This window comes from Salvia hispanica, chromosome 5, assembly GCF_023119035.1.
Source record: "Salvia hispanica cultivar TCC Black 2014 chromosome 5, UniMelb_Shisp_WGS_1.0, whole genome shotgun sequence".
NCBI classification, from domain to species: domain Eukaryota; kingdom Viridiplantae; phylum Streptophyta; class Magnoliopsida; order Lamiales; family Lamiaceae; genus Salvia; species Salvia hispanica.
In genome coordinates this window covers 19,014,482-19,075,319 of record NC_062969.1, presented here as the reverse complement: position 1 = coordinate 19,075,319, position 60,838 = coordinate 19,014,482, and the positions used below count along the sequence as shown (strand labels likewise).

General features: G+C 37.0%; 4 protein-coding genes across 6 annotated transcripts; 1 reads left to right on the top strand and 3 right to left on the bottom strand.

Annotated features, from left to right (window-relative positions):
* Positions 1-3,010: 3,010 nt before the first annotated feature.
* LOC125189564 lies at positions 3,011-5,468 on the bottom strand. Its single transcript, XM_048086829.1, has 5 exons — positions 4,475-5,468; positions 4,312-4,394; positions 3,861-4,255; positions 3,208-3,814; positions 3,011-3,154 (listed from the first exon to the last, which is right to left on the bottom strand). The coding sequence occupies exons 1-5, from the start codon at positions 5,466-5,468 to the stop codon at positions 3,011-3,013; spliced, it is 2,223 nt and encodes a 740-aa protein (XP_047942786.1).
* A 9,708-nt stretch (positions 5,469-15,176) lies between these two features.
* On the bottom strand, positions 15,177-19,046 carry LOC125190618 (cationic amino acid transporter 2, vacuolar-like). Its single transcript, XM_048087960.1, has 14 exons — positions 18,878-19,046; positions 18,262-18,463; positions 17,980-18,064; positions 17,682-17,822; positions 17,477-17,595; positions 17,303-17,399; positions 17,058-17,230; positions 16,899-16,965; positions 16,654-16,812; positions 16,316-16,568; positions 16,114-16,222; positions 15,909-16,021; positions 15,750-15,825; positions 15,177-15,659 (listed from the first exon to the last, which is right to left on the bottom strand). The coding sequence occupies exons 1-14, from the start codon at positions 19,044-19,046 to the stop codon at positions 15,503-15,505; spliced, it is 1,920 nt and encodes a 639-aa protein (XP_047943917.1). The 3' UTR covers positions 15,177-15,502.
* A 19,540-nt stretch (positions 19,047-38,586) lies between these two features.
* Positions 38,587-41,574, top strand: LOC125190611 (tetraspanin-8-like). The gene is made up of 2 exons (XM_048087951.1): positions 38,587-39,134; positions 41,092-41,574. Exons 1-2 carry the CDS (start codon positions 38,640-38,642, stop codon positions 41,383-41,385), a joined length of 789 nt encoding a protein of 262 aa, XP_047943908.1. The 5' UTR covers positions 38,587-38,639; the 3' UTR covers positions 41,386-41,574.
* Positions 41,575-53,662: 12,088 nt separating this feature from the next.
* Positions 53,663-59,923, bottom strand: LOC125188251. 3 transcript variants are annotated; one of them, XM_048085020.1, is made up of 4 exons: positions 59,802-59,923; positions 58,742-59,038; positions 57,036-58,197; positions 53,663-56,763 (listed from the first exon to the last, which is right to left on the bottom strand). In XM_048085020.1, the coding sequence occupies exons 2-4, from the start codon at positions 58,879-58,881 to the stop codon at positions 53,956-53,958; spliced, it is 4,110 nt and encodes a 1,369-aa protein (XP_047940977.1). In that variant the 5' UTR covers positions 58,882-59,038; positions 59,802-59,923; the 3' UTR covers positions 53,663-53,955. The 3 variants fall into 3 exon arrangements, with proteins under 3 accessions (XP_047940977.1, XP_047940976.1, XP_047940978.1); XM_048085019.1 differs by lacking the exon at positions 59,802-59,923 and adding an exon at positions 59,616-59,780; XM_048085021.1 differs by lacking the exon at positions 59,802-59,923 and adding an exon at positions 58,509-58,538 and having other exon boundaries at positions 58,742-58,848.
* Positions 59,924-60,838: the final 915 nt, after the last annotated feature.

The following is a 60,838-nucleotide window of genomic DNA, read 5'->3' as shown; positions in this document are numbered from 1 at the left end:
AAACCACAGATCTATCACCAAATTCCCATATCAAACACCACAATATCAAAATAAAACAGAGATCGACATAATACTTGTAAAAATAAACTTCCAGCAGAGAGATCTACGTAAATCAACTTGAAATTCAACTACTAAACGCAAATCAACCAAAGCGAAAAGATAATAAGTATCATCAACAACCAAGTCGACTCCCAAAAGTGAAGTTCTACAGCAATAACGAGTAAACAACTGAAATTAAGAGAAATTGTATCTTCGTCCACACTCGGACGGTGTTGCAACTGCGAAACTTCTAAGGAAAATAACCCTTCGTACCCGACTACCCCAGATCTCCCATTCCCAAGTGTGTGTAATGTGTGTGAGCTAAGAAGAGAGTGAAAAAAGTGTTTTTTTTTATGTGCGTTGCATGCTCTTCTATATATAGGCGTTGGAGTGGGGCCCAGCGAGGTATAGATAAGACTTTGTTGCCCTCAGGCAATTGACTCCCTCTGTCACGCCTTCTTTTCTTTTAAATCCTACTCACTTCGTTCCTTTCCTTCGCTAGACCATCTCCTTCAGCATTTCCTTGATCTAGCGATTTTCTTCACACACCTGGCTTAGGAAACGTGTTAGACCCAGCAAATTATAACGTTTTTTCACATATAACCGATGCATGAAATTAGCCTTATCAAGTATCCATCGAGTCCTAGGGGTGGGGAGTATGAGCCATCCGTTGCGCCAAGTGAATCTGTGTGCTCCCCGATACTTCACAATGTAGCACCCACAAGAATAGGCGCACGGAATGCACAAGGACTAGACGTCATAATTGCCTCAAAAGATGCAAGAATAGATTAAGCATGTATTAATACAATCAAATCAAGCAAGGCTTATTAGTGCACTTTCATTACTAACTCATGGAACACCTTGAATTCAAGCCTTCACATGTTGCAAACTTCCAAAAGTTCTTCCCGTTTTCGGGCTTTCCCTTTGATCCCATATTCCTACAAAAGAAGAATAAAATTCTTTAAAAAGTATAACAACTAATGGGCAATGAAAGGTTCCCCCAACCTTGCACTCTTTTAACTAATAACAAAAGATCAACAATTAGTTGCAAGTTTGCGGTTCATAACATCCTAGATGGTAGCATGTAACATGTAGAGCATAATCATCCAAACTAGGACACAAAAATCCATCCCCCAACGTGAATTCATCCCCCATGCAGAGACGTATCGACAATGAATCAATATATATCAACAATCTCTTTGAAATTCTCAAGTATTGCAATTCATGGAAGTAATAATAGCCTCACAATTAGGGATGTATCGGGTCGGCCCATTGGGTTTCGGGCCAACCCTACTCGGGTTGCGGGTCAATCGGGTGCGGGTTTGCCGGATTATGATTTCTTTCGGGTTGTAAAAGTTTGGCCCTAATCCTAAAAGCTCGGGTTTCGGGCTAGCCCGACGGGTTAATCGGGTTGCTACCGATAAGGTTAACACTCGAACAATCCAATAAATCATGATGAAAATTAGTTATATTTATAAAATATAAAATATTTGATTATGATAAATTTGATATATATGCTTTAACTCAATCATAAAATACTACTCCCTCCGTTCCTTCATAGTTGAGTCATTTTTCTATTTTGGGAAGTTCCCTCATAGTTGAGTCATTTCTATATATAGTAACTTTTTTTCTCTTTCTTACTTTATTCTCTCTACTTTATTCACTTTTTACTTTATTCTCTCTACCTTTTTCTCTTTCTTACTTTTTTATCCATTTATTTAACACACTCAACATTCATTTCTTAAACTCCGTGCCGAAAAGTTCCGCCTCAACTATGAGGGAACGGAGGGAGTAATATTTGTGATATTTCGTGAAATTTTAATGCATGTTAAAAATTTAAATATTCTTTTAGTAAGATTAATTTATTTAACAATTATTATATTAATAAAAATTCAATATATAATTGATATATTTACCATAAAACTGAAAGTTATCTTTTTTTAGTTATCTATGTCATAAAATTAGTCAACGAAGTGTCGAATTAGGTGTAAAAAATTGAAAAATATAAATTTTACCAGGTTATCGGGCTAGCCCATCGGGTTTTCGGGTCTGGCCCTAATGGGTTGCGGGTTAATCGGGTGCGGGCTTATCGGGTTTTATTTTTATCGGGCTAGAAATTTCCCACTGTAACCCTATAAATTTAGCGGCCTATTCGGGCCAGCCCACGGGTTGTGGGCTACATTGACATCCTTACTCACAAAGCTATGAACATGATTGCAACATATTAACACGTATAAACAAGAAGGAATCACTATTCACCAAGCTTCAAATCATCACCAAAACACAATTTGACCATGGAAATCCAAAAATAAGCACACACAACCATCCCCCATCATATAATAAGAGTTTCTACCGAACAATTCGTCCAAAACATGCCCAAATCCATGAAAGAATTGAAACAAAGCTCAAAAATTGAGTTAGGATTCATACCTTGTGTTGATGAGAATTAGAGGAGAAGAACTCTAAACTTGGAGAGAATTGGAGGAGAAGAACTCTAAACTTAAAGAGAATTGAGAGAATGAGAGTGTGGGTGTGTGAATTTGGTGATTTATAAAGGTGGGGGTTGTGTGCAAGGAAAGAATTTGAGAAGGAATGGAAAAAGGAATGGAAAACTTACCTTTTAAACAAACTTTCCCGTCTCTAGACTGCGCGCGGCGGTCGCCGCGTGATGCGTGGCGGGCCGCCACATGGGCCTTTTAAAACTACACATCCTGGCAGGCCGCTGCCGCCGGTCCATCGGTTTCCTCGGCCCGCCCTAGGCCCGACCTATCCTGCACATATGATCAAACGTGTGGCGACCGCCGTGTTAAGTGCGGCGACCGCCACTCGTTAAATTTTTCAAAAAAAAAAAACTGAACCAGAAAACGAGAATAAAGAAAAGAACAAAAATAAAGAAATTGGGCTGCCTCCCAACAAGCGCTTTTGTTTTTAGTCGTTAGCTCGACTTGAAGTGGCCCACTAATTGGGCGAATCAGCGGCCCGAGTGTTGAAAATTGGCATAGGGAGTAACTTGGTCCCTAGCTTCTTCCACCACTTGTATTCCCCCCTTATTGGTCTTGATAACATAAATATCGGGGTCCTCCTTGGGTACTTTCTTCCTCTTTTGCTTTTTCTTCTGCGGATAGAGGTAGAGGAGTTAGTATCGTCCTTTTTGGGAGAACGTCTTACCTCTTTGACAGTATAGATAGTGGAGGTAGAAGGATCCGCCACTTCAAAGGGGTCTTGGGGTTTGGTCAAGTCGGTGACCATGATTGCCCTGCACTGCCGTTCCATCTTCACCCGCTTTGCCTCCTCAAACTTGAGCATCTCGCTCTCGATCTTATAGGTGGAGTGGCTATAGTTATCGCTAATTGTGATCACGCCACGACCTACATCAATCAAAGCTTTGCAAGTGGCAAGAAAATCTCTCCCTAAGATTAGAGGGACGTTCTTGTCTACTTTCATGTCAAACACAATAAAGTCGGCGGGGAAAATAAAATCATCGACTTTAACTAAGACATCCTCAATCATACCTACAGTTTTTATGGACGAGTTATCGGCCAATCTTAGTGTCACATCTGAAGTTTTGAGCGGCCCAATGTTGAGCTTTTCATAATACTTCAGTGGCATGAGATTGATGGAAGATCCTAGATCGCATAGGGCCTTGTCAACCTTTCCCTCTCCAATCTGGCATCGGATAATGAATTGGCCCGGATCTCTCTGCTTCACTGCCCTTTCCTTTTGGATGATCGCATAGGGCCTTGTCAACCTTTCCTTTTGCATACTTTGGTATTTCCTGCAACAATTCAACTATAGGAGTGTTAGTATGAACCTTACAAAACATGTTCAGAAAATGTTTGAACTGCTCTTCGAGCTTAAACTTCCTCTTTGGTTGGAAAGGTAGCACAATCCCATTGTGCCGCACGAGTCCTTGCTGAGTGGGTGATTCTGCCTTGTCTGTGGCGGCCAGCTGCGGGGTGTGCGGCGGTCCGCCGGCGGCTGGGCAGACTCCGTTTGGTGCTTCAGCGGCGGCCCGCTGCGGTGGTTGCGGCGGTCCGCCGGCGACTGGGCGGTCCCCAATATTCAACTTTGCCACCCACTTTTTGTTGATGTCATCCACTCGTGCGGCTGCCTTTGCCCTGTCCTTATCTAACTTCTTTTGGATTTGCTCCATTTGAGTGTTGATGTTGGCTATGGCAGTTGAGATCGTGTCATTCCTTGCTCGAGGTTGTTTATCCTAGCTTCAACCACTCCGATTTAGGTGTCATTAACCTTCTTGTCTTGTGTGATTACTTCCAAGATCCTTGTGATCCCTTGGTCATGCTTCTCCTCCTTTTTGGTTGTTTCAACTACTCCTCCTTTGCCAACGCTAAATCCTGCGGGGGTTGCAAGAAATTATTGTTAGAAAATGAGAGATTCGGATGTGGTCGAATTCCATTATATTTATTGAAATTACCGCCCCCCTGATTAGGGCGATAATTGTTGTTGTAGTTTCTGTTGGAACCACCTCCTTGCATGTAGTTGATCTCGTCCACTATCGGGGCAGGAGTTTCGGGTTTAGAGACCGCTATGATGGAGGTCGGTGGAATCGGATCCTCCTTCCTCGATGTATCCATTTGGTCCACCCTAACTCTAAGCTCGGCCAATTTCTTCGCAAAAGAACTTTCCTCGGCCTCTTCAATTGCAGCTATCCTCTTCATGCTATTCCTTTCTTTCGACCACCCCCTGCTGTTGGCGGGGAATTCCTCGATCATTGCCATGGCATCTTCACCCGACCTTCTCAAAAAGTCTCCGTTTGCCCCTGAATCCAACATAGCACAAATTTTTTCATTAAATCCATTATAGAGGATTCCTACCTGATGATCCACGGTGAAACCGTGGTTAGGGCACTTTCGGAGGAGAGCTTTAAAACGAGAAAACTCCTCATAGAGGGGATCGTCGTGGCCTTGGATGAACTGAAAGAATTCGCTTTTCAGCTTCAAGATTGTGCTTGGCGGATAGTATTTGTCGAGGAAGGCAACTACGATGTCCTTCCGTGTGGAAACCTTCTCTAGGGGCATACACTCAAACCACTCTTTAGCAGAATCAGTTAATGAAAAGGGAAAGAGTCTTATCCTTATGGCATCGTCGTCGACACCATTCAACTTGAGCGTGTTCGCGATTTCCACAAATTTGGAGAGATGGCGGTTAGCGTCCTCGGTGGCCCTGCCTGCAAAAGGAGTTTGCTCGACCCTTTGTATAAGGGCCATGCGTAACTCAAAGTTATTAACATCAATACGAGGGCCTTCGGGAAAAGTAACAGTATTCCCATGATCGAACATGTTCATCATGGGTAGTGTTTTCTTGTTCTTTTTCTCCAGCGCCTCTCGAGCTGCCCTTTCCGCATCTCTCTCGTCCATCAACATCTTGGCCATCTCCTGCATTTTTTCGAGGTCCGTTTTGTCACCCATGGTTCCTGATCCTTTTTCACTCCTTATTTCCTACGAGTTCTTTCCAGTTCTAAATCGAGCGGTTCTAGGTTGTCATTCCCAGAGCACGTTCGCATACAAAACCTGCAAGAATCAAAAACAAAAACAAATCAAAAACTAAAATTAAAGTTGAAAGCAATTAAATTCCAAATTAGCAAAATTATCCGTTTGACGATATCACTCCAAAGTGAATTATCTTCCCCGACAACAGCGCCAAAAACTTGATGCACTATTTTTTAGCACTAAATAAACCTGCAAGTATACAGAGTATATATAGTATAGCCAAAGGTCATTACCGGGATATCGAACACATGGAAGGAAAACACAAAGTGTCTATCCTCTACTAAGACTCAATTACTATTTGGAAGAACAGAAGGTTTTGAAAACTTTGAAAACAGGAAACAATAGAAGACAATTAACAACTAAATGCGAGTAAAACACAGAGACAATCGATAGAGATAAGGGAATCCCAGGGATGTGCGTTCACAGTTATGGTTATACAAATTCCAAACTACAATACCCTAGCACAGTTATTACTTTGATAGGACGAGTCACCTAGCTTATGCTCATGCGATGCAAACGTTGATTACAAGATTAGGGTTGTCAATCCTAACACGTAACTCCGAATAGCTCCTAAGACCCTTGAAAAGTCCTCACTCTCAATTAACAGTGCCGTTTTAAGGGAAGCTAATTGTAGCGTCTACTAAGTGAATCTAACTCGCTAGAACTCTCTCACAGTTATGAAGCAAGCTATATTAAATCATACACAATTGTGTCACTCAATCATGCAGCATCAGAACTACTTAGGAAAGAAACAAAGTAAAAACAAAACGGATATTAAATAGAAAAATGAATTGTATAACCAAAGTCGTTACTAACACATCCCTAGAATCCTATGAGTTTAGTTACACATGATGAAATAAGCTAAACACATAGATTGAAGGGAAGACAATTTGAACATAAAACTAAAGCAAATAAAACCCGTAGGTTGAATCCTTGTCGTTCTTGATGTTCTTGAAATCCTTCTCCAACTCCTTGCACAAGTGAAGTACTCTAGCTCTTGATCTCTATGATTTATTTTGCAAGTAGAAGATCTCTCTTTTTGTTGAAGCTTGAGGTCTTATTTATAGGGGAAAGCCAATCCTTGTTGTAGAAGGAAAAGATCTTCAAAATATGGTAAATCTTGGAGCAAATCTAGGGCATCTCGGATTCGCCGCCTTTCTCCGGCGGGCCGCCGCACCTTGGCCGGCGGTTGTTGCGTTGGAGTCCAGAGAGTCTGTTTCCTTCGGCGGCGGACCGCCGCACGACTTCCGGCGGTCGCCGGGCGAGACTTCTCTTCCAAGCGTATTTTTCCGAGGCGGACCGTTGCATTGATCTGCCCGCCGGACGCCGGCGGTCGCCGCACACATCTGCGGCGGTCGCCGGTCGCCGTCTGACTCCAGATTTCCAGACTTTGCGTTTTGGCTCCCTTTTCGGCTCAATTATGCACATTTCTCACAAAACACGTCAAAATACCAAAATAGACAAAATATGCAAATAATGGACGTGTAGAGTGACTTTGACATAAAAAACGGACCAAATAATGACCTTAAAATAGTGCAAAATCCGAGCGTATCAGTCTACTAATTTGTTATCGAAGTTAATTTCCAAATATCTGAACTAGTGCTTGACAAATGTATTTCTCTTTTTTTATCAACCAGAGGAGTACGCTAGTAGCCTCATACCATCACAAAGGTGATCCCAAGTATCATAAGCTTGCTATGCTTTTTGGTGTTACAGAACCGAAGATAGAGCCAAATTCCGACGTCGTCGTCATATCGACACAACCGTGCCAATTATGTTGAAGAGTATCCACCGAGTCCTAGGGGTGGGGAGTATGAGCCATCCGTTGCGCCAAGTGAATCCGTGTGCTCCCCGATTCTTCACAATGTAGCACCCACAAGACATAAATTGTTTGCCGCAGAGTACCAAAATTTGGATACCCAGTCCGGCAATGAAAGTGATCATGTTTCGTTTGCTCCTCGATATGAGGGTGGTTTGATGGGAAAGGCGTTGTCCTCTGGCTGTTCGAAGTCGCGTTCAATACCTTTCAACCCGGTTGCCTCTCCTCGCGGCAGCTCTTGTGGATCCAACAGCCCAAACCAATGGTGACAACTTCAAGTAGATTGGTCGCATTTATTCTGTAGCTTATGAAGAACTATCATCCTTAGTAGGTTAATTAGATGAAATTGTGTCTGTTTTTATCTTTATGTTTGTTTTGTGTTGTAGCGTCTAAGTATTGTCGACTATTGCTAATGTATGCTTTCATTCAAGACACCACTTGTGGTGTCTTTGATTTGTTTTTCGTTGCTTATATATGTATGTTTCTAGTTTTGTGTGCTATAAATTTGTATTGAACAATATGGCTAACTTTCACTCATGAAATTGTTCATTGAAACATGGAAGAAACAAAGAAATGAAGTTGTTGTCAATACTATTATTTGTACTTTGAACTTTCTGTAGAGCACGACTGAAGTTATTTTGAACTAAATCAGTGGCTTTTAGTAGCAAGTATATTTTGAAATGAAGTGCTTTTTAATCTAATGTACCGTGGCATGAGCTCTAGTTTTTGTGCTTGATCTATTTTTATTTTGTTAAGATATCTGTATTAATATTATTTGGAAAGTAGTCATGTTGCTAATATCTTGTTCTAGTAATGAATAAATAAGTAATCAACATATAAATAATGAAATGAGTAACTAAAAAAGGTCTAACTTTCTAAAAAGTGTTTCTATATCTATGAATATTCAGTGAAATATGGAAGAAAAAATGATGCCAATTGAAGACGGCATGTATGAATGCAAAATACACAAATAGAGCAAAGTGAGTTGAACATAAATCCATGTCTACCAACGTAGGTTGTTCAATAACACAAAATAAACCAACTTGTAGAATATTAGTTCAATAATAACCAACATTCCAATAAATAGAGTACGTAATGAATATTTGATGATGCTAGTAACACATGGCATGTATAAATGAAAAACAAATAAATAGAGCAAGGTGAGTTGAACATAGATCCATGTCTACGAATAGAAGTTGTTCAATAGTTTACAAAATAAAGCACCTTTTAGAGGATTAGTTCAATAACTATCAACAATCCACCTAATTAAACATATCCCGTAACTGGTCATATCCAACAACAAATCATAACTACTACTTCAAGTTTGTTCAGACACAACCTGGTATAGAATAAAACATCACATAAAAGTGTTCAAATAGGTTAGATGACAAAAGGAGGGTAAAAAGCAAAAAACAGAGCTCCCTCTGACCCATGAGATCACTTGCAATTTACCTATCCATACTTTGCGAGGAGGAGGATCGCGTAAGCAAACCTATCCTCCTCCGGCATCCCAAGGAAGAAGTCAAGGTGTTGAACCTTCTCGAGGATGAATTCACCAACATCGAACTTCTGATCTCGAGTCTGAGGGAGACGACCTAGGACCTCATACACCTCCTTGTGTTCCTTGATCAAATCATATTCATAGTCAATCCGAAGAGAGAAAATTGAGACTAGCATTTGTATCTTCTTGCATCTTGGCAAGCATCTCTACCAAGCCACCAATGCTATCATCGTTCTTACGTTTCTCCCTAGTTCCACTCAAAGAAGTTGTTTGGTAAGTACTCTGCCCAGTGCTATCCGCCACACCTTCGGGAGGCACAGACCCAGTGGGAGTCACAAAGGGATTCTCATCCTCCAGTCCCATCAAGGAGCCAAATTCCCCGGCTGATGAGGAGCGCACAGTGTTATGACTGGAGAGAGCGTTGGTCGTGTCCATCATCTCCTCTGAAAATGTACCATCAGTACGGTCTTTGCCGAAAATTACTTGCCAACACTCAAAATACAGCCAACTCTTTTCCCTCATGAGACGTGCATGTGGATCAGCCTATGCATAAACAAACTACACGTCAACGTACATATTGACTTCATCTTGTAATATACAACGTTATCAATGAAGTATAATCATACCTTAACAATTTGCTCCCACTGATCGTCGTCACAATCTATCTTGTAGTCGTTGTTATTGTTGAAGCCCACTCCACTGCGACCAAGAATTTGAAACAACGAAGAGTATACCTCTTCCAAGAGGTTATTTTGGAGTTGATGTGTGGAGTGCCCTTTGTGTTCGTGCTCGCTTCATTGCAGTTTCAAGCTGCATGAGATAACCTGCCCGGAATCCATTGTCAAATTTCCACCTGGTGACAGAGAGCTCCTTCAACCAAACAACTAGCGTTTCCTCCTCCCAGTCAGTCCAGCTCCGGCAAGTGCGGTCACCCATTGGGCTTGTGTCGGTGACCAAGACATGCATTCACCACTGATTTGAGACATACAAAGCATACACAGACATAATGAAGTCAACAGATGCCGAGAAAAACTAAAGAAACTAAACAACATTGTCTAAAAAGTAGGGTAATGTACAATCCTTACTTTGAGTACCCTGACTGTCGTCTCCCAAAACCACAACCTGTTGTAAACCAGACATCTTCTTGATACAATGAAGACCGAATATAATTAGATTTATTTGGCCAAAATAGTTTCAATGGAGTACCAACACTTTGCATATACGAAAAGCTAAATTCTTTAATAATAACAAACGACAACAACGACACCAAGAAAAATTTTCAATTGGTAGACCTAGAACAAACTGATGAATATGGATCTTGTCATTATAACACACCTACATACATTTCAACTTGGCTACTGACAAGGGTCAGTATTTCATTGAAAGATAAGTTCCAAACAGAGAGTGAATATAATCAGATTTATTTGGACAAAAAAATTTCAATGGAGCACCTACACTTTGCATATACGAAAAGCTAATTTCTTTAATAACTACAAACGAAAACGACACCAAAGAAAATTTTCAATTGGTAGAACGAGAACAAACTGATGAATATGGATCTTGTCATTTTAACACGCTTACATACATTTCAACTCGGCGACTGAAAATAATTGGTATTTCAATGAAAGAGAAGTTCCAAACAGAGAAAATGGAGATTGTGTATGGAACTCACCTTGCAAACGGTAGTGAAGGTGGTGTGTGCAGCACAGACTACCCAGTGAAATGAGAGTGGGCGCAATTCCAATATGAAATGAATCTGAGTATATCTTCAAATAAGAATAAGGTCAAACGGGGGTATTTCTGTCAATAGGTATTTCTGTCAATAGCAGAAATTTGAATGGGTAATGAAGTCATTTTAATTTCGGATTGGGTTATTGTTGGAAAACCAAACAGAAACTTGGCAGCCTTATGAAATGCAAAGTTACAAACCAAAGTATACGAATCAGGATGTTTCAGTAAAACAGATCTTTTTCTGAGTCCATACCTTTTCAAAAGCAACACTATATTGCAAAGCAAATGTACCCTAATTGTAACAGTAACAGGCTTGGCCAATGACGATCGCAGAAATAAATTAGTTAATTGTAACAGTAACAGGCTTAGCCAATGACGAACACATATATAAATTATGGAAGGGGCTTCATAGTAAATAATAATCCCTCTATCCAAGGAAGATAACATTTCCTTTGGCAACACCAGATTTTATGTAATGTTATTTTGTGTTTTAAATTAAAAGAGAATAAAGTAGAGATAATAGTATCTCTTAATCAATGTTGAACTAATTTCTGTGCATAATGTAGGATCAAAATACGAAAGATCATTGTTAAATAGCTCGGAGTTCATTGTTGCTTATTTTTTTTGTTCATTAACATTTTATGTGCAATATGTTTGACAGTCATGAGATGAAGGAACTATAATACAAATTTTGTAAAATAAACTATAAACAATAACTTTTTAATTGTATATTTTTTGAATGAGGTGGCACCATTCCCCATTAACATACTCCAGTAACTTTTTAATTTTATATCTTTCATATTTTACTAATAATGTAATAAAATCCGTGTTCATCCCAAATATTTTTATTTTTATTGAGCGTTGTTTTTCATAATAATATGATAATATTTTATATGATTTGATTATAAATGTCATTTTCTATGAACTCATGAATTTATGCAGGTACACTTGATACTAAATGGCCTTTATTGTGTGTGAAATGATATGGGCCATAAGGAGTATTTCATAATCATAAGATAATGGTTTATATGATTTGATTATTAATGTTATTTTTATGAACTCGTGTATTTATGCAGGTATACTTGATACTAAATGGCCTCTACTATGTGTATAATGATAATTTGACAAATTTCAAAATTATAGTGATAAACTTTAATGGCAATCCTTGTAGTCGTATCAATTTATGTACCTGCCACATTAGAGGATTGAGCGTCATCGACTTTCAGAATCTCTTACCGGCTTCGCGGGATCGTACCTGATCCGCTCGTGGCTCAGCTCATGGGGTCGAGAAGTTACTCTAGCACATCTTCGAATTGATCGGTGCAACCCTATTATATTATTTCCTTTATATCTTAAGGTAGTTTAGGCATTTCTTTTGGGCACAAGATTAAAAAAGTAATGAGTTAAAAATTAAAATGAAGATAGTAAAATAAAAAAAGAATAAAATAAAAGAGATGAAAAGCGAGTAAAGTATGAGAGAAGAAAAAATTTTGCTAAAAAAATGACTCAACTACCCCAAGACAAAAAAAAATGACTCAATTATCTTGGGATGGAGGGAACATTACATAACAACACACATTTTGAACAATGGTACTCCCTCCGTCTCACGAGAATATGAACTTTTGGTTGGGTATGAGTTTTAATGCACAATTGGTAAAGTAAGAGAAGTAGAAAGAAGAAGTAATTAAAGTATTGTTAGTGAAGAATAAGTTAATCTCATCATAGTTAAAAGAGTTTTCAAATTTAAAAAGTGCATATTTCTGTGGGATAGACTAAAAAAGAAATAATATATAATATTGTGGGACAAAAGTGTGTAGAGATAGCTATAGTTTATGGTAAAAACATATTTTGTTACTATGGAAAGAATGTGTTGTTTTAAAAAAGAGTGAACTACATAAATGGTACCTAATCTTTCACTTTCGCACGCAAATGGTACCTGATCTTTATTTTATATCGTTTTTGGTACCCAGTGACAAAAATAAACCTAGGTACCAAACTTGTGATTATTTTGTTATGGGGGATATTTTTGGAAATTTCCATTAAATAGTATACCAAACATGTGATTATTTTTTTCTACATTTCTTATTTCTTTTTTTCTTCATTAGTTTCTCCTTCTTTCTTTTTTCTTCATTTTCTTCTTTCTTTTTAGTATTTTATCTCCCTTTCTTCTTTCTTTTACGCATTAGTTTTTGTTTCCTCTTTTTTCTTTTCTCTACTTTTTCTTCTTTCATTTTAGTATTTTATACATACATATAATTGCATTCATAATAATATAAATTAAGAACAAAACACCTAATTAAATTAATTATTTAAAATATTTAAATCAATTAAATATTTTGTATTGAATTGTTTTATACTCATTTTATGATTGAAACACTTAACTAAAAATATTCAACTCTTAATATCATTATGAATATAATTCACAATTTTAAATTTTTATTAAGATTATATATATTGATTAGTTATCATTTTAATGTAAAATAATAATAATAATAATAATAATAATAATAATAATAATTATTATTATTATTATTATTATTATTATTATTATTATTATATAATATTGTGTGATTCATAATTTAAATAATTATATTATTATTATTATTATTATTACTATTATTATTATTATTATTATTTATTACAACTAGTTTTTAGTATTATAACAATAATATTATTACAATAATTGAATATAATTATAACTATACTTAAGTATATTTGGATGATATTAAAAAAATAAATTAATTATTAATTTATAATATCAAAATAATAATTTTAATATTGATTAATAATAATATTATAAAGAGTGAGAAGAATGAGTGAAGAAATTATAATATCACTTCTGGTACTTAGTTTTGTATGCCCAAAATAACCTTAATGATACAAATGGAAATATGTTTTTGTTTAGAGGGCATTTTGGGGTCAAAATTGAATCAGGTACAAAAAATGTGATTTATAGGTACCAAAAACGATACAAAATAAAGATCATGTACCATTTATGTGCGAAAGTGAAAGATCAGGTACCATTTATGTAGTTCACTCTTTAAAAAATTGAGTGCAATGTGCAAATGGTCCCCGAACTATGCGTTTTGCACGCAAACGGTGTCTGAACTTTAAAAATATCATGAGTAGTCTCTGAACTAAGGTGTAATCACATTCATGGTACATTTTCAATATTCATCACAATTTTGCACCAAAAATGCCCCAGGCATAAAGAACATTTTTGGACTTTCATATTTAGGTACTAGATATGATATTTTCTCTATCTCTCTCTTGACTATTAGATATGATATTTTTTTATAGTTTGAATACCTGAAAATAATTTTCATTTCACTTTTTCAATCACTTTATGTCAGATCCCCTATCTCTCTCTTTCTCTAAAACTTTTAGAAAGTAAAAAACTAAATTAAAAAATATTATGAAGTTCTTAAATAAATTAATTATTAAAATTAAAATTATAAATATAATTTTAAAATACCTTGCAGCTAAATTTAATTTTAATTGCGATTCAATTATTTTTTAATATTAAAAATTAAAAATCTTGGATTAACTAAAAATTTGGGACTAATTAAATTTTTTTAATATTAAAAAATAATCAAATCACAATTTAATCTAGTTATAAATTATTTTGATAATTAAATTTATAATTTTTATTTTTACAATTAATATAGTTAAGAATTTTGATAGTATTTTTTTATTTTAATTTTTTACTCATTGTTTATTAATTGAGATCACCTATGTCATTTCCTGCTCCATCTCCTACTACATACACACAAACATGATTGATGGATATTGAGATCACCTATGCCATTTCCTACTCCATCTCCTACTACATACACACAAAACATGATAAGTGATGGTGGGATCCATCAATCATGTTTGTGTGTATGTAGTAGGAGATGGAGCAGGAAATGACTTAAGTGATCCTCATTAGTTTATGCAAATAATAGTTTAAGAGAAAGAGAGAGGAAGAGGATTTGACATAAAGCGATTGAAAAAGTAAGGTTCAAATATCATTTTAGGTATTCAAATATCATATCTAATACTAGAGAGATATAAAGAAAATATTATATTCATTATCTAGATATGAATTTCCAAAATGCCTTTTATACCTTGGGGGCAGTTTTGGTGTAAAAAATTGTAATGAATAGTAAAAAAATATTATAAATGTGATTACAGGGATAACCCGTGATATTTTTAAAGTTCAAACGCACAATTCAGGGACCATTAGCATTGTTCACTCTAAAAAATTTATTCCCTTCGTCCCTCTGTAGTAGAGACATTTCTTTTCGGCACAGGATTTAAGAAAAACTATTTTAAATGAGTTAAGTAAAAGGAGAATAAAGTAAAAAGAAGAAAGGTAGAGAGATGAAGAGAGAGTAAAATATTTTTTTTCGAAAAAGAAAATGACTCAACTATAATGGGACAATACAAAAAGGAATACGACTCAGCTGTTGAGGAATTGAGAGAGTACTATATACGACTAGTTGCATAAATTTAATCCATGTAAGAGTTGAGGAGAAGATAAAATCTGACATGAGCATACGGACCAACTCAAATTCAAGTTTAGATAAAAAAAAAAAAAAATTGTTTTGAATATTAATAGAATAACAATACCACACTATTTACAGATTGTGTACCATTGCAGGACTCTGTGACTCAAGAAATACGTGCTATTCACAACACTATAATGCATTTCATATATTTTCCTTTTTCTTTTCTTTTCTTTTCTTTTCTTTTCTTTTCTTTTCCCCTATTAGCTATGATCTGAAATTTGACAAAGTAATGCTACAATGTGACATAAACGTATATGTTTTTCTTTCTTTTTTTTCTTCACCCGTTCGCCGTCGTCGGAAAATCCTCGCTACTAAAACCACACGAGTGCTTTTCTTTAGAGAGACCATCTCACGGGTGAGGTTGAGAGACACTGTCGTAGATTTCATCAACGTGAGCTGCAGGAACGTAGACGACATTCTGCAACGAGCTATGGTTCCGGCCATAAAAAGCATAAACGAGTGCACCTATCGCTAGCCACACTGATACGCGCATCCAAGTATCACCGCTGCATATTTATCGCACGGAAATTATTTAAACGAAAAACATCGAATATTCCTAAACTTAACTTACAAATTCGATCTCCAAGAATACTAACCCGAGGTTGATTAATAGGTAGACATTGATCAGAATGCTGGCAATAGGCAGCAATGGAACAAATGGGCAAATGAATCCTGAAAGAGTAACGAAACTTCTATGACCACGTGCAGCAACCAAAACGAACAAAGCAAAAGAGTTCATATTTTATCGGACATACCTCCTGTTTGGCCGAAACTGTGCCTAGCGTCATCTTGGTCGATCCAGGTAAGCAATATGAGACCGGACATAACTAGAACTCCGCCAAACCCACATAGAGAATACCGATACGTGCTGGAATGAATTATTTTTATTTGGTTTAGAAATTCGCTCAACGAAATCAAAACATGGGGAACCCTAACATACATTTGAAACCATGAATGTACCTAAACAGAGTCCGACTTGAAGCAGCAGAAGTTAGAATGAGCACACCAACGCACGTGCACGTGATTGCCCAGCCAGCAATAGTCCGCCGGTTCTCTTCACTTGTCAAATCTGCAACATTTACGAACAAAAGTGAGAATCAGATACTAGAGATAATAGATCAAGATTCATCAAATGCTTGGTAGAAAATTCGGATGAACTAACAGTTCAACTGCACCGCTACTTTGTTGAGAAGGGGATCTTCTAAAGGTGCGTCTTTGTTAACTAGGACTGGAACTTGGTCCTCTGATGTAATAGCTTTAGCATCGGCATCGTCTGCATCAGAATACTTGGAAGAAACTGAATCTACTGCTTCCTGAAGTGATGATGGGACTGGAACAACATCGGGTGGAATGTATCTCAGTATTAGAACGGAAATTGCCACCATCGTAAATGCAAGAAGTGTGCCAACGCTAACCTGCACATAGAAACAAAAGCTATGAAGACTAGTATAAGTAATTCTAGTGAAGAACCAGATCTCGATAACTGTAATTTCACCACACCATTCCAGACAACGCTTCCACGTCCATGAAGAATGCCAAGAGTGCTGCAAGAAAACCGGTCACGATAGTGCTCTTCAGTGGAACTTGGGTTTTTATATTGACATCTGAAAAAAATGATGGAAGCAATCCGTCTCTCGCCATTGCCATTAGTATTCGTGGCTGAATACACAAACAGAATCGAAAAAACACAAATTACTAATCTCAAACTAATACAGAAATTGGTCTAAGCATAAATTTCACATTACCTGTGGAAGGATTGAACCCATCAACGTTGAACAAAGAGCGGTACAAGCGCCTATCGTGACTATATACCTACATCACAGCCAATTAGAGACACGAAAAATGAGATAAGATTTGAATGGAGAAATTCCGAATGCATGAGCAGGATAAAACTATCTACTTACGCTGCCCAGTTACATCCATTACTAGCAAATGCTGAGGATATTGGAGTGTCTTGATCGATTGCGAAATACGGTACTAAACCAACAATGACTGCAGAAACCAACATATACAGGGCGCAACATATCGACAGAGCAAGACCGATACCCATGGGCAAATCTCTCTGCGGGTTCTTCACCTGCAGACAGATTTAGATTTCCGAGAAATGAGGCTGCAATCTCTCCACGAAATTTGAGATAATATTCTATACCTCTTCGGCTGTACTAGCAACTGAATCAAATCCTATGTATGAAAAGAAAACAGTTGAAGCACCGGCAAGCATCCCATCCGCCCCAAAAGGAAAATATCTGATAAAATTATTCAAAAATTATTATATCAAATAAATAAAACTGAAACCAAATAATTAAGCAAGAAAGTAAAATACCCTGACTGAAGTTGGTAACCAGGCCATCCGGTCTTGAAACCCAAATATCCTCCGGCTATGATGACGAAGATCATAGCACAAATGTTTGCAGCAGTGACAATTCCTTGGACGAATGTACTCTGCAAAAATCATGTATAAGTGAGCTACAATTGTAATCAGAAGGAAAGAAAATTCTTAGGATAAAATGAGGATATTAGCAAGAGACCTCTTTGATTCCCACACATAAAAGTCCAGTGACCACAACAACTAAGATGGCTGCACAAGGGTCGACTACAACGTCAATCCCAGGGATGGTATAGCGAGCTAGAAACATAGGGAGGCTATCTGGTCCCCCAAATAGAAAGGCCTGAAAGAAATCGGGAAGAACGAAATCAAGGCAATAACAAGATATTTGTTGTTTTCCGTTGGACTAGATAGAATAGAAATTCCACTTCACAAATAAATCACAAATAATAACACTCACAACATCACCTAATAAAGTGAGAATCAGAGAGAAATCACACCAGATTTGGTGATATTCCACGGGCAACGGCGGAACCTCCTATTGTGTATTCCAATATCAATGCCCAGCCAATCAACCAAGCAACACTGCACGAGAAGTGTCGTAAATTAATGTTTCCATAAGTAAACAAGTGATCAAACTGGCGCTCCCTGCAGTTCCAATAGCAGTTGAACTAGTCTTATAGAAAACCAAAAAAAATCGATATTATTTACTAAGTTTCGGATTTAAGTGAATCAGTCTGCATACACGAGGCAGTATAAAGGCGATTTTCAATCGTGCATACCCTTCTCCAACGCAGATGTAAGAATAGTGATAGGCACTTCCAGCAGAAGGGCAACGACTTGCTAGCTCAGCATAGCAGAATGCAGAAAGAGCAGCCGCTATCCCAGCAATCAGGAAGGAAAATGTAAGCGCCGGCCCTGAGTGCTCTCGCGCAACAGTACCAACAAGAATATATACTCCAGCACCGATAGTCGAACCAACTCCTGTGAGTCCACAAAACATCAATTTAGGCCCCACATCCACATGCCAACGCATTTGTAACGTACAATTCACATGACAAAATCCATATTTAACTTCATGTCATGGAATAGAAACATAAATTTATCAAATATTGAAAACATATATCCCCAGATTTCTGCCAAAACAGGACAAATAATTTTTATCTCTCTTACTTTATTCTCTTCCCATTAACTCACAAAACGACGCTATATAAAATCCCGTGCCGAAAAGAAAATGTTTCATTTCTAATACGACCGTGGAAGTATAATTTGACCTATAAAATTCGAAAAATTTACCTTATAAAACCAATAAAAGAACCAACAACTTCACATACATTATCAACAACAAAAACATCCCATAAAACTAAAGAAATCGAAAACACCAAAATTGTTCGATACCTATTGCTATGAGATGAGGAATAGTGAGAGCCTTAGCCAAATTTTGACGAGACGACGTCGTCTTGGGACGATCAGAATCAACCTGTTTCCTCCTCACGAGAGACATGAAACCCCCGGCGGCACAGTTTCCATTACCATTATCATTCTGCGCATCGCTGAGAAATTCCATCACAACCCAAATTGGGTGCTTCAAGATTTAATTTTCCCGCCAAATATGGATATTTTTAAGAGAAACTAAAGCTTTGCCGGTATATTCGACCACGATTTCTCTTCCTTCTTGCGATGGTTTAGAATTCCACCATACACGCAAGAAAATCTTGAACAGGGATTGATTGAAAACGTTATAACAAGATCAGAGCAGCCCCAAAGAGGATAAAGATTGAATTTTTCGACGGATTATGGCTTTGGGGGGAATCGGGAAGGGCATGTGTTGCTGTTGCAGAGATTCAGCTGAGATTCAGGAAAAACGACGGAAATTTTGTTGTTTTTTTTTGTGGGTTGCTCAATGCATGTGTTCTTTTTAAGTTTTAACTATGCTCTAGTCCACTCATTTTCATTTTTTATTATTGGTCTCATAGATTTCATTACTAAATTGAAATTACTAGGTGTTAAATGGAATTTTAATTCTTTTGGAAATTGACATTAAAGTTGTTGGCTGATGCGAATATTGTTGGTACTTGGTAACTTGGTATACAATAATGATTATAAAAATGGTCTTTAAAATTTGAAACGGGATGGAAAAATGGTAACCAAATTTTATTCAATCAAAAAAATTTATACTATTAATAATTTGATGTATTAATTATATATTAAAATAATAAATATAGTTAGTGGACAAGTTAAAAAGACTTAATTAATTTTAGCCTCGTTTTAAATTTTTTTTTAGATTTGAATTGTCTCTATATTACTTTTCAAATTTGAATTAAAGTATGCATTAATTATATTTTATATTTTTAAAAAAGTAAAAAATTTATATACAAATCGTTAATATATGACCACCATATTATGCACCGTTCCATGTACTATATATGCGCTCATATATTTTAATTAAATGCAAAAATAAATCAATTTTTTCTAAAATAAACAAGTTTTTGATGGAACAAAATTCGGTCGTAGAACTTTATTATAATGGTCTTTAAAATTTGAAAACAACATTTAACCGGATGGAAATGGAAAGCAACATTATTTAGTGAATTCATAATCATTGTCTGACGTCACAAAATTAAAAGGAATATATGCATGCATGGATATTGGATAGGGCGACACGGTGCTCTGTTTATCTTATTTTGGCCATTTGCATTTGCGTGTAATAGGACAAAAACATTCGAACAAATTTGGTATGGCAATTAATTTGAATTTTGAATGTTATAGACTTATTACTACTATTCATTAAATATTTAATAAGGGACGGAGCGACCGAACTTTGGTTTATTAGCTAGAGCAGAAATTTCATGAAGATAGCTTTCCTTGGAAGCCAAGCCAATGTGTGTGGGCGTTTACTTTGTGGAATGTTTTCTTTGGCGTTTGATTAGATGAGTCACTTAGATTGGCAGGCATTGCTAAATACTCCACAAATTTACACCAAGAATCACATTACACATTTCCAAGACTACCCTTCACAACTCTAAGGGAATGCTTGATGCATTTATCCATAAAATAAAGATTCAGACTTTGGAATATATTTTCGGTTACATATTTGTGAGGCTAACCTTGTTTATTAGGTTATTGACTATTCTAACCCTCGTTGTTATGGCTGATTTACCTACTGCATTCATAATAGGGCGCCGTCCTACCACCGAGCGTCCGAGCGGGACGGTGGTCGGGACGGCTTCGACGATCGCCATACCACAATTTTAATTATTTTCTTAATTTCTCCTATAAAATACACCACTCCCATTTCATTTTGGCATCCATTTTTCTCTCATTCACGTATAAGGTTACACGTAGCTGTTGATATCATTTGTATTTTATTTGAAGTTTGTTTATCTTTATATTGTTTTCCAAAATTATAATACAACAGAGATTTTACGTGTTTTCTATGTTTTTTTTCTCCGATTATCGTTTTTGTTCTAATTTCTAATAAAAACACCAACACTTAAATGAATAAAATGAGAGGGTTGTTGGGAGGGCTGAAGACTAGTGAAGGGTTGTGGAAGGACTGTGAAATATTTTGGGAGGGCGGATAATGTGGCGGGAGGAATTTTAGAAGAGCTATAGAAGGGCCTAAGCTATTGTGAATGCTCTTATTCTTCTTTGCGGCATTTCATGAATTGTCAGAATTTTAGTACGTTTGCAAAAACCTTTGTTGACTAACCTCCGTTCGCCATCTTCAATACACAAAATATTCAAACTACCCAAATTTGTAGCTTAGCAAATACTAATAGTACTCCCTAGTTTTTCATTTTGGTTGTATTAATTTTTCCACTTTATTTAGTGAATCTAACATTCCAATGACTCATTATTATTTACATTTTATTATAAAACTAATATATAAAAATTGGATTCACATTCTACTAATTTTTTCAATCCAGTTTCTATTACATTTCTTAAAACTCATGCCGGATTAAAATAAGACACATATTGGGGGAGAAAGGAAGTACTTACTAGAATAGAAGATATGTTGGACATTATTTATCATCATATATTCAAGATTACATAATTGAATATAAATAAAGCAAGATCTTCGAACATCATGTATTTCACATAAAACCATAAACATAATAGGATCGAAATATACCTTGGCGATCCATAGCGGAAGCGATTGAGTAAGGAGAAGACGATTTCCTTGAACTCTTTTCGGCGTAGTAGTGCAACTCCAACTCCAAGGATTTGTTTCTCTCTCTTTCCCTCGTTTATGTGTTCTCTTAATGTGTGTTTTTTTTATGGGATCACCACACTTGTATTTATAGGCAGAGAGAGGACAAACCCTAATTATCAAACCATAAAAGCCCTTTCCATCAAAGTGGCTATTTTAAAATGATTAATGAGAGCAATATCTTTTTACCAATATAGCCGACTAATTGAATCACATCTAATGGAATTAATTCTTTGAAATCCCAACCATATGATTCTGTACTTGAATCGCTAATTAATTGGTAAATATGCATTATATATATGTATAAATATTCCTATTTCCTTAATAATAATAGTCAATACTTAATGACTAATTATGACATTAATTTAGGGAATATGTATTCATATATATTATTGCTAGTCCCTTTCTATTTCCATTCCAATTAATACAATAATTAATTGATAGCTAATTAATTAGGGAAAATGTGTCTTATACCAAATATATGTATTATACTAAATTCCAATTCTATTTAGGATTCTATCACATGTCACATATGTGAGACACAAAACTTACATTCTCCCACTTGGCGAACATGTGGGACACAAAGTTTTCGATTCTCCTACTTGTCACACTTGACAGAGCCACAGTAAAATAGACAAAATAAACATAAGGCGCGCATAATATTGGACTTTATAAATACTTTCATCATTGGTAAACATAAGTATTATATTAGAGAGACTACTAATGCGGGTCATGGCGGGCGTATATCATTCAATCGATATAGTTCCTTCCATGTACCACATCACCAATATCCACTCTAATATAATCTATAAGTGACACCGCATCCGTAATTGTCTTATTTCAAGACCTCCTGCATTAATACTAAAAACGTACATATGCATATCAAATAATAAGTATATGCGGGAAAAGTAGAAACAACTTTATTGAATTCAAAATATCTATAACTTAAGTGTCTGAACCAACATGGAAACATAAAGGTTAGACGTTTCCATACCCAAGACCCATTATGTTAACTTATTCCATAAATGTCTTAGGCGGTAACGCCTTAGTCAATGGATCAGCAACCATAAGTTGTGTGCTTATATATTATGTAGATATTCTTTGTTCCCAAACTCCATCTTTCACGACAAGAAACTTTAATTCCATGTGTTTAGCTCCTTGAATACTTGTCATACTTACAGAAAGATACGATTGCACTATCATCACAATATAATTTCAACGGCTTGGATATTGAGGAGACAATACCAAGGCCTGAAATAAAATTTTGCAATCATTAATGCTTCAAAGCAAACCATAAATTTAGCTTTAATGGAAATCCAATAATTTCTAGTTGATCAGATTTTCGTAATGTGAGCATAAAATCTTTTGTTCACTTTAAGTATCTCATTATTATCTTTGCAGTTCTCCAATGTTCAACACCAGGGTTACTTTGGTAACGGCCTAGCATTCCAACTGCAAAGCTGATGTCTGGTCTAGTACAGACTTGAGCATACATCAAACTTCCCACAATAGATGCATAAGGAATATTTTCCATATCCTTATGTTCCAATTCAGTTTTTGGACATTGATCCAAACTGAATTTGTCACCTTTATGAATTTGAACAACACTTGGAGAACAAGCACTCATGCCATATCTCTCTAAAAGATTCGATCTATGTAGCTTTTATGAGACAATCCAAGAGTCCACGTGATTGATCACAAGATATTTCTATCATATGACATAGGATGTCTCACACATATCTTTTATGTTGAAAAATTTTTTTAGAGAGATAATTTTAGTGCATGTAGTAATCCAATGTCACTATTAGCAAGCAATATATCATCAACATACAAAACCAAAAATATGAACTTGCTCCCACTAACCTTGAGGTATATACACCGATCAACAGTGTTTTCTTTAAAACCAAAAGCAGTAATAGTGTCATGGAATTTAAAATACCATTGTCGAGAAGCTTGTTTCAGTCCATAAATTGATGTCTTAAGTTTGCAGACTAAAAATTTCATTCCATTTCTTAATGAAGTCTTCAGGTTGTTTCATGTAGACTTCTTCTTACAAATCGCCATTTAGAAAATCAGTTTTTCACATCCATTTGATGTAGTTCCAAGTCGAAATGGGCTACAAGTGCTAAAATGATTCTAAGTGAGTCCTTCTTTGATACTTGAGAGAAAGTCTCTTTATAATCAATGCTATCTTTTATGAGTATAACCTTTGGCAACAAGTCTGGCTTTAAATCGTTCGATTAAACCATTTATGTCGAATTTGGTCTTGATGACCCATTTACACCCAATATACTTTTGTCTATCAGGTAATTCGACAAGGTCCCAGACTCTATTACAATCCATAGATTTTAACTCTTTCATCATGCATCAATCCATTTATTAGAATTATTACACTTAATGGCTAGTGAATATGAAACTGGATCATTACGTATTCATATATCACATTCGGATTCTTGGAGATATGCCACATAGTCATCAGAAATGACCACATTCGTTCTCATTAAGAAAACATTAATGACACTTCTAGAGATGCTTCTTCCACACCTATGTTCAATGAACTTGGCATCATCATTAGTCATTCAAATGTTCAATATTGTTAGGCTATTCAACAATATTTGGCACACTTAATTCTTAAGGAAATGAGGGAAGAGGAAAATCTATCCTTATTTCACTAATGACCGCATTATGAGTGTTAAAACTCCCACTGATCTCACTATTCTCAAAGAATCATATATTTCCAGTTTCCATAATTCTCATGTTATCATTAGGATAATAAAACCTTTACCCTTTGGATTTATATAGTAACCTATAAAGTAACAACTAACTGTCTAAAATTCAATTTCTTTTCTTGCGAAGAGTATACTCTAGTTTCCGCTGGACAGCCCCAAACATGAAGGTGCTGCAACTAGGTTTTTCTATGTGTCCAAAGTTCATAAGGGGTCTTTGGAACAACCTTAATAGAAACCCGGTTTAATACATAAATAGCCATTCTAAGAGCATAAATTCACAACGATATGGGTAAGGTAGAATTAACATACTTCTAACCATTTCCATGAGAGTTCGGTTTCGTCTCTCAGCAACATCATTCTACTGGGACGTATTTGGCATAGTTTATTAAGCACAAATGCCATGCTTTTTCTAAGTATTTGGAAAAAAGGTCCATGTAATTGACTTATTTTAGTGGTACGACCATAAAATTCATCACCTCTATCAGATCGAATAATTTTCACCTTTCTATTTAATTGCCTTTCAACCTCAGTCATAAAATGTTCAACTGTGCCTGAGATTTTTCTTGCAATAAATAAATCCATAACGCGAAAAAATCGTCAATAAAAGTGATAAAATATTTTTCTCCACCAAAAGTCGAGACATCAAAAGGTCCGCAAATATTTGTATGTATAATTTTATGGAGCTCATTGCTTCTTGTGGCATTTTTACTATTGTGTTTGGTTTGTTTACACTTAATACAATCCACACAAACGGTAATGCTTTGTAAAGTCTAAATTCGAATGAATATTATCCTTTGTAAGCCTCTTAATTCTTTCACTAGAAGTATGATCCAGTTCCTTTATGCCATAAGAATGATAAATTCGAATGAATATTATCCTTTAGACGCTCCTTCGGTTGCAATGTGAGCATGAGATGCACTCATTCCATACTTCTTCATCTTATGCTTCTCCTAGACCAATACGTTTCCCAATTCTTTAAGAGTCCACTAATCTTTTATTGTGAATCAATTTGGAATGGTCCATATTGAGGAGGTAAGGAAATTAGGGTCAATTGGACAAGGAAATCCTCATTCACCTATAATCCTAATTTCAGCTTAGAAGTGATAGTTATTTATGTCCATCACATGCTCGTACATAGTCCGAGAACTATTATATTGCATGCTCATGAGATCCTTCATAAGTTTTCCTGCAATAGACTTATATGCAGTTGTGAAGCGATCCTCAACATTCTGCAAACATTCTTTTGCAATGTCAGTCGTTGAGAGACTTTATCTGCAACGAACATTCTAATGAACTGTAAACTTAGTCCTGTTAGATTTTTCCCTAGTATTATGGGTAATCAGCCAACTACTTTGATCATAAAATAATTGGTTTATCATTCAACAGTGTTAGGTCCTAGTCCATTACTTCAAGAGTGAACTTAAGTTTCTCTTTCCATTCAAAGAAGTTAGTTCCATTAAGTGCGGGGAAATTTGAGATAAACATACTAGTAGCAAAAAATATATGTTTTTTACATTATAGGAGCAATTAAGAAATGAATGCTCACATATAAAAGCTTTGAATAATAACACGAACATTAATTTGAAAACTCATATCATGAGGCAATTATGAAAACTCCTTTGGGTAGTCTTCATACAATAATAAAAATCATGCTTTTAATATCCATATCTCGGTTCAATAATTGAGTAATAATAAATTGGCGTTACCTTTGGGTAATCGACACCAATTTAAATTATTAACTCCATTAGTGTTTATTATGTCACAAAGACTATTTCCTTTGGGAATCTAGACCTTACAACAAACAAACTATTTAGATGATGAATAGCCACAACAAGCATGATGATTAATTGCATACATAGATTTTTCATATTAACTTGATTATAAACTCTTCTCATTTTACCTCACTTTGGTGATTGCAAAATAAACATAATATAATCAAGAATGTATAGCGATTAATTGCTTAAGCAGATTTTTACTTAATTTGATTATAAACTATTATTTTACCTCACTTTGGTGATTGTAAAATAAACATAATATAATCAAGAACATATAGAGATTAATTGCTTAAACAAATTTTAATATGAGTTTGATTATAGACTCTCCTTATTTTGCCTCACTTTGGTGATTGCAAAATAAACATAATATAATCAAAATACATGTTAAAATGAGAATTGAATTATGTAAACATTCATTCCACCGTCTCGGTAGATTCATAATCATAAAACATTTAATTGAAATATCAATTCACCAATACATATATTCAAACTCAATTTACATACATTATATACACAATCAATATACCCAAATCAATTCTATATTAACCAATTTGGAAACAATATATTTCAAGTATAATCATACAAAAATAAGCAACTTTCAATTAATAAAACAATTAACCATTACAACTCACAAACATATTTTGCGATCAAATTAAATAAACAGAATTATCAATTCCATCATACTATCTGGATTCGTACGGAAACAATTATATTTCATAAAGAGAGTCAATCATAATCATTCATTTAGTCATTAAATCCACTAATACGTCATACATGATTTGAATTCACTGAAAATTGAATTCACAATATGAAATACACAATTCATCGTAATCTGAAGTTATAAAATGCTTGAAACATGTTTTAAAAGCAGTCGATTCATTCACAGTAATTTATCAAAAATAAATTCAAAAAGTATGGTTTTCAATCATACGAAAATACATGAGTTCTCAACCATGCTCTGATACCACATGTTGGACATTATTTATCATCATATATTCAAGATTACATAATTGAATATAAATAAAGCAAGATCTTCGAACATCATGTATTTCACATAAAACCATAAACATAATAGGATCGAAATATACCTTCCTTGAACTTTTTTCGGCGTAGTAGTGCAACTCCAACTCCAAGGATTTGTTTCTCTCTCTTTCCCTCGTTTATGTGTTCTCTTAATGTGTGTTTTTTTTATGGGATCACCACACTTGTATTTATAGGCAGAGAGAGGACAAACCCTAATTATCAAACCCTAAAAGCCCTTTCCATCAAAGTGACTATTTTAAAATGATTAATGAGAGCAATATCTTTTTACCAATATAGCCGACTAATTGAATCACATCTAATGGAATTAATTCTTTGAAATCCCAACCATATGATTCTGTACTTGAATCGCTAATTAATTGGTAAATTTGCATTATATATATGTATAAATATTCCTATTTCCTTAATAATAATAGTCAATACTTAATGACTAATTATGACGTTAATTTAGGGAATATGTATTCATGTATATTATTGCTAGTCCCTTTCTATTTCCATTCCAATTAATACAATAATTAATTGATAGCTAATTAATTAGGGAAAATGTGTCGTATACCAAATATATGTATTATACTAAATTCCAATTCTATTTAGGATTCTATCACATGTCACATATGTGAGACACAAAACTTACAAGATAGTCCAAGAATTCAACCAACGTAACCTAATCTAACTCTCAAAAATTCTGGATAGATAAGTTAGCTAGCAAAAATATACGGATCTGACAACCACCAGTGTATATCAATTGGGCTAGCCCTACTCAGGTTGCGAATTAACAGGTGCAGGTTAGTCGGACTGAAATTTTATCATATTATAAATTTTTGTGTATATTTAGTAATATTAAATCCTATCCGTAATGAATTAATATACAAAAACCATAAAATATATGGTTAAAAAAAATCTATAATCGATCATAAAGTTCCTATTTTTGTTTTAATCTCCATGAACTTCCTTTCCTTCAATATCAATAAATATCAATAGTCAGGGAAATAATTTCTTTTAATTTGGAGTATAAACTAAAGATTGGAAATGAAAATATATAATTCATGTTGTTTTGTGGGATTTTTGAAAATCAATAACATTGGTATTGTTGAATTTTTATTTAAATCGAGTTATTGAAGAATAACATATAAAAGTCCTGATTTGAATTTAGACATAAATGATCGAAATAAATTCATTCTACTACCATATGGAGTATAATTGATCATAATTAGTTAGTAGAAGATTTTTAAATTATTTTTTATAATATAATATTGGTTACTTGGGGCATGGACGGGGTACATAATATAGAATGTGATACTAAGGAATACTTAATTACCGTAACTATTGTTATTGAATTTAAACTTCCCGAATAGTATTAAGCTAAATGTAATTAATGTATATATTAATTTAGGCTCAAAGATGTAATCATAATTATAGCATCCACTTAATAAAGAATGTGGGAGTCCATCACTCATGTATGTGTGTATGTATTAGGAGATGAATTTAGATCTATTAGGAAATGGATTAGTGTTTGTCGTAGGCGAAAACCACCTCATACCCCCAAACCCGTCGGATGGGAGGTGGATGGTGTGGAAAAAACATGTGAAAAATGTGGGAGACCTTTGAGGTGGCCAAGACCTATATGGCCTTTCATCTTAGGTAACCCCCAAATGCATTAAGAGATAATCTTGATTTCAAGGCCTTTCTAAGTGCTTTCTCTAGCCTATAAATAGGCTTGATCTTGGATTGGAGAAAACACTACAACAAACATTCTCTCTACATTCTCTAGTTCTCTACATCATAGTGTGCATCTTAGAAGCATTGCATAGCTCGATTCTCGGAACTCAATCAAGTTCGCCAGTGCCTAGCGGGTTTGAGGTGCTTCTACACGCTAGGAGGAAGTCGTTTTATCTTTGGGGACAATACACCATTCCGTGAGCACTAGTCGGGGTGTAATTTGTCTTGCGGAAAGAGGGCTTCCCTCGACTCAACTTATTGTTGGTTTGTTTATGTTATTTCTGTTGTAATTTCTCATTCCACTTTTTATTGTTATTTCCCTTCGATTATAATAGTTAGAGTACCGCCTGTATGAATTTTATCCCATTATTTCTAACAATCGCAAGACAAATTATTGTACTCTTCCAAGACATGATTATACCAATTGAAGTTGGAGAAAACATGAGCTCCAAACTTGTAATGAAGAAACGAACAGTCGCAATGTCGATGCGCAATGAAGTGGTTAATTCCTTGAGATCTATTCTCTTGAAAATTGTGTTTATCGTTTGTCATTTGACAAGCAAGACCAATTTAGACTTGGTAGTAATAATTGGGATGCATGTGGTGTTGAATATACCAATGCACATATGATTCTATATAATTGTGTATTTATTGATGGGGACAATATTGTGCAAATTATTTGAATGTGTTGTTATAAACAACAAAGATCACGAGGTGGTCGCAATGGTCTCCGACGTGAACCATGGTAACAATCCAAATGAATGGTTTGTTGATATTGGTGCCACATGTCATGTGTGCTCCGAGAGAAGTGGTTTTTCTACTTACAAATCTGTTGAAGGTAGAAAAGTACACATGGGAAACCAAGCCTCTTCTAAGGTGGTTGGTATGGGTAATGTGTTCCTAAAATTAGGATCTGGAAAGGTTCTTACCCTTAAGGATGTGGTGCATGTCCCAAACATCCGAAATAATTTGGTCTCAGGCTCACTTCTAGTAAATCATGGATTTTCACTAGAATTTGAATGTGAAAAGGTTATATTGACCAATTATGGAAAATTCATAGGTGAAGGTCACCTAGTAAGTGAGCTTTTTGAGCTGAATGTTACGGTCATTCACCGTGGTAAAGGAATAAGCAATAAGGAAGATGTCACATCCTCTTATTTGCTTGAGAGCTCTGATTTATGGCATAATAGATTGTGACATGTAAATCTAAATGATATAAAAAGATTAGTAAATCTTAATTTACTAAAAGTTGATAAGTTTAACTCACAAGAAAGATGTGAAGTATATGTTGAAGCCAAAATGGCTAAGCCGTCGTTCCATTCGGTAGAGCGAAGCACAAAACCTCTTGAGTTGATCCATACAGACGTATGTGATTTGAAATATGTGCAAACAAGAGGTGGTAAAAATTATTTCATAACGTTTATAGATTATTGCAATTTGCACAAGGTATTGTTACCTCTACTTATTAAGAAGTAAAGATGAGACAATTGAAGCGTTTAAAGACTTCAAAACTGAAGCTGAAAATCAACTTAATTATCGAATTAAGTGTCTTCGAAGTGATAGAGGTGGTGAGTATGTAGCGCCGTTTGCAGAATTATGCCATGCTAGTGGTATAATTCACCAAACCACCGCTCCATATTCTCCTCAGTCGAATGGTGTTGTTGAACGCAAAAATCGAACACTTAAAGAGATGATGAATGCTATGTTGATTAATTCAGGTTTACCCCATAACATGTGGGGGGAGGCTGTGTTAACGGCAAATTATATCCTGAATAAGATTCCACTAAAAAGTAGGGATGTGACTCCCTATGAGTTGTGGAAAGGCAAGAAACCTTCGTATTCATACCTCAAAGTGTGGGGGTGCTTAGCGAAGGTAGAAGTGCCACCTTCGAAGCAAGTTGCAATAGGCCCTAAAACAGTTGATTGCATCTTTATTGGCCATGCACTTAATAGTAGTGCCTATCGTTTCCTAGTCCATAAGTCAGTTGTGCCTGGCGTGGCTGAAGGAACAACGATTGAGTCAAGGAATGCTATATTCTTTGAGAATGTTTACCCTTGCAAGAGGCAGGAGGATCGTTCTAGTGAAAGAATGATGGATGAATCCACTAGTTCCAATCCTCCAAAAAGGACGAGGTCAAGTCCTGAGGATGTAGAACCAAGACGTGGTAAAAGAGTTAAAGTTGCTAAGACATTTGGTCCCGACTTCATAACTTTTATGTTGGATGACGAACCAAAGTCGTTGGCAGAAGCGTTGTCTGGCCCAGATGCGCCATTCTGGCAAGAAGCGATCAATAGTGAAATTGAATCAATTATGAGAAATAACACATGTGTGTTAGTAGACTTGCCAGAAGGCTGTAAAACCTTAGGGTGCAAGTGGATCCTGAGAAGGAAATATAAAACTGATGGTACTACTGAAAAGTACAAAGCTCGCCTAGTTGTGAAATGCTTTAAGCAGCAAGAAGGATTGATAAACTCGTAGTTTAGCAAATGTTTTGGATGGTTTACAGTGCTTAATTGAGTATATTGTAGCACATTACTTGAGTTTTCATCCATGATCCCTTAGTTAGAGTGCTCTGATAAGTTTGTCGAGTTTTTGTAGTCAAAACAGGTGGAAACGGACGAAATGACAGCCAAAAGATCAAGCCGGGCGTTTTGCCACCCAGGCCGGGCGAATTCTCTGTCCCCGGGCGTTTTTCCCTCTGAAAATTGCCCGGGCCAGGCGTTTTGCCTCTTAGACCGGGCGAATCCTCTGTCCCCGGGCGTTTTTCCCTCTAAAAACGCCCGGGCCGGGCGTTTTGCGCAACTTAGCGATTCAAGAAGAACGCCCGGTCGGGCGTTTTGTTGCTTAGAAATCGCCCTCGACTGCAGCTTAATTTCTATTTTTCGCCCCAGGTATAAATAGGACCTATGGTTCGACTCCAGCAGATATTCCACACGCCCCAGAAGCAGTTTCCACCTTTTGAGAGCAGATTGAAGCGCCAAAGAGTCCGATTCATCAACAAGTTTGAAGACGAAGACGATTTGCCCATTCAATTCACCCTTGGGAGTATCTTTATTAGTTTACTATGTTCAAATCTCTTTCTATGGATTTCTCTTGTGAATTTGCTTTGGATATGAGTAGCTAAATCATTTGTAGAGTTTTGGTGAAGACTACAATGAATGCTTTGGATTAATTCAAGGACTTTTGATTACCTTTGCTCTTGTGATTTCTTTGTTTCGTTCTTGTGCCTTTTCAATTCAATTGCTTAGCTACCAATTGGGTTTGTTGTCCTAGTTTGAGTAATCGAGAGATACCCAATTAGGATTGATAAAAGAATGAACAACACCTAGATAATTTGCATTCGAGAGAAGAAATTCTAGAGTGAGGGCTTGAGCCTTTTGTTTTAAGGAGTTAATTGTGACGTATTAGAAGGAGACTTCAATATTAATAATTAATCAACTGGTTAAGTGCACTCGAGAGAGGGCTTAGTCTAGACTAGCGGCTTTCCTAGTAATCCTAGAGACTTCAAATGGGTAATCGAAGTTGTTGAGTTGTTCACATCGTGTTCGTTGTAGTTGGATCCAAGACTCTATCTCGTTCTATTATTTGAAACTCGTCTTTTGTTGCATACTTGTGTCTTGTTTATGTTCAATTGTTTTTCAAAAATCAAAACCAACTCTTCCGGATTTTCTAGATAGTAGTCAAAATTGGTTCGTGGTACTTGAGCTGCACAATTTGTCTTCGTGGATACGATACTCATACTTGTTTATTGCTACACTAGCCCCGTACACTTGCGGGTATTTCTCGTGTTTAAAATAAATCTTCGACACGTATTCACCCGTTACGAGAATCACTTCTATCCGGGTGCTTCTTGCAATTGCTGCTTTGCACAATCTTGAGATTCACCAAATGGATGTGAAAACTTCCTTTTTGAATGGTGAATTGGAGGAAGAAATTTATATGGAGCAATTTGAAGGGTTTGTAGTACCTGGCCAAGAAAGGAAGGTATGCAAACTAGTAAGGTCTCTATATGGATTAAAACAAGCGCCTTTGCAATGGCACTTGAAGTTTGACAACGTGATGTTGTCGAATGGGTTCACTATCAATGAGTGTGATAAGTGTGTTTACATTAAGAACACAAATAATGGGTTCGTTATTGTGTGTCTTTATGTGGATGATATGTTGATTATGGGGCAGTAATAGTGTCATTATCAACGAAACCAAAAATATGTTGAAGAGAAAATTTGACATGAAAGATATGGGTCTAGCTGATGTGATTCTCGGAATCAAGATTAAAAGGAATCATGAGGGAATTGCTTTGACACAATCTCATTATGTTGAGAAAGTACTTAAGAAGTTTCACTCGTTTGATTGTGAGCCAGCTAAGACTCCATTGGAACCCAACGTGCATTTGAGTAAGCACACGGGTGAGCCTGTAGCTCAAGAAGAATATGCAAGGATCATAGGGAGTTTGATGTTTATCACAAACTGCACCCGACCAGATCTTGCGTGTACGGTGAATAAGCTAAGCCAATTTACGAGCAAACCAAGCAAGGAACATTGGAAAGCTCTGCGTAGGGTTTTGAGATACTTGAAGTATACTCTTAACTTTGAGCTGCAGTACACAAACTATCCCCAAGTACTTGAAGGGTACTGTGATGCAAATTGGATCTCTGATTCAAAAGACTTGTTTTCAACGAGTGTGAAGGGGTTGGCAGCGGAAGCGTACATCAATCGATTACATAATAATCCTGATCCATTTAGCAGATTATTTAGATAAATTCTATTCGCGCAATTATCGCATGTATCATGCTCATAACTCAAATAAATCATGCTTTAAATTAATTAAAACCTAAAACATGCTTTTCTACGGTTTAGCTATTTTACCTTGATGATTCTCCAAAGAATCGAAGATAGCTAGCGCTTTCTCCACGTGAAGATCTTCAGTACTAAACTACGGATCTTCTGTCTGGTTCCCGGACTGTAAACTGATATCAGGGTGGGCTGATCTCACTAGTATACTAGGACTTAAATAAAGAAGACGAAAAACTTTTTCCACGGAGGAGAAATATCGTCCCTTTCCAATATAGAGAGGGGGACGAAAATTTTGAAGGAAAACAAGTGTGTTTTCTGTCTCCTTTATTCTCCTATTTATATTAAGTCACATATTGGGCTCAGACAGGGATCTATGGAAGGTTTTGGATATGGGCTCCTCCAATTAGCTTTTTACTAATTCAATTAAACCCAATTTAATATAAGCTTATAATTGGAATATTACGAGCATCCACTACAGAAGTAGTATTGCACTCCCCATCCAAATTCGAAATTATAAGTAATTCGGGTTTCCATTGCTTGATATTTATTTCCCGCGCTTAAGATAGAAACATCCATTAATTAATTATTGTCTGCTATGGACTTAATTAATTAATATCTTATTAATTCCAAGAGTGGACTCAGCAAGAAATTCTAATTTATTATTCATAGAGTAATCAAACTCCAACTAGCTAGGTTCCGAATAATAAAAGCTTATTTCAAGCTCCTCTTGAGGATGTTATCAAACGAGACTCACCTCACGCACGATTCAACATAATAGCAATCCTAGCACCGCTAGATATTAATCACCACTACCCAATATACCAGGCTTATTGGGTTGCGAAAAACCCACACCATTTGGTAAGTCAAAGTAGTGCATAATCAATTCCGTATGCTCAATGCTAACATACATTGATTAAGAAATAATAATTTACAAGACCTCGTCTTTCAGTAGATAGCATAAAGACATGTCTCGCTGTTAGATCCAATTCGGTGCTATACCACACCAATGTCATCTTATTTCAGTAAGGCCTAGAAATTGCAACCTTTCACGATAGGTAGTCTAAGCCTATCTAGGTTGTGAAATTCTTCTTTTTCTTTGTTCAGAACTGACCGTGTTACCTCAAAGTGAACGACGCCCACAACCGGTATACTAAAACAAAGACTTAGACTTTGTTAAGTTACTTATACATTTAAACATGTAATAAACATCCATTAAATGTAAAACATAACAACATTATGACAAAAATAATCTGTTTATTCCTTTGGAAAATATAATAAGAGTTTTAACAGTATTCAATCAATCGAAAGGTGATATCTAATATTCAAACTCTAACAATCTCCCATTTATACTCAAAACAGCTTTCGAGTATACAAAAAAAAAATTGTGCACTACGTCTAATTCTCCTACTTATACTGAAAGCGAGTTGAGGTCTCGAGCGAGTCGAACTCCCATTCCTTCAACATGGCGCTCGAACGGTTTCACCGCCAATACCTTTGTAAAGGGATCTGCCAGGTTGTTCTTTGACGCAATCTTGACCACTTATATGTCTCCTCTCTGCACTATATCTCTAATGATATGATACTTCCTCTCTATGTGTTTGCTCGCTTTGTAAGCTCTTGGTTCTTTCGAATTTGCCACAGCACCAGAATTGTCACAATAAATGGTGATACTCTTGGGCAGGTTCGTAACCACACCTAATTCCAAAAGAAAGTTCTTGAGCCAAACAACCTCCTTTGCAGCCTCCGAAGCTGCCACATATTCGGCTTCCATGGTAGAGTCTGCAATGCATTTCTGCTTTACACTCTTCCAAATTACGGCTCCACCTCCTAAGGTAAACACATATCCAGAAGTAGATTTCCTCGAGTCTTGATCAGCTTGAAAGTCTGAATCAGTATATCCCAAAGGACAGAGCTCGCCTGCTTTGTAAACTAGAACATAGTCCTTAGTCTGTTTAAGGTACTTGAGTATGTTCTTTACTGCAGTCCAATGTCCTTGGCCCGGATTTGATTGATATCTTACTATCATGCCAACAGCAAAGCAAAGATCAGGCCTTGTACAAAGCATAGCATACATGAGACTACCAACTGCCGAAGCGTATGGTATCCTTCTCATCTCTGCTATCTCAGATGTTGTCTCAGGACATATCTCTTGAGATAAATGGATGTTAAGAAACCTTTCTTGGTATATTGCATGCTAAAGCGACTAAGTACAGTGTCGATGTAAGGTTCTTGAGATAAGCACAACATCCTCTTCTCACGGTCCCTTATGACCTCGATGCCTAGAATGTGTCCCGCATCTCCCATATCCTTCATCTCGAACTGGTTTGACAACCACGTTCGAACTGATGATAACATCTTTTTATTGTTTCCAATTAGAAGAATGTCATCTATATATAAAACTAAGAACACCACATTCCCCTTCTCAACCTTCTTATACACGCAGCTCTCGTTAGGGCATTTTTCGAATCCAAACTTATGAACAGTTTGATCGAAGCACTGATTCCATGATCTAGATGCTTTCTTGAGGCCATAAATGGCCTTCTTAAGCTTCCAACCATGTTCTCTTTGCCCTTGACGGCATAACCCTCGGGTTGTTCCATGTAGATGGTCTCCTCAAGACTTCCGTTCAAGAACGCAGTCTTGCCACACATCCCAATCCATGTTAGCTGCTATAGACAATAGAATCCGGATCGATTTGAGTATGACCACCGGGGAGAAGGTCTCGTCGTAATCGACACCTTCCTTTTGGGTGTACCCCTTAGCCACTGGTCTTGCCTTAAAGACTTTAACTCGACCATTGGGTCCACGTTTACGTTTGTATATCAATTTGCTCCCAATGGCAGTACAGCCTTCTGGTAGGACGGACAAATCGTAGACGTCTTTGTCTATCATAGATTGCAGTTCCGAATCCATTGCTCTTACCCATTCGCAATGATCGACATCCGCCTGCGCCTCTACACAATTCCAGAGATCTAGTACATTGTTGTCCGAGGAGTGATCCATAGATTCTCCCAAACCAATGTACCTATCGGGCTCATGAGAGACCCTCCCACTGCGATGCGACACTACAATATTAGGAGTAGAGGTTGAAGGTTCGGGAATTGGTTGTACTACTGGTACTTGTTCTTGGTTAATGGAACTTGTGACTGAAGTGAGCTCTTCAAGAACCATCTCACTGCTGGGTTTATGATTCATAACAAAGTCTTCCTCTAAGAATGTCGCGTGAGTGCTCACAATGACTTTCTTGTATCGGAGACTATAGAATTCATACGCTTTCGAACCTTTGGGGTGACCTATAAACAAACATACCTCTGTCCTTGAGTCCAGCTTAGTTGGATCCTTTTCCAAAACATGAGCTGGACACCCCCATATCTTGAGATGCTCTAGATTGGGCTTGCGCCCATTCCACAACTCATATGGAGTAGCAGGAACAGATTTTGACGTTAAATTGTCTAATATGTGGCTCGCGGAAAGCAAGGCATGTCCCCAAAATGAAATAGGCAGTCGTGCATAACTCATCATCGATTGGACCATGTTTAACAAGGTCATGTTCCTTCTTTCAGCTACGCCATTCTGCTGGGGTGTACTCGGCGCAGTCAGTTGGGATTCAATTACCTCTACCGATAAGTAGTCCAAACTCACCCGATTGAGTGACATATTATGAAGTCTCGATTTCTCCACCTGATGTACTCCATGATCCAGGTTTCTGGTGCCCTCAATATTCTGTAGGACTGTGACTGCCCTAAGAACATCGACGATGGTGGTCATTGCGACTAGATGACTCGTCACGGTGGGACGAGACCACAACGAGCCACTGTTGCAAGTGGCTCGCTGCAGAGACCACGATTCCATCTGGCGGGACAATGTGGTGTTACCACATGGCGCGATTTGGCGAGGGCGGTGCTCGGTGGCGGCGAACAGATCCATGCACGTTGTCAATCCCGACGCCAGCCCTGCCGATGACCTTGAGCCTGTCAGCAGAGGACTCGAACACGTTGGGGTTCACTTTAGTCCCGTTCCTGACAATTAGTGCATCGTAGAGCTCCTCCCTAGCAGCTTTGTCCTTCTATGATCTATCCTCCAATTCTTACTCCACGTGGAGTTCACTCAAGAAGATCAAGAACTCTAGTAATACAATTGCAATTGTAAAGTGGAGAAAATGAGATTTGGATGATTTCACGTTTGTTCCTTCATGTATTATACTCCCTCCGTACTATAGTAATAGAGTCATTTTGCCATTTCGGTATAGAGTCATTTCTTTTTTAGTAAAAGTCAACGCATTTATGCAAACCTACTTTACTCTCTCTTACTTTATTCTCTCTCCATCTCTCTATCTTTTTCATTTTCCACTTTATTCTCCCTTTACTTAATTCACCTAACACAATTTTCTTAATCTTCGTGCCGTAAAAAAATGCCTCCATTACTATGAACGGAGGAAGTAGTACCTTTTTTTTTTGTTCCACACAAATTTGGAGAAACAAGTTGAATTTAAAAAAAACAAAAAATTTGAAAAACTTGGAAGGATCACTTGATCTATACAGATATTTGCAAAATAATGTCAAATAACGCTTACTAAACGCTAATATTCAATTAAGAATTGGTGGACCCCACAACATTCTATTAGTGAAAAATGAATAATTAAGAGTTGACATTTCACATAAATCACTTTTGCGGATGAGACTAAACTCTTAATTCAAGTGAATTTCGGTGAAACAAAAAAGTAGAAATAGATGGCCTGACAAGCCAGCAAAGATAGGGACCCCTCCACTCGCCATATTCCAATTTCTGAATCCGATGCCATGTGCCTACAAATATCCCAATTATTTAAGTCAAAGTCATTCATTCACCCAACGCCATTAATTTTTCACAAGATAAAGATAGAGAGAAAATGCGCGTGAGCAACAATCTCGTGGGAATTCTGAATTTCGTGACGCTGGTGCTATCGATTCCGATAATCGCCAGCGGCATATGGCTGTCCAAGCAGGCAGGCACAGAGTGCGAGCGCTTCCTCGACACGCCGGTGATTGTCCTTGGGGTGTTCGTGCTGCTCGTCTCGATCGCAGGCCTGGTCGGCTCGTGCTGGCGCGTGACGTGGCTGATGTGGGTGTACCTGCTGGTCATGTTCCTCCTCATCCTGCTCATCTTCTGCTTCACCATCTTCGCCTTCGTCGTCACCAACAAGGGCGCCGGTCAGGCGCTCTCCGGTAAAGGATACAAAGAGTATAGGCTTGGCGATTACTCGAATTGGCTGCGGAAGAGGGTGACTGGTAATTGGGGTAAGATTAGGAGCTGTTTGATGGATAGTAAGGTTTGCCACACGCTGCTTGTAGATGCCACTACTCCAGCCACGGACTTCTACGAGGAGCGTATCTCTTCGATTCAGGTATTCTTGATTTCGGCATTCCATCAAACACTTGAAATGCATCAATTTGATTTGATTTTTTTTTTTTTAATATTTTGCCTGCGTTATGAATTTCTACTAGTATTATACTACTTGTGCTTTACCAAATCTTATTTCTGATTTTTGTCTCGGGTAAATGCGGAATTATGAAATCTTATTTATGAATTTCTACTAGTATTACACTCATATTCTGTTACGAAATCAAAAATATATAAACGTAGAGCTCACATTCCACTAACTCATTTTCCCATTTTTCTTCACTAAGTCAAACAATTTCTTAAAACTGTGTCGAGTCAAAATGAGACTATAAATAGCGGACGGAGGGAGTATTTGTTTAAAACTTTCCATATTTAGAATTTGTCTAATTTTGGTGGACACCCAAAATGGTAAAATCAGTGTATTTTTTTATGGATGGAGGTAATAGACAACATTTGGAATGACACGAGTTTTAGTGCAAAATTGGAAAACTAAGAGACGGATAGAAAGAAAAAAGTGAGTGGATGATTGTTAGTAAAGAATAGTACTCACCTCATTAGAGAGAAAAAAGTTTCTTTAAATAGAATTGACAAATGTGGTCTATTTTTAAGAGACACGAGGTGTACTAATTTTGAGTCTTACTATTAGAGATAAGCTTTTTTTTTTTATTTTAATGTGTTCGATAAAAACACTGTCATCTTTAGTAATGCAGGGTCATATTCTAATGCTTATAGCACCCTAATCCAAAATTAAGACCAAATCTCCACCCTTGGATTTTAAAATGAGTGGATGAGATTAAAGCTCACAAATCTCAATAAATAGTAGACAAAATATCAACAAAAGGTTAATGTCATCATTATGTTATCATATGATAATTTTCGTGAGTGTTTTTTTATATCAACATTGTGTATTACAAATATCAACAATATGACATTAGAATATCAACACAAGGACAAGAAAATATCAACACATTTTTATTGAGATTGGACATGCATAATATTGAGATTTTTCCTACAATATATTGAGATTTTTTGTTGCATTTGTTGATAAAACCTGCTTATCAACATGTACGAAAATTGAAATATAATTTATCAAATTTCATCACCCGAACATCGTCGGAACATATGCAATTGAGATCTCGTTGGAATCCTTATTAAATTATCTTTAATTTGATATATTTTTTGCGAAAAAATAATTTAAATTGAGAGAGTTACGTAAATTTAAAGATTTGAGATGATTTTGAGGAAAGAGAAAGTAGTTGGTTATAATTACTACATATAGGATTTGACATTAATACCCTTTTAATTTAATTAATAATTATTTAAATTTAAAATATATTACATTTGGCATTATATCATCCACTAGATCTTCTAATCTAATGGTTAAAAATTGATCTCAATTTTGGATTGATAATTAGTTAGCAATTGATCACATCCCTCGAAGTGCATATCCTGTCAATGGTGTAAAATGGACAAAGATATAGTAGTGATTTGTTGATTCTGTCTATGTACTTAGTGTACCTTTCCATTATGGTTTGGGTGATTGAGAGCATCTCCAATGGTAAAGGTAAATGGGGAGGTAGAGTTATATAACTACTATATTTACCTTTTTTTCATGAAAAATAATTTTCCAACGGGAGAGGTATTTGAGAAGTATTATACCTTTCCCATTCAGAAGAGTATCTTTACCTCCCCATCAACGAAGAGGTAAAATCTTATAACTACCATATTTGCCTTCTTTTCATGAAAAATCATTTACACTTTATGTTTTTTAATGCATTTTGTACTATTATTCTATTTTTCAAAAATTATTTACCTTTCTATATACCTTTTTCCTTTGAAATGTGTTACTTTTTGGAAGTGTATATTTTCACTTTTTGAGAAGATAAATTAATGATATACCTCTTTTATTTAACTTTTCCTTGTTGGAGAAGCTCTGACAGATGATGCTCCTTTGATTTCAGTCAGGTTGCTGCAAGCCATCAAACGACTGCAACTTCCAATATGTGAGCCCAACAAACTGGACTCCGAGTGCAACACCGACATCCCAGAATCCAGACTGCGCAAAATGGAGCAACGATGTGAACAAACTGTGCTATGACTGTGACTCGTGCAAGGCCGGGCTGCTGGATAACATAAAGAGTGACTGGAAGAGGGTGGCTGAGATCAACATCGTGTTCCTGGTGTTCCTCGTGATCGTCTACACGGTGGGATGTTGTGCCTTCAGGAACAACAGGGATGGCCATTCTTGGAAATGATACCCTTGATTAGTAGAAAGAAGGGTGCAACTTCTTGCTTCTTGTTGATTTTCTTAGGTGTGTACAGTGCTTTTTTCTTTCTTTGGGTTTATAATACACCCATTTTTAGACCATTTTATGTTGCTCTTTACATATTGCTTTCTGAGTTCAATGTGCACATTTCATTCTATATAACTCTAGTTTTATGCATATATATGTGCAACTTATTCATATACTTCAAATAGCGTCTCAAATTCTTCCAATTCATCAAGTTTTTATTAATCTCTAATTGAATACTCTCTCCGTCCCACGGGAATATGCATTCTTTCCTTTTTAGTCTGTCCCACCAGAATATACACTTCCTAATTTTAGATCTCTTTACTCTTTAATAGAGTGAGACTTATTCTCCACTAGCAATATTTAAATTGCTTTTTCTTTTTGCATATCTCTTACTTTATCAACTTTGCATTAAAATTTATGCATAACCAACTGTGCATATTCTTATGGGACGGATGAAGTATTATTTAGGTAAATTATGATATTGCTAAAATTATCTTCTAATTGAAATGTCAAAATCATAATCAAAAATAAAAACATAATCGAAATCAATTGATGCATGCACAAATTTTTTCAATCATATTATCTTGTAGTTGCTCGTGAATTCTTTCTTTACGATGAAATGCTCGCCAATTTGGAAATTCTCAGAATTGAGGCGGTGCACCTTGAGATGAATTTTCCTTGGCGGATGTCGATCTAGATGTGGCTTTATCATTGACTTAATTAGTTTTGTTTTCTAATTCATCTTCGATTATCATGATCTATAGGATAATTTGTGTATACAAGACGAAAAAGATGAATGATTCGTACTGCACACGCAGCAGATCTTTCACAAACGTCCAATGTACACTGAAGCACGACAAATGTCATTTGGCACCGCCTCTTACGTTACAAACGATGCTTTCTTAGGCGAGCACTAATAAATTTAGCTAACATAAGTCACTTTGGATAGATGCCATCGACAAATACTAACCCATATCGAGTCGTTAATTGACTATAAATTCTATAGTAAATGCTCAGTCAATGCCTACTCTGTTGAAGACTGAAGATTGGTTCATGACATTAATATCATCATTTTATCTAGCTACAAAAAAGAATGCACGCCAGATCCCTTTGTTGAGAATAATTGTCGAATCTAGGCATAATCACTATATCACAAGACAAATTTTCCATTTTCAATGGATACAGATGATATGTGCCTACGAAACCGAAGTTGAAACACAATTGCTATCCATCATGGATGGGGTTTGTAACGGAAGATTTGCAAAAAATAATACTCCCTTCGTCTCGCAATAAAAGTCTATTTTGACACGTCCCACAATAAGAGTCACATTTCACTTTTACCATAAATGATAATTAGGTCTCACAGTCTACAAACTTACTTCACTCACATTTTATTATAAAATCAATATAAAAAAATAAACATAAACAAACAGATATAAAAAATTGAAATTATATAAACAAAAAGAGTTACTAACACATTCCTAAAATTGTTATAGTTTAGCTACTCATAAACAAATAGCAAAAAATATAAATTAAGATACAAAACATAAAGAAAAACAAACAAAACTCAAGGATAAATTGTTGTGAAATCTTTAGAATTGTCGTTCAAATTTCCAAGAATGATGGATGATGGATGGAGGAATTTTATATGTAGAGTAAGTGATGGAGGAATTAGGGATGAAGAAAAAAAGATCCAAGAATGATGGATGATGGATGGAGGAATTTTATATGTAGAGTAAGTGATGGAGGAATTAGGGATGAAGAAAAAAAGAGGAGCCTGGGAGGCTCTCCAAGATTTGGGGGCAGTGAATGATGAATATTATGAGTTAGGTTATGAGGTATTTATAGGTTTGAAAAGGGTTTATAGAAGGTTAATTTCGTGGCCTATATAAGAATGGAAAGATTTGGCTTCACAAGGTAATATTTTATTCCATTCCTTCAATTTCCGCCTAAATTACCTTAGCTTTGAATGCACTGCGCGATAGTCGTAGAACGACCATAACTTTCTCCACACAACTCTGATTGAGATGTTCAAAGTACCAACACGAAGCTCTTTTGAAGACGAAGAATCTCCGGCAAAATAGGATTGAACTAAGGCTGCTGTGGGTGAACGGTCCAACGAGCTGCTGGAACTTCTCTGACCTCTAGGGACACGTTTCGGGGATCGCTGGAATGCGTTTCTTCTCCAGCTTCCAGATTCGACCTTTTAGGCTATATTTTGCACATTTCTCGTTAAACACGTCAAATTATCAAAATGTATAAATTATGCAAATAATAGACGTGTAGTGCAACTTTAACACTCAAAACGAACCAAATAATGACTTAAAAATAGTCCAAAATCCAAGCGTATTACAAAGTATGAAAAAATGAAGTAGAGGTGTGACCGTGTGAGTAATTCATATAAATGTATTACTCCTTCCTTCCTAAGATAAGCGAGGTGCTTCTTTTTTTTACTCCCTCCGTCCCACAAAAGATGTCACACTTGTGGGACGACACGAGATTTTAGGAGGTTTTGTTTTGTGTGTTAAATGGAGAGAGAAAATATAATTTTTATATTCATGTGAGAGAGAACTTTTTTCAAAAAAGAAAATGTCACATCTTTTGTGGGGCAAACTAAAAAGGAAGTGTGACATCTTTTGTGAGACGGAGGGAGTACTTGTTTTGAAAAATGATACTCCCTTCGTCCAAAGGAAGACAACCACTTCTTTGGGCGACACGAGATTTTATACAGTTTTATTTTTGTTTGTTAGGCGGAGAAAATAAAGTAAGAGTCTAAGAGAGACGGAATAAAGAGAGATAAAAGAGTTTCCATTTTTAGTAATGAGTCACTTGGATGAGACAAACTATAAAAGAAAGTGGTTCATCTTCGATGGGATGAAGGGAATATAAAATAGTTGAAGTGAAGAAAAAGTAAAGTGAGAGAGAGAATAATGGCTTTAGTCTATATTATTCTCTCTCTTACTTTACTCTCTTTACATTTTAACTGTTTTGTTACTCCATCCGTCTCTAAAAAGTATGAACTATTTTCTTTTTAGTCTGTCCCTATGAACTTTCTAATTTTGAAAACTCTTTTCTATCTAATGAGGTGAGACTCATTCTCCACTAACAACAATTTATTTACCTTTTCTTTTTATCTCTCTTTTATTTTACCAAGTATGCTGCTGAATATTAGTGGACCATTGAGTTTTGGACTCACATATTAATTAATTGGGCTTGCCCTAATCTGATTAATATTTGAGCCCATGTTTCAGGTGCAGGCCCAATGAGTTATTTGGCCCGTTACTTGTCTGCTTACTCCGATGACCGCAACGTAGGCAGCTCCACGCGGATAGTGAGTCTTAGCCGTTGGATCTGGAGTGTGTTTGTTAAGTGAGAGTCTGACCTCTCATCTCTCTCATTCTGTTATTCCGTTCTAAGACTTCTCTCTCTCTCTCTCTTCGAGCGTGCTCTGCCTTCTCTCTAGGGTTATGGCGACTCTAGTCGGAGTTCTCCTTCAAGCTTGTGTTTCCACCGATGATTCTCAGTTTCTAAGAGTTCTGCCGGTTTAGTTTGAGTGTTAGGCAACTTCTTCGGTTTCCTTCTCAAACCCTAGGGTTCGGTCTTCTTTCTTGTGACCGATCTCCTGAGCTTGGAGGTGGTGTAGTGAGAGATCTTGGTCGTGACTGTGTTCAGAGAGACTTGTGGTGGTCCGCGTGTTGAGGAGGCCTGCTGTGGTGGTAACCGGTGAAACCTAGGGTTTCTGGGGTCCTTGTTCAGTATTACTCCCTTGCGATGGTTGGTTGAAGCTTTGGGGAGGTTCTTGGCCCGGTGTAGTCGCCTGTTGCGAACTGAGCCATTTCTCTTGTGCTTGTAACCTAGTCTTGCACTATTTCTTTGTGTGTTTAGATCATGCGGGATCATCTCTTGTGTTACTAACGATTCTACTTAAGTGTGCAGGATTATTGAAGAAGATGGAGACTCAAGTTTTGTGTTATACTTGAACTTTGTCTAGGGTTCTTCAATTGTAACTCCTTGTACTAGTGTAGAGTGTAATCTTAGTATCACCCTTGTATTGGCTTGTGTCTCTGAGATTAGCCATCTCGGACCCAATCAATAAAAGAGGTCCCGGTAATTAGCGAATCCCGAGTGATCTGATCCCTACAGTGGTATCAGAGCCATGGGGGGATCACTTGGGCGCGTCGGGTCGCAAAGCCATTGAAGGGGTTCTTCCTGAAAATATGTCTGCTGAGAAAAAGGCTGAAATGAATGAATTAACTAGGTCTTCAATTATCCTCAACCTTTCTGACTCTGTTATTAGAAAGGTTAGGGCTATTGAATCTGCCAGTGAGATGTGGGCTAAGCTGGATACTCTCTATACTGAGACTTCTATGTCCTCCAGGATATATCTTCTGGAAAAGCTTTTTAAATTTAAATTGAATCATTCAAAGGACATAGATGATAATATTGATACTTTTCAAAAATTGGTCTAGGACATTAAAAGGTCAGGAGATAAAACCATTGATGAGTATACCCGCATAGCCCTCATGAATGTTATCCCTGATACTTATGGTGATGTTAAGGCAGCTATAAAGTATGGAAGGGATAGTGCCCCTCTAGACATAATAATCAGTTCTTTAAAGTCAAAAGAATTGGAGCTTAAAGAAATCTTTAACCCTAAATCTTCTCAAACTAAGGCTTTGTATGTGAGAGGGAGATCTAAATCTAGAGGGGATGACAGTAATTCCTCTGGGAATGGTAAGAAGTCAAACAGAGGCAGGTCTAGGTCTAAAAGTAAAGACCCTAAGTTTAAAAGAAAATGTTTTAATTATGGTGAAGTGGGTCATTACAAGGCAGAATGTACTAGACCCAAGAAAGGTAAGAATCCAAATGGTAATAACCAGATGGAGTCTGTTGCAAATCTGGCCAGGGATGATGGTGCGGATGGTGTTTGTTTTATGAACCATGATGTTTTTTCTGTAAACTCTGCCTCTGAGTGTTTTTTTACCAAAAATGACTGGCTAATTGATTCTGGATGCACTTTTCACATATGTCCTTTCAAAGATGCTTTTACTTCTCTCAAACCTGTGGAAAATGCTTTTGTGTCTATGGCTAATGACAAGAAGTGTAAAATTCTTGGCATTGGTACTGTGCTTTTAAAGTTTGAGAATGGATACTTGCTGCCTTTGAAAAATGTGAGATATGTGCCTGATCTGAATTACAATCTGTTGTCTTGCTCTTGTCTTGAATCTGAGGGTTTTGAGGGTAAGTGGGGGCAGGGTATTATGAAGATCTGTAAGGGTGTGCTATGCCTGTTTAAAGCTGTGAAAAAGTGTAATCTGTATGTGTGTACTGCTAAGCCTCTAACTAGTTATGATCATAGTGTAAATCTGGTTAAAATGGATAAGGCTTTACTTTGGCATAATAGACTTGGGCACATGAGTCAGAAGGGGTTAAAACTTTTGAAAAATTCTGATATTTTGAGTGAGTTGGATTTCAAAAATAAGCTCCCCTTTTGTGAAACTTGTGTGATGGGAAAACAGCATATGGTGTCTTTTCCCACCCCTGTGACTGAAAATGTTAGTCAAGCTGTCTTAGAGTATTTGCATATAAATGTTTGGGCCCTGCCTCTGTAACTACCCACTCTGGATCTGTGTATTTCCTATCCATTGTGGATGATTTTTCAAGGAAAGTTTGGTGTTTTCTTTTAAAACATAAGTCTGATGTTTTTCAAACCTTTTCAAATTGAAGAGTTTTAATTGAAAATCAAACTGGAAAGTGTATCAAGACCATTAGGACAGATAATGACCTTGAGTTTTGCAATGCTCAAATGGATTCTTTGTGTCAAAAATCTGGGATTAGGAGACATAAAACTACTCCTTACACCCCTCAGCAAAATGGAGTTGCTGAGAGGATGAATAGGACTTTACTTGAAAAGGTCAGGTGTCTCTTGTCCAAAAGTGGTTTGTCAAAAAAGTTTTGGGGTGGTGCCCTTTACACTGCTTGTTATTTGATAAATAGATCCCCTTCTGTTCCTCTTAAGGGCAGATGCCCTGAGCATGTTTTCACTGGTAGAAAACCCAATCTGTCACACCTAAGGGTGTTTGGGTGTAGTGCTTTTATTCATTCAAAAACTGATAAGTTAGACCCAAGGTCAAGGAAGGGTGTTTTTGTTGGCTATCCTGATAGTGTTAAGGGTTATAGGGTGTGGGTTAGGGATGAACCTCGTTTCAATGTTGTGGTCAGTAGGGATGTCATCTTCAATGAAGAAGACTTCCCTTGTGTTGTTCCCAGGTCCCCTGCTTCTCCATCCTCAGATGGTGAACCTCTTAGTGAGGTGGAGGAGAGGTCCTCTAAGTGAGGTGGAGTCCCAGGGCAGTGATGCTTCCACTGAGGTGGAGCAGGTGTGGAACTCTTCCCCTATCAACCCAGATCCTATACCCCCTGAGCCTCTGAAAATCCAAGACCCCGACCATGAAAATGTTTTTGATGGTGAGCCACAACCCAATAATAATCCAGATTTACACAATTATCAGTTAACTAGAGATATAGTAAGAAGGGTTGGTAAACCCCCTGATAGATTTGGTTCTTTTGTGAATTTAGTTGCCCTAGCTTTTAATGTGTTTGAATCTGATGGAAATGAGCCTCAATCCTTTAAGCAGGCTCAAAGGCCCAAGTTTTGGGATTTGTAGTTTAAAGCTATGCAAGAAGAAATCCACTCTCTGTTTGTCAATAATACTTGGATCCTTGTGCCTCTGCCCCCTGGTGCCTCTGTAGTTGATTGCAGGTGGCTGTTTAAATTGAAAGATGAGATTGAGGGGTTGAGGTACAAGGCTAGGTTGGTTGCCAAAGGTTTTACTCGGCAAGAGGGGATAGATTATACATAAATTTTTGCTCATGTGGTTAAGTTTACTACTGTAAGAGTGATGCTTGCCTTATGTACTCATTTTAATTGAGAATTAAAGAAAATGGATGTCAAAACTGCTTTTCTTCATGGTGATTTGGATAAACCCATTTACATGAAACAATCAGAGGGTTTTGTGGATCCTAACTTTTCCAATCATGTGTGTTTGCTTAAGAAGGCTCTGTATGGTCTTAAACAATCTCCTAGGCAGTGGAATATCAAGTTCAATGCATGCATGCAGAAATTAGGCTTTGTTAGGAGTACCTTTGATGCCTGTTTGTATGTGAAAAACCTTGATAAAGTGCATGTGTTCTTGCTGCTGTATGTGGATGATATGCTTATTATGGGTCCTTGCATTAAGTCTATTAAACATGTGCAAAGTGCTTTGTGTGAAAATTTTGACATGAAAGATCTTGGTGATGCTAAAAAGATTTTGAGGATCAATATCCTTAGGGATAGAAAGTCATCTTCTCTGGTCGTTCATCAGGAACCTTATGTGCAAAAAATTCTTGAAAAGTTTAATATGCTTGGTGCTAAAATTGCTTCTGTTCCTTTAGCTGCTCATTTTATGCTGAGTAAGGACCTTTGTCCTACAACTGAATCTGAGGTTAAAGCTATGCAAAAGGTCCCTTATTCTAATGCTATTGGCTCTGTGATGTATCTTATGGTTAGTACTAGGCCTGATATTGCCTATGCTGTTTCTTGCTTGAGTAGATACATGTCTAACCCTGGGCCAGTGCATTGGGAGGCTCTTAAATGGTTGCTTAGATATCTGAAAAATACTTCTAAGTATGGTTTATGTTTTTCTAAGCATGATCAAGGTGTTGAGTTGTGTGGTTTTGTTGATTCTAACTATGCAAATGATAAGGATAAGAGGAAGTCCACAACTTCCTATGTGTTTCAGGTTTGCAGGTCTTGTGTTAGTTGGAAATCACAACTCCAACACATTGTAGCTCTGTCTACAACAGAATCAAGAGTACATAGCCATAACAGAGGCTATGAAGGAGGCAATCTGGTTAAAGGGAGTTCTCTCTGAACTCAATTTTATTAAATCTGCTCCTGTGTTATATTCTGATAGTCAGTCTGCCATTCAACTTTGTAAAAACCCTGTTTTTCATGATAGAACTAAGCATATAGATGTTAGGTTCCATTTCATTAGGGATGTTGTGGAAAAATGTGAAGTTCTTTTACAAAAAGTGCATACTGATCATAACCCAGCTGATATGGGTACCAAATGTCTTTCTGTGGATAAGTTGTTGTCATGCATCAAAAAATTGCACTTTGATTTTGGTTGAGCATGTGCATTGCATGTCCCGGGGAAAGACCTTGCTGACTCTTGAAGTCACAAGGCAGCTCAAGTCCTACAAGACTAATTGGCTAGCCATCTGGAGTCTTGTTAGGCAACCTGGCTGATCTCTTGACTAATGAGCCTCAAAACTCTTTGGTGTCTTGAGGTAGCCTTGTAGGTTGTGATGAAGCAACAGCTGACTAAGGCTCTCCCCATGTTCTCCCAATAGGTCCAAGGTGGAGAATGTTGAATATTAGTGGACCATTGATTTTTGGACTCACATATTAATTAATTGGGCTTGCCCTAATCTGATTAATATTTGAGCCCATGTTTCAGGTGCAAGCCCAATGAGTTATTTGGCCCGTTACTTGTCTGCTTACTCCGATGACCGCAACGTAGGCAGCTCCACGCGGATAGTGAGTCTTAGCCGTTGGATCTGGAGTGTGTTTGTTAAGTGAGAGTCTGACCTCTCATCTCTCTCATTCTGTTATTCCGTTCTAAGACTTCTCTCTCTCTCTCTCTCTCTCTTCGAGCGTGCTCTGCCTTCTCTCTAGGGTTATGGCGACTCTAGTCTTGATACTTGAACTTAGTCTAGGGTTCTTCAATTGTAACTCCTTGTACTAGTGTAGAGTGTAATCTTAGTATCACCCTTGTATTGGCTTGTGTCTCTGAGATTAGCCATCTCGGACCCAATCAATAAAAGAGGTCCCGGTAATTAGCGAATCCCGAGTGATCTTATCCTTACATATGCATTAATACACGTGACGAACCAAAAGTTCAAACTTTTCAGAATGGAGGGAGTATTATTTTTTCAAAAAGAGTGCAAAAATACAAGTGTTTCTCTTATTTTTGGAGGATGGGAGTGTTTTTTTTTGCTAAAACGGAAAATGACTCATTTTTAGTTGGGACGTTCTAAAAGGGAAAGTGACTCGCTTATAGTGGAACTGAAGAAGTATAAAACCAAGGATAATTATGTGACGATTCAATGATACTCTCTCCATCCCGGAATAGGATTCCTATTTAATTATGATACGAGTTTTAAGAAATGCGGAGAAAAGTGAATTGAATAACATAGTGGGACATGGGTCCCCACTTATATATATTAGTTTTAAAATAAAATGTGAGTGAAATAAATTGGTGAAATATGAGACCTATTTACCATTTATGGTAAAAGTGAAATAAGACTCTTATTGTGGGACAGACCAAAATGGCAAAACAAGATTCTTATTGTAAGACAAAGGGATTATTGTTTTTGTGTGATGAAAATATTATTTTTTTTAGAAAAAAAATTATGCTCTGCGCCATGAAAAATGATATTGTGATTCTTAAAAATGATATATTCGCGATCGCACACGAATAGGCTTTGGTTTCTTTTGGTTTCATAAATTCTTTCATTCTCATTTATCATCACAACTACATTATCATTTCTTAAAATATATTTCCCCTATTATGTTAATTGAGTCATTTTTCTATTTTAGAAGTTTCAAGATAATTGATTCAATTTTATTTTTGAAAAAAGATAATCCCGCTTTATACTTTATTCACTTTTCATCCCTCATTCTTTATTTTTTTTTACTTTATTCACTATCCACTTAACACATTATTCTTAATCTCAATGAAAAGAAGTGCTTCTAACAAAGAACGGAGAGAGTATCTGTTAAGTTTCTTGTGATAGAATTATATTTTCAACGGAGGGGAATGAGGGAGGCACAACGGCCGGCAACGCTATTTGCAACTCTGATTTCAGTGTGGGCGGTCTTTTGGGCCAGTTTGTTTTAAATTATTACAGTTGGGCCTCACCTGCTTGGGCCAAATATTAATGAGGTATAGAAATAATTTTGTGCTTTTTATTTGTTTTGAGCTCCCTTTTATATTTTAAGTGTAGGGGCCCTTTTGGTTGAACAGGACTTGAATTTAATTCAAATGTACACGGCATGAATTAATTGTTGGATTAGAGATTATTTGTTTTCAAGTAACTGAATATTCGGATTTAATTAAGAACTTCATGTTATGACCCTAGAATGTAATCCCATCCAAGTGAAATCTTAGAATAGGATGCATATCGCCAATAGAATCATTATATATCATTTTTTATAAACTCTTTTTTTTGGGTCTATATGTCAATGTAAATATCTCGTAAATTCTACTCCTGCCATTCCTGCCATTCCACTGTAGTAGAGGTGTTTCGTTTAGAGCACTCGATTTTAAAAATATATAATAAATAGTTAAAGTCGAGAGAGAGCAGTAAGAGAAATCATAATGTAGATAAAATTGAGAGAGAGTAAAATAAGAAAAATAATAATGTAGATAAGAGTCTTCTCTATATTATTATCTCTCTTACTTTACACTCTTTTCACTTTAAGTACTCTCTCCGTCTCAAGGAAGATGACCCCTTCTTTAGGCGGCACGAGACTTTATGTACTTTTATTTTGTGGACTAGGTAGAGAGAATAAAGTAGTAAGAGATAGTGAATAAAGTAGAGATCAAAAAGGTTTCCATTTCTAGTAATGTGTCATCTTGTGTGGGACAAATTAACAAGAAAAATGGGTCAAAATGAAACGCGACCACTGGGATGGAGGGAGTATTATCTTTTGTGATAAATGGATGTTTGTTTGATGATTTGTTTCCCTTTTATGCCCTCTTTTTTTTTATCTCTCATCCCTAGTCATTGTGTTTCGGATATTGCTATCGTTAGAGAGTGAAATCATAACAAAAGAAAAACATAAAAAGAAATGAAAATAACATTTTACAACAGTGTCATCAATTCTAATTTAACTGCTCTATTAAATGAGATAATCAAACTAAGAAATGGTAATGTTGTCAAAACATTTTAACATAAAATGAGATTTTTTTTCCAAAAATTAATACAGTTGGAGAAAAATAAAAAGAAAAGAAGTGATTGGAGTGTCTCACAACAGAAAAAAACTTGTCAAAAATAAAAATAAAATAATTTTATGAGATGGATAAAAAAAATCTATACTTATAAGAGAAATGAAATACTGTAGTCATTTATATGCAGTTGGTTATATAGATAGAAATGAATATAACAAATAATATATATATAGTGATGAAATGTGTGACATGATTCGGTCCCACTTTATTATTACCTTTCTTTTATGACAATGAAGTAGCTGTCCACCTTTTACCGTGTACACATTCAGCCATAGAAACACCATCACCAAACCCCAAAAGGCCAAAATATCATCATATATAATTCTAATATCGCAATACTATAGAAAAAAATAGCCTTGGAAAATTATTATAATGTTCGACTTTTTGAAATTTTGAACCATCTCTTGTTTTCTTCATCGTTTTTATATTGATTTCGTTATAACAAAAATATCTATGTGGTCAAACATCCTACAGTACTAATGGTCTTTTCTATTCTTTCTGGGAAAATTGATTCAATGAATCTGTGGTTCAAATTTATTGTTTATTATTCAAACAGATAGATCTTTCACACACACACACACACACACATTTTTCTGTGGTTCAAATTTTTGAACCATCACACACACACAAACTCTACTTAATTTTTAACACCGCACATACATACATATAAACCGAGTGAATGGAAATGCAATGCAAAAACAAGACATGAACAATAAAAAGGCTCAAGAAAAGAATCATATACATACTAGGGTTTTCTACTTAATTTGTTACTACTACTTTCATTCTGCAAAGCAAAACACCATACATTCTCTCACTGCTTTTTTTTTACATGAAATAATAGGCGTATGCTTACGTATCCACATATTTTTGCATGCATCTATTGGTTTAATTTACATTTTCACCCCTCAATCCTATATTCTAATCCCTCCATTTCCTCATAATTAAGTCATTTTTTCATTTTAAAAAGTTCCATTTTCATGTAGTAATAATAATTAACACCCTTTCTCCCTCTCTTACTTTATTCTCTATACTTTATTCACTTTCAACTCTATCATCTCTAATTTTCTCTATCTTGTTTATCTATCAACCTAACACACTAAACAACCCTTTCTTTAACTCTATGCTGAAAAGTTCCACCTCAATTATATAAAAGAACGGAGAGAGTACAAGCAAACAAGTATTGGACGGTGAAATTCAACTTCATGCCAAAAAAAGGAGTTATCGTAATGTAACAACTCATTATTCAAAGACAATTCCATTCCTCTACATATGCTATGATTCTCCAGAGCTTTCAATCAGCCCCAGAATAGTACTTTCAAACAAGCAACACTTTTCCTGTGCTAGTATACACTATACATTACAAGGCGTGATTTTCCAGATCAAAACTCATCTGTCTTCATCAGACTATATTTTGTCACTTTTAAATACGAAATGACTCGAGGTTGCACGCACGATATGCTGCAAAATGCGGTCACAAGAATCCATGGGAGTAATACAAGGACCGAGAGTGCGCCAATGAGGGCAACGGGGCAGCTGAAGAGTTTGAATGCGGCACGCTTGAGCCTTCTGTTGTACAATTCCGTTTACCTATATTTCCATCGATTCCCTTGGAAGGTGGAACCACGGTGGCAACCATTGGAGATCCATTGAAGGAATGATGATTCACCCTCATCTGGCTGGGGAAAGGGTTCACATGCCTCGACTCAGTAGGAAACAACGTTGGCTCCATGTTTAACGGCCAATGTGCTGCTTCGACCCCTTCGCTTTCAGGTGAGTCATCGTCATCTATGATGATTATTTCCTTGCGTCTGCCAACACAAGAATCTGCCTTCTGTGTACTGACTTTCTCAATATCACATGTTTCTGGTCTGACCAAACTGAACCCACGGCCATATTCATGGGTGTTTATGGTCGGATGCATGGCTGTTGACGGATGACAAGACGACCTATAGTTAGTAGGAATCTTGAAAGGATCAGATGATTTGAAATCAAAGTGGTTTGCAGGAACGTCGCCTTGTATGTTGTCAAACATGGGAGAAGGGCCTGGTAAAAACATGTGGTGAAAGGAGTTGGGCTGATTCTGTCTAATTCTGGCATTTTCAACGCATAACCTCACACCGGGAGGCTCTATCGTCATACTCGAATGGCTAGGCAGATTATCATCTTTATTCACCACCGTTAAGTTTTTCCCCATTAGTCTCAGGACAGGATTTGATGTAGAGGGACTCGGAAACTCACAATCTCGGAACATTGTCTCGGGATGATGAGTGTAACCTATGGGTGAATTTGCCACATCTTTCCCCATTACAGGTAGAGGCGGCTCCTTCTCAGAGAGTGTTTCAGCTCTTACATCGATGCAGTGGATTTCATTCTTGGCATCATATTTAATCTCCTTTTCCTGGGCAAGAACTGAGAGAGGAGTCATAGTCCGCCGCCTTACAGTTTGCAACTCTTGATGATCCATAGAACCACCATGCAGCGAGGCGTCCTTCCTAGAGCAACAGCATGGCTGGATATTCTGGACTACACTGTTCACTTCAGGTAACATCAAGTTGGCCTTCGTCTTGACAAAGTTAAGCTCTTTTTCTCCATTGTCAATCTGCTCGAGTGGAGAACCTTCTACTACAGGATTGTTCCTCTCTTCTGTGACCTGGGATTGTGCAGATAAGTTAGTGGTGGATAACGAACTAGATCTTCCAGTAATGGAATTTGACACTGTTGACATTGCAGAAATGGGAGAATCCGATGAATCCATATCAACAACTTTGTGCCCATCATCAGAAGATTGTATCCTGCAAGTGGTCAGCGACGAATGTCCCAATAGTTCTTCTGAGCCCATACGCCCAGGACTTGGCAAAAAGGAGCCCGGTGGTCCCGGTATGGGAATTGGATCTACATCAACAAAGTAGTTTCCTTGTGCTTCATCACCATCCATTTCCGTTAGCTCGCGACTATCAGGAGTAACCAAGTTCTTGCCAACATTGTCTGCACAAAACATCTCTTGGTCTGCAAGGAATACTAGCTCACTTGGGCAATGCCCATCATATGCTTTCCTATAATATTGTGCAACGGATTCAACATTTGAACCAGATAGTCCAGGGAAAGGCGAATCCAAAGATTTGCTAAAGGAAACAAAAGCTTCTCTTTCAGTTTCAGCTGGCTCACAAACAGTATCATCTATCATTTCAGCCTCTTCTTCTAAAACACTGGATGTATCAAATGGAACACTGACACTGATAAAAGAATCAATTTTTTTCCCAACATCATGACTATCAAACTCGTGTGATGTCTTAGAGCCCTTGGACGTCATGTCTCTTTCACCTGTGTTCAAAAATCTCCCTATTCTCTTCCGAAGTTTTAAAACCCTAGTTCTATTCATTGATGGATCGCCACAGTTCTTCTCCATTAGAGTTGCAGTCTCACCCACCAGATTATTTTCTGCATGAAATATAGGCTGTGAGACTACTGCCTCATCACCTGTTCGAGAATTGCAATGCAGCCTAGGTTTCTTGAAAAATGAAAGATCTCCCCCCAAATTCTTCTTCAGTTCTGCACCAGATGCATTCCGCCCAGACATCAGCTTTGTCTTCAAGGAAGAAAATTTCTTACCTCCAGATGACATTGCACGGCCCAACGACATTTTTCTTGGATGTGTAGCTGTCTTGCTTTCAGAAGAAAGAGTACGATACTGGGAGCCGCTTGGGCCAAGAAAAGAGCTGTCCTTTTTCACAGTTGGACTGCTGCTTATCCCAGTTCTCTTAATACTGCGAGAAGGGGTGTGATTTTGTCCACGATTTGGAGGATCCACAAGGTGATCATGAACTGATGTGCTGACTCTTCTCGACTGCTTAACATTGAATTTGGAGGACATCAAATGATTTTTCTTTTCAGTTATTTGTTCAGATCTGGCTGAGGGAATTCCAGGTCCCTTTCTTAAACAAAGTAGTTCTGTCCATCCTTCAACAGATCTGCAAAGGTTTTCCTTTCTTTTGAGGACTTGAGGAGGTAACACATGATTTTCATCGGATGAAATTGAGGATATAGGGGCACTATTTTCTCTATCACCAAGCGACGAAACACTTTTTTTATCTGGACACTGATTTTCAAGTTCAAGATTGATCTTGATCTTCTTTTTTAGACCAGTACGCTTGGAGCCTACCCACTGTTTAATCATTCCAAAATCATCGGACTTCATATGTTTAGATGCTATGGGGGACTTTGTAGGATCATCCTCCTTCTGACCTTCAGAGGAATATACCTTCGGATGATCATCACTAACCTATGAACAACATGAGGCAATTTTCAAGCGAGAGATAACAAAAATATCAAACATTTGATACATACAGTTACATGAAAGTCTTAAGTACTTTGACTCCACAAAACTATGATCTACTTACAATTATATAGATGGATAGGTACTGATATTAAGTGACAGATATCCATATTAGATTATAACAAAATTTAGAAATATCTTGTGTAAAGGTGTAGCTATTTGGCCAGCTTTTGGTGGAATATATATGGCAGAAATCAAATAAAGACATGACACAATACCTCAGTCCTGGGATAGCAAGTTTTCGGACCATGTGGAGGGCAGTCGCAAAGTTGATCAGGAATGGGAGAGCAGCTTCCTTGGCCATCAACAGAATTCTTCTGAACGTCAAGTCTCTGGACAGTATGCTTCTTTCTCTTCTTCTTTTTCTTCTTCTTACTCAGAAGCAATTGGTTTCCTTTATCTCTTTTGGCCAACTTGCATCCTCCAGAATCATTAACATTTGTCTTTGAAGGTGGGTTGTTGAGCTTTGATAGAATTCGAAGTTTAGTACCACTTGAGTCAATATACACAGCACCTTCCTGGTTGAGGTGTTCAACTTCAAGTGGCAAATATGTTTTCTTGTTCTCCTCCTCCTCACCGGGCACCTCCAGATCCTGAGGTTGAAGAAGGCCCTTATTTGAAGCCCAGTTTGTTCCATTTCTTTTATCAAGATCCTCCAGTGTACAGCATAGCGCTGTTTCATATATGTCCACCATCATTCTTGTTTTCCTTGGTTTTATTCTATGCTTGATCACTTTAGAATTTGTCTTCCATTTGATCGTGGACTCACCAGAAAGGCATTGATCTATGTGGGCATTCAAAGTGGTGTTAGAAGACGACGAAAATGTCTTGCACACGGGGCACACTTTTGAAGCCATTGTTTCTGAAACCACGGCAGAATCTTCGATTAATCTCGGTTCAGAAATATTGTTTAACTTGACAACCAATCTGCACTTTTTAACTGGGCTTTGAATGGAACTTTCAGCCTTCTTGGACTCTCGAACTGCAAACCCGGGCTTCTCACTCCGCAGATATCTAGCTTCTGGTCCCGAGCAATTATTTCTGATTGGGGGAACATAATTTACATCAGAGCATGATTGGCTAGTTGTGGTTGATGGGAATTCTTTATCCTCTTCACATTCACTGGAGTCGATGTTCTCAATGTTCAGAGCTGGCCTTTTGCGAAAACCATGGTCACACGACGGAGGATATTTCACATCAGAATACCTTAAACTATCAACTGCATGTTGTTGGTCTATAGTTGGGTTTGTCACAGAACCGAGAGAATGGAAAGGAGGCAACACATCCTTGACTCCATGCTTCAAACAAAGCTGCAAATTCTTCTGAGAGAATGGCCAGTTATTCTTGATATCTTTGCCCCTTGTATTGAATACATAATCCCTGCAGCAAATAATGCAAGTCGTCAACACTTAAACCACAGTTTAGCAGCAATTTCCATCAGAGAAGAGATTGTCAAAAACCCCAATCTTGAATACAAAGGCCTATACTTTGCAAACAGAAACACCACTAGAAAAAAATAAGATGAACACAAAATAGTTCATCTTATCAAATTGCTAGCCAAGGATATATGAATATCCCAAGCAGGTTTTTGTTATCCCAAATCACCGCAGCATAAAATGACCAAAAAATATAGTTTTGCCCGAATAGAGGTGTTCAAAATTGACTAACAACAAGGGAACAAAAGGCTTTACATAGACAGAGAAGGCCCTCAAAGCCAATACCTGCCAACACAACAACATAATCAACACAAAATTAGAAAATTCACTAGAAAGACAATCTACATGTTTCTGTGAAGCCCACAAATGGATCAATCACAACCAGATCATTAGATACTGGTTGGATCTGACCAATCAAAAAAACCTCAAGAAATAGCATGACCGTGAGAGAGGAAAAATTTTAAAACAGAGATTAATCAAGTTTTTACCTTATGGAGAAGTTGGGAGGTGGGTTGTTGTAATCAAGGCCTGGCTTGAACAGATCTACCCCTAGCTGGTGCTGATTATCATCAGATGCCCTCTCATCACTGCCACAGAGATCTGAAGGAGGGATTTCAGTGGATAACATCTGCTGCTAATCGTATCCTTCTTGTGCTGTTTACCCAAACAGTCACAAGAACTTCTTCTTCTTCCTCTCTCTAAATACCCCACCACAGCAGAATTAAACAAACCCCACTTCACCAAAAGTGTAAAGATCTCACCTTTTTCCACTCAATCCATCAGCCCTGCAAGGAATACATACACAAAAGTTTGAAGAAATATTTTCAGAGGGGAACAATAGATTCTTGTGATGTCATTTTATGTAGTGGGGATGAGAAATTGGAGAGTCATATATGCCTCAGTTGAAGTTGGAGCTTGATTGAGCAAGAAAAAAGGCCCAGTTTTGGGGGAATAAGTAAAGATAAGACCCTAATCAATCGTCATTTTATGTGGGTAAACCAAGACAAAGTAGACAAATTTGGTCAAGCTTTTGTCGATGGAAGACAAGTTCAAAGATTTTCTATGGCGGATGAAATTAATTTGATAGAGAACAGCAGTAGCAAAACAAGCATTAACAGAAGAAGATGGACCAGATTTACTAGTTTGCTTCCACAAAAGGGAAGACAATATTTCTAAACAGAAACACCCAAAATCAACTTCAACTATAGATCATAAAATCACAGAAATAGTGAAAATAGTTTATCACAAAAATGGAAAAGAGGAGAGGAAAAAAAAACTAAGATGAGGCCGAGAAAGAAAATCAGGAAACCCTGAGCAAGAAAAGAAAATTGAGCAGGAAATTCGACGAAATTTAGTACACACCTTTATTAGTTTTGAAACTCTTTGAGAGGGCAGGAAAAATGGATGTGGAAATGAGGTAATCGGATGCATTTAAACACTGAAAGAGATGGTAATAGAAAAGAGTAGAGAGAGAAAGAGAAGTGTGTTGTTGTGATATTGAAGAGAAAAGAAGAGACGAGAAAAGTGGGAGCAGCTCCACCCACTCACACATCAAAAGGGGCATCAGGTTCTTCTCTTCTCCTTAGCCTCTGTGAATATGCGTGAGAGAAAAGGTGAAATATTGAAGAGAGAGAGAAACGATCAGTCATAGTCTAAACAAAGCTGTCCTCTTTCGTCTATACCTACCCTACACGCAGGGTTTTTCTCCATTTCCTATTAAAATCATCCACGGTGGCTTTAGGCTAGACCAGCAGAGTCTTTACCACTGTCACATCAGATTTAAGGCATTATAGGCCAACCGCAATAAAAATAATTCAAAAAATACTACATTTACAGAATTAAAATTACGATTAAATTATGAAATTAAATTTACGACACATATACGGGAAAATTAATTCATTTCATTAAAAAAAAAAGTACAAAGGTTAAAAAAAAAAATACATGATTCTTTTTAAAAAAAAGGGCTTCCACACACGAGCCGCCACTCTCTACTCCTCGTCGCCGTCGCCGCCGCCACCCGGGGTATCTGAGCCCACGTCGGAACCCCCCACCAGTGCCCTCGAGGCATTCAAATCCACACGCATGTTCTCGAGCATCGGGTAGAGAAACATCTTCTCCGTGGGGTCAGTTGCGGCCCTCCACTCTTGGAAGACCTTGTACATCCGTTCCTCCGTTTTTTGATGCGAGAATAAGGTGTACTCGCGTGGGGGTGCCGAGATGACCTCCTGCATCGGGGGCATACCTCCCCGCCCCCGCCCGCCGCCGGGCCCGCCCGACGCCCGGCATCCTCCACGGCATCCCCCGGTTCCCCCCGCGGCTCCAGCCTAGTCATCCCCATCAAATCGATTCCAAGGGACGTTAAACCTCGGGCCCATCTCGCCCCATCCAGATCCCACGGGTACCGTGGGAGATCGAGATCCACTCGTCGCCGGATTGGACTCGTTGTTGTGATTCATCGCTCGATGATGCTCTTGTACAGAAAGTTAGAGAGAGAAAACTCGTTAAAACAAGTGGTGCAAATGAAAATGAAATTAAAATCGCGTTTATATAGGTTTTCAAAAATAAAAAAAAAAAAACGAAAAAGG

What these genes read in the sequence shown, in the direction of transcription:
- LOC125189564 (XM_048086829.1), bottom strand. Translation starts at nt 5,468, where the DNA reads ATGGGTGACAAAACGGACCTCGAAAAAATGCAGGAGATGGCCAAGATG. An exon ending in TCGCCCTAATCAGGGGGGCG is followed by an intron (nt 4,395 to 4,474) that starts GTAATTTCAATA and finishes CAACCCCCGCAG; the next exon opens with GATTTAGCGTTGGCAAAGGA. An exon ending in TTCAAACATTTTCTGAACAT is followed by an intron (nt 3,815 to 3,860) that starts GTTTTGTAAGGT and finishes GAATTGTTGCAG; the next exon opens with GAAATACCAAAGTATGCAAA.
- LOC125190618 (XM_048087960.1), bottom strand. Translation starts at nt 19,046, where the DNA reads ATGGAATTTCTCAGCGATGCGCAGAATGATAATGGTAATGGAAACTGT. An exon ending in GTGGAATATCACCAAATCTG is followed by an intron (nt 17,823 to 17,979) that starts GTGTGATTTCTC and finishes GATTTCTTTCAG; the next exon opens with GCCTTTCTATTTGGGGGACC. An exon ending in CAGTTTCGGCCAAACAGGAG is followed by an intron (nt 15,826 to 15,908) that starts GTATGTCCGATA and finishes TTACTCTTTCAG; the next exon opens with GATTCATTTGCCCATTTGTT.
- LOC125190611 (XM_048087951.1), top strand. Translation starts at nt 38,640, where the DNA reads ATGCGCGTGAGCAACAATCTCGTGGGAATTCTGAATTTCGTGACGCTG. An exon ending in AGCGTATCTCTTCGATTCAG is followed by an intron (nt 39,135 to 41,091) that starts GTATTCTTGATT and finishes CTTTGATTTCAG; the next exon opens with TCAGGTTGCTGCAAGCCATC.
- LOC125188251 (XM_048085020.1), bottom strand. Translation starts at nt 58,881, where the DNA reads ATGTTATCCACTGAAATCCCTCCTTCAGATCTCTGTGGCAGTGATGAG. An exon ending in CCTCCCAACTTCTCCATAAG is followed by an intron (nt 58,198 to 58,741) that starts GTAAAAACTTGA and finishes TATTTGCTGCAG; the next exon opens with GGATTATGTATTCAATACAA. An exon ending in CTTGCTATCCCAGGACTGAG is followed by an intron (nt 56,764 to 57,035) that starts GTATTGTGTCAT and finishes TGTTGTTCATAG; the next exon opens with GTTAGTGATGATCATCCGAA.